This window comes from Hylobates moloch, unplaced genomic scaffold (assembly GCF_009828535.3).
Source record: "Hylobates moloch isolate HMO894 unplaced genomic scaffold, HMol_V3 SCAFFOLD_12, whole genome shotgun sequence".
NCBI classification, from domain to species: Eukaryota; Metazoa; Chordata; class Mammalia; order Primates; family Hylobatidae; genus Hylobates; species Hylobates moloch.
The window spans coordinates 69,259,365-69,328,245 of NW_026652287.1; the positions used below are offsets into that span (position 1 = coordinate 69,259,365).

The window sequence follows — 68,881 nt, forward strand, 5'->3', positions numbered from 1 at the left end:
TTTCTCAAAAGCATTTCAAACTATTGTGGGGTTTTGTTTGTTTTCTTTTTGATACAGAGTCTCACTCTTGCTGGAGTGCAGTGGCATGATTTTGGCTCATTGCAGCCTTGGCCTCCTGGGCTCAAGTGATCCTCCCACCTCAGCCTCCCGAGTAGCTGGGACTATAGGCGTATGCCACCATGCCAGCTTAATTTTTTAATTTTTTTGGTTGAGACAGGATTTCACCATGTTTTCTAGGCTGGCCTTGAACTCCTTGGCTCAAACAATCTGCCTCCTTGACCTCCCCAAGTGTTGGGATTACAGGCATCAGCCACCACATCCAGCTACCAAACTATTCTTTTTAAAAAAGAAGCCTTATCTTTTAGAGGTAGATGGTAAAATCTTTACAGAAGAAATGATATATTTTGGATTTGCTTCAGAATATTTCAGTGGAAGGAGAGGGAGTGGTGTAAGTATGGCTGAACCATTAGATGAATTGTTGAAGCTGAAGGTGAGTACGCATGACGTTATTATACTGTTCTTTGCACTGTTGTGTATATTTGACACTTTTCATAAGAAATCTTTTTAAAGGCACTTTGAACTCAACATGTTTGTGAAAGTTAAGGTATAGATTCAGCCGGTCGCAGTGGCTCACACCTGTAATCCCAGCACTTTGGGAGGCCGAGGCAGGTGGATTACCTGATGTCAGGAGTTGGAGACCAGCCTGGCCAACATGGTGAAACCCCATCTCTACTAAAAATAACACACATTAGCTGGACGTGGTGGCAGGTGCCTGTAATTCTAGCGACTTGGGAGGCTGAGGCAGGAGAATTGCCTGAATCCAGGAGGCGGAGGTTGCAGTGAGCCAAGATTGTGCCACTATACTCAGCCTGGGCAACAAAAGCAAAATTCCATCTCAAAAAAAAAAAAAAAAGAAAAGAAAAAAAGATATAGATTCGGCCACAAGAAAAGAGACCTAAAACAATATAACATAGTTTTAGAGAAGAAAAGATCTTTTTCTCTCATGTGAAAGTCTAGTATAGGACTCTCCAGAGTCAGGGGCCCAAGTTCCTTCTATCTTGTTGCTCCACTATTCCTTTGCTCTTCATGGGCCCACATCGCTCAATATCATATCACATTTTGACCAGCAAGAAGGAAAAGACAAAGAGGGTATGCCACTCTTTTTTTTTTTTTTTTTTTTTTGAGATGGAGTCTCACTCTTGTTGCCCAGGGTGGAGTGCAATGGCACGATCTCAGCTCACCACAATCTCCACCTGCTGGGTTCAAGCAATTCTCCTGCCTCAGCCTCCTGAGTAGTTGGAACTACAGGTGTACGCCACCATGCTCAGCTAATTTTTGCATTTTTAGTAGAGATAGGGTTTCACCATGTTGGCCAGAGTGGTCTCGATCTCTTGACCTCGTGATCTGCCAGCCTCGGCCTCCCAAAGTGCTGGGATTACAGGCGTGAGCCACCGTGCCCGGCCTGCCACTCCTTTTAAGAGTACAATCCAGAAGTTGCAAACATCACTTCCACTCAGATCCTATTGCCCAGAACTTAATCATGTGAATAATCTAGCTGCAAAGAAGGCTGGGAAATATATTGTTTTTCTAGGTAGACACATGCCAAGCTAAAGACTTCTAATACTAGGAAGAGAAGGGATATTGAGAGGCAACTAACAGTCTCTGGCCTGTTCTGCCCTTTTAGTCACCCAAATATCCATGCGTACCTTCTTTCCACACATTTATTTCCTCTCTTGGGTCAGAAACTGCCAAATCGTCCAGTGTCTGTATCCAGCTCAAAGTTCACAGTCTCTGGTTAATTCTGTCCTCTTTCTAATGTCTGTATGCAATTCCTCATGGTTTGGTAGCCTGTAAACTAAAACAAGAGTTACCTGCCTCATACCTTACTTTTATAAATTGTGGAGTAGGAATGGGATAGCTATTATTTAAAAAAAAAAAAATTCTTTGAAAAAGAGAAGAATGAGGCTGGGTGCGGTGGCTCACGCCTGTAATCCCAGCACTTTGGGAGGCCGAGGCGGGCGGATCACAAGGTCAGGAGCTCAAGACCATCCTGGCTAACACGGTGAAACCCCATCTCTACTAAAAATACAAAAAATAAGCTGGGCGTGGCGGCAGTCCCAGCTACTCGGGAGGCTGAGGCAGGAGAATGGCGTGAACCCGGGAGGTGGAGCTTGCAGTGAGCCGAGATCACGCCACTGCACTCCAGCCTGGGCAACAGAGCGAGACTCCGTCTCAAAAAAAAAAAAAAAAAGGAAAAAGAAAGAGAAGCATGGGAAACACACAGCAGCCTCAGGTTCATAGCAATCATCAAACCCCACAGAGCAGTAATCGCAAAGATTCCTGCCCTGGTAGGGGAGGAAGTCCCTAGATAATCCTACCTGGCACTTGTTCTTCCTGTTCCCTGGGCGGTGGTGAATGGGGGAAGCTGAGACTTCTCTCATGAATCCTTGTCCCTTCCTTTTCATGGCCCCAGGTTTGTCCTATGGGAAGTTCCTTTTCTCCATTCCTCTCTATGGCTGTATCTGAAGTATGCTTTGTAGAATATACCCTACTTGGGGCTGCCCAGTTTTCAAAAGAGGCTTCTGTGGTACAGGTTTGGGGATCTTCATGCAACTAATCACACAGCCAAAGGTTTCCCCTAAACATTTAAAAAACTTCTTAACATTATTTTTTATTTTTGTGGGTACATAGGTGTATTACATATTCCTTAAGTCAGAAGACTGATCTTTTATGGAAAAGACATGGAAACAGATTCTCTGAAGGAATACAGTCCTGCCAATGCCTCAATTTTAGGCCAGTGAGCTCCATTTCAGACTTCTGACCTGTAGAACTGCAATAAATTTGTGTTGTGTTAAGCTATTAGGTTGCTGGGCGCAGTGGCTCATGCCCGTAATCCCAGTACTTTGGGAGGCCAAGGCAGGTGGATAGCTTGAGCTCAGGAGTTGGACATCAGCCTTAGCAACATGGTAGAGGCCCGTCTCTATCAAAAATACGAAAAATTAGCTGGGCATAGTAGCACGCGCTTGTGGTCCCAGCTACTAGGGAGGCTGAGGCAGGAGGATCACTTGAGCCTGGGAGGCAGAGGTTGCAGTGAGCCAAGATTGCACTGCTACACTCCAGCCTGAGCAACACAGACCCCATCTTAAAAAAAAAAAAAAAAGCCATTTGGCTTGTAGTAATTTGTTACAGCAGTTATAGGAAACTGATACAAGAGCCTTCTATTAGTTAACACACAGAGCTGTGATACTACCAAACCTGTAGGAGGTGAGTTGGAGAGATGAGAAGAGGCATGTTAGGCATGTTTGTAACAGCTCTGCCCTGGCTCTTTTTTTTTTTTTTTTTTTGAGGCTAGGTCTCACACTATCTCCCAGGCTGAGTGCAGTGGTGCGATCACAGCTCACTACAGCCTCAACCTCCTGTGTTCAAGCAATTCTTCCACCTCAGCCTCCTGAGTAGCAAGGACCACAGGTGTGCACCACCATGCCAGACTAATTTTTAAATTATTTGTAGAGATGGGATCTCACTATGTTACTTAGACCAGTCTAGAACTCCTGGGCTCAAACGATCTTCCTCCTCAGGCTCCCAAAGTGTTGGGATTATAGGTATGAGCCACCATGCCTGGCCTCCGCCCTGGCTCTTTGAGCACACCTTCTTGTGCCATACAGAGACAAGCACAATAAATCCAGCAGTAACAACCTCCCACCAGGTACAATTTGGACAGGCCCAGACTCTGGACTCCTCACTGCATCTATTTATTTTTCTCCACTTTTAGATCTCTGGCGTGTGTGTGTGTGTGTGTGTGTGTGTGTGTGTGTGTGTGTGTGTGTTTTGAGACATGGTCTCACTCTGTCACCCAGGCTGGAGTGCAGTAGCACGACCATAGTTCACCAAATCCTGGATATCCCAGGCTCAAGTGATTCTCCCACCTCAGCTTCCTGAGTAGCTGAGACTACAGGTGTGTACCACCATGCCCAACTAAATTTTTTTTTTTAAAGACAGTGTCTCGCTATGTTGCTAGGGCTGGTCTTAAACTCCTGGGCTCAAGCAATCCTCCTGCCTTGGCCTCCCAGAGTGCTGGGATTACAGGTATGACCTACTGTGCCCAGCCTGATTCCTGGCTTTTAAATTCCTGAAACAACTCTCTAATTTCTAACTTTATTTTTTTTAAGAAATGAGTGTCATGTTGTTGCACAGGCTGGAGTGCCGTGCCACTACCACAGCTCACTGCAGCCTCAAACTCCTGGGCTCAGTTGATACTCCTAACTCAGCCTCCTAAGTAGCTGGGACTACGGGTGCACCACTGCATCTGGCTATTTTTGTTGTTGTTGTTGTTGTTGTTGTTAGAGACAGGGTCTTGTTATGTTGCCCAGGCTGATCTGGAACTCCTGGCTTTAATCCATCCTCCCACCTCGGCCTCCCAAAGCACTGGGATTATAGGTGTGAGCCACCGTAATATCTGCCGCTGCCACTTGCCCTCAGGCTGCAAAGATCCAGATTTCTCTTCTCACTCAGCTCAGCTCTCCATATAACTGTGTTTGGCATGTTCCCTTGATTTCTGTGACATTTACAGCTTCAGGCAACAGACCTTCTCCCTCACCAGCCTTGGTGCTACAGAACTCCCACCAGCCTGGCTGGTCCTTAGGACTAAAGGAAGCAGAAATTCAGGGGAAAATGATGCACTGATTGGGGGATTGTGTTACCAAGGATTTAGCAGGAAAATATAGATTTGACCCATGAAATATCCAAAAAGCACATAAATAACTGTAAAAGTCTATGACAAGTAAAAATTGTAATATGCTGCTCAAGCCTTATAAAAAATAAATAAATGCCTATCTGCATAGATTTCCTAAGACTGACTATACTATAAAGAATATAGTCAGGCAGGGGCACAGTGGCTCACGCCTGTAATCCCAGCATTTTGGGGGGCTGAGATGGGAGGATTGCTTGAGCTCAGGAATTCAAGCCCAGCCTGGGCAACATGGTGAAACCCCGTCTCTACAAAAATTACCTGGGTGTGATGTTGAGCCCGTAGTTCCAGCTACTTGCGAGGCTGAGGCAGAAGGATCACTTGAGCCCAAGAGGTTGAGGCTACGGTTGAGCCATGATCACACCATTGCACTCAAGCCTGAGTGACAGCGTGAGATCCTGTCTCAAAAAAAAAAAAAAATGCAATCATTGGGAGGCTGAGGCAGAAGGATTGCTTGAGACCAGGAGTTCGAGACCAACCTGGGCAATGTAATGAGACTCCATCTCTACAAATACATTAAAAAATTAGCTGTACATGGCGTCACATACCTGTAGTCCCAGCTACTCTGAGGTGGGAGGATCACTTAAGCCCAGGAGATTGAAGCTGCAATGAGCCATGATCACGCCACTACACTGCAGCCTAGGCAAAAGAGCAAGACCCTATCTCAAAAAAAAAAAAAAAAATGCATATAATCAGCCCATTACTGGATATAATCAACATTACTAAGTCATAAATTTGACTTAAGGCAAATATGCTAAGTATATAAATATTAATTACTAGTTAGACATTCAATTAATGCTTTGCTGGTGGCTTTCTTGTATTTAATTTTGAGGAAAATCTAGGGGACCCAAGTTTTATTAAAAGTTACTCTCAAAAATAATTATTGTTGTAGTATCCGTTATGGTTTAATGTCCCCAACACAACTCATGTTGAAATTTGTCGATGTAAAGGTAATTGGAGGTAAAGCCTTTGAGGGGCTCTGACCCCATGAAGAAATTAATGCCAGTGTCCATGGGAGTAGGTTATTTTGTGGTTGGGCTCCTGATAAAATAATAGGTTCAACCATGGGATGACCCTTGCCAGATGGCAGCATCATGCTTTGGACCCAGGCTGTGATATTCTGTTATAGCAGCAAAATGCAAAGACAGCACCTATAAGTGAAAAATTGTGAACAACCTAAATATCCAACAATAGAACAATGGCTAAGTAAATTTGCATAGACATAAAGTATTTGATCATTCAAATTTATCTTTAAAAAAATCTTAAAAAGTGTTTTATAGTAAATGAAGAAAGCAATATGGAAAATGATACACAGCATTATCTCAACTTTGAAAAATTATGCATGGAGAGTTAGACGCTGTAGCTTGTGCCTGTTAATTCCAACTACTCAGGAGGCTGAGGTGGGAGGTTTGCTTGAGGCTAGGAGCTCAAGACTAGTCTGAGCAACGTAGAGAGACCCTGTTTCTAATAAAAATTTAAAAATTAGCCTACGTGGTGGTTTGTGCCTGTAATCCCAGCAAGAGTATCACTTGAGGCCAAAAGTTCGAGACTGCAGTGAGCTATGATGGCATCACTGCACTATAGTTTGCAGGATGAACTGAGACCTTGTGTCTAAAAAAAAAAAATACATTGAGAAATACTAGGGTAAATCACAGAATGGATAATATATATACATTAATATATGTATTAATATTTATATAATAAATATTGACATAGGAAGATATCTACATTGCATCATTGAGTGGAAAAGGGACATATATTATGATGCTATTTTTTTCTTTTTTTTGAGACAGGTTCTCACTCCTGTCGCCTAGGCTGGAATGCAGTGGCTCACTGTGGCCTTGACTTACGAGGCTGAGGTGAGTCCCACTTCAGCCTCCTAAGTAGCTGGGACTACAGATGCACACCACCACACCCAGCTAATTTTTTGTATTTTTAGTAGAGACAGGGTTTAGCCATGTTGCGCAGGCTGGTCTCAAACTCCTGGGCTCAACCAATCTACCCGTTGGGATTACAGGAGGGAGCCACGGCACCCTACCTATGATGCTGTTTTCAAAAAACAAGTTATATGTAAACATGGGCATCAAAATATCTGAAAGGATATACATGAAAGATTTATAGGATTTTTTTTCATTTCTTTTTGTTTTCAGCATTGTCTAAACTTCTTTGTGATTGACATATATTAATAGATTAGTTTTCTACAGAATTTTAAAAATATATAGTTATTTCCAGTCAGGGGAATAAAAAGAAAATATTGAAACAAAATACCCAGCATGTTAACAATTGTTGCCTCCATACAGTAATTTATTTTCTTTAACCTTATACTTTTATATTATTCATGCCAGCATTTCTTTCCTTCTTTCTTTTTGAGGAAGGGTCTTGCTCTGTTGCCAAGGCTGGAGTGCAGTGGTACAATCATGGCTCGACCTCCTGGGCTCAAGTGATCCTCCCACCTCAGCCTCTCAATTAGCTGGGACTACAGGTGGACACCACCATGCCGGGCTAATTTTTGTATATTTTGTAGAGATGGGGTTTTGCATACTGCCCAGACTGATCTCAAACTCTTGGACTCGAATGCTCTTCCCACCTAGGCCTCCCAAAATGCTGAGATTACAGGTGTGAGCTACTGTGCCTGTCCAGTATTTCTTTAAAGGAGATATATTTAGTCCTTCAATGTAAATATGGTTTAAAAAAGAAAAGAAATATTAATAAAAATGTTATCTTAAATATATTTTGATTAATACTTACTCCTTAAATTTTCATTTATATGATATTACTATGCCTACACCACCTTCATTTTGGCTGGTATTTGCTTCCTACACCGTTTATTTTTAACCCCTCTGTGAGCTTTTGTTTAGGTATGTGTCATGTAATTTCAAGATCACATTGATTCTGATCATCTCTGTCTTTTAATTGGTGAGTTGAGCTTGATATGCATTTGCTATGTCCCGATGTTTTCTGACACACTACCATCTTATTTTGTGTTTTCTATTCACATTTTTGTTTTTCTTTTTTTTCCTCCTTTCCTGGTTCCTGTTAGGTTAACAAAAGATTTCTATTAGCCCGTTTTTGTTTTTTTTTGTCACTGATGTCAAAAGCTATAGAGTGTATCTCTGGTTTTGCACATTACCTTTAAGTTTTAAAGAACATATTTAACTTTGTATTTTTAAACGATGTCTGACATTATTTGATAGTTCTGTCATACTCCAGAACAGAACCTTAGCACAGACTATTTCTGTTTCACCTTCTTTAGCATGGTCGCTTTTACCTAGATGTTTATTGCCTCACAGTTACAATATGGAGGCCATAACTCCTTTAGGTATCAAGTTTACATTCAAGGCAGAAAAAAGGAGAAGAAAGGATAAAAGTTATATCCATCCCATTGATTATGAAAGCAAAAATGTCCTTATATGCTACGAGTAGAATTCCAACTAGGTTGCATTGGTCAGAACCGAATCAAATGGCTACCCTAACTGCAAAGGAGGCTAGGAAAGGCAAGGCAATGAAAGTGTTTGCCAGTATATTAGAATTCCATTCCCACTGAGCAACACTTGAAAATGGTGCCTAAAGACGGAACAACATGCATCCCTTCTAAAGTCTTGCAGCAAGTCACCTCCCTCCCTTGTAAAATTAACATATTGGATGAGATTATCTTTGTTGGTGATATATGGTAATGAGGGCCTGGATCAGAATAATAATAGCAGAATAGAACGTATTTGAGAAATATTGAAAGGAAAATTCAAAGTAAACTGAGTGAGACCAGGCTTTTCAATAATTTGTACTTTTCCTTTCCATTTTTCACAACACTACCTAGTCAATACCTATATCTCAGTTCCAATTGCTTTTGCCTGTTTATTCTAAGATTTGTGTGGTGGAACCAGCAGTGTTTTACCATCAACCATTTTAGGATTCAGTTTCCTCTTCTGTGAAAAAAAAAAAGGAAGCTGGGATTATATGTCCTTTTTAGCTCTGAACTTTGTTGATTCTTTTTAATAATTCAATTCAGCCAACATTTATGAAATACTTTATACACCTAAGGCATTCTTCCAGATGCTATGGGTGTATAAAGATGGATAGGATTTGTACTCTGACCTCAAGAGTTTACAATATAATAATTATGATTTAAAGATTTATCAACATCATCATCAACTATGTTCAGGCCTGCTCACTTCCAAAGCCTATCTGAACATTGTTGGAGCCTAGTGCACAGATATTTTGTAATTTGACCCTAGCTATTTCCATTTCCGCCTCCATGTAATTGAGGTTAAGAGTTTTTTGGAAGAAGAGAGACAGTATACAAAAAAGGAGTGGCAAGATTGGCTTCATTTTGATAGAGCCCATGAAAATGCAATGGAATAGGGGATGCAATAGCCTGTTAGAACCCATGCTTCCCAATGGCTTACCAAGCAAGCTCTTGAGATGAAACATTTCTTGGTTCTGGGTGAGGAAGAGACTTTTTGTTTAAACTTGCATAAGTGCTCCCTATTTATTGAACATTTTAATAACTAAATAGGCCATGTTTAAGGTTTAACCAAAGTTGAATAAAACACTTTAATCTCATCACTCCTGAGTTAGAATTTAGAACAGGGCAGGTACTGAGGTGAAGCCCAGTCTTGAACCTTCTCTGAACTTCCTAGTCTCCAAAAGTGGATTAAAGCTCTTTGATCCCACAAGTGAACATACACGGGAGGTAACATTTTCTCGTTTCTATTTTCTGTGCCAGATATTCTGCTCTGCCTCTCCAGATTCATTTCCCGAGCTTCTCCAGCCTACTATCTGCCCCAGGGGGTGATCTTTATAAACTCTATCAATGGTTACCTCGTCCCTTCTGATTTGGGTTCAAGCAAGGGGAATGCCTATTAGGAGATGTAAGGTCAAGAGCAAGTAACATCAGGTATTTACCCCCCAGGTTCTCCCGACTGTGGGGCTCTACTGAAGGCTGAGGTCGAGTCAGGCATCCCTCTCCTATGATTACAGTTCTCCCTCTGGGTTTTGGTGACTGATTGCTCCCTTTGTCTCCTTAGGCTCCTGGCTGTTGCTTACCCTACAGAGCCTTATCCTCCCGTATTATTTTCTCTTAATCCTGCCCCCATCCTCATAAATGGTTACTCCACCAAATTCTCCATTTTCCCTCTTCTGTGTGCCATCTGGCTCCTACCAGGCTCTGACTGATACATTTTCCCAGGGAATTTCAAAGTAGCATCTGTGCTTCCAAGGATCACCAGCTCCCTCATCTCCCACACTGTACATACAGTTTGTAATTTGAGTAGGTGCTTATGAGGCACTTATCTCAGGGGCTGGTAGATATTACTATGGACTCAATAATTGTTACCTTTTTTCCGTTTCTGTCATCCCCAACCTAATACACAATTTAGGGTATTTATTTGTATTTTTAAATTTTTTGTAGAGATGGGGTCTCGCCATGTTGCCCAGACTGGTCTCCAATTCCTTGGCTCAAGCGATCCTCCTGCCTCAGTCTCTCAAAGTGCTGGGATTACAGGTGGGAGCCACGATACCCAGCTGAGGTAGGTATTATTATCCCTAGTTTTTTTTAAATAGGTCCCATTGGGTTAAGTAACGCTTGCCCAAAATGCACAGGAACAGTGACAGAGTTGGATCTGAAACCATTATCTATCACATGGAACCTTATCACACCACTTCTCACCACATCATGATGGAATCTTATTTACATTTGTTTCCCTCAGCACTGCCTCCTACAGTGGCCCCCACAGAGCAGCGCATTAAAAATAATTTTTGAATAGTGGAATGAATACATTCTGTCATCACTTACAAATTTTTTAGTTACTATATATTTTGAGGGAAAAAATAAACAGTATGATTACTAGTTTTGAATCTCATTAGCTCATAAAAGTCAATTGGTGATGCTGAAAAATAGTCCCACTCCTATTGATGTTACTGTGTTTGCTGATATGTAGCCCTTCACTTGGACTTTACATTTCAATTTCACCTTCAGTAATTTCCAGAAACAAATCATTAAAACCACAAAGACAAGTATAATTTTACAAAGCACAAAAAAAGACCACTTGCAATAAGCAACACACTTTAAAGCCATGTTAAGAACTGTTTATTTCTCAAACATATGTTCATACAAGTGCTCAAAAAGTATCTTATGGTAAAGTACAGAGTAGCTTTCAGATGATTTTATTTTTTAAATCGGGTGTGTGACTTATGATTACAAGTTTTAAATGCCAAGCTCCATCTCGAGTCCAAATGTGTGGTTATAATGCATAGTAACATACCAAGTCTATGCTTTTTTATTTTAAAAAATAAAGTTACAAAATGTTTAAATTATAAAGTCAATAAATATATATTGTAACAATACTGAAAGCACAGAAATGTGTAAATAAATACAAAAATAAGGCCAGATATGGTGGCTCATGCCTGTAATCCCAGCACTTTGGGAGGCTGAGTCAGGAGATGCCTTGAGGCCAGAAGTTGGAGACCAGCCTGGGCAATATAGTGAGACCCCGTCTCTACAAAAATTTAGTTGAGTGTGGTGCTGAGAGCCTGTAGTTCAGCTACTCGGGAGGCTGAGGTGGGAGGATCCCTTGAGCCTAGGAGTTTGAGGCTGCCCTGAGTTATGATCATACCACTGCACTCCAGCCTGGGTAACAGAGCAAGATCTTGTCTCTAGAAAGAATTTTAAAAAAATAAAAATAATAAGAAAATAAAATACCTATAATCACACTGCCCAAAACTAATACTAACATTTGGATGTATTTTTATTCAATATTTTCTTTATGAGATAAACTTTTCTTTTGGCCAGTATCTGATCACCCTGGTAGTGTGTACAAGAGCATGTGATATGGGCTTAATGTGCAGCCTCCAACTTAGAATCTGGAGGGAATGTGTGAAGGAACCAAATTCAGAGTTATATGAAGTGGCTACAGCTGTCAAAGTTGCAGCAGTCTATCAGTGAGTGACCACAAGTGGTGGAGAACAATAAAGTGACATCAAGGGTCCAGTGACATGATACAAGTAGTAGCTTTCTAAGCAGTTTATCTCTGTGGCATGATCTTGACTCTATTATGCCTCATTTAGTTTCTGCCTGTTTTCTAAGCTTGGTTCCCAAGCTGCTTAGTCAATTTTGTGAGTTCACTGATAGTCTCACAATAAATCGCCTTACTGTTTATATCAATTTGAGTCTTGTTTCTTTTACTTGCAGCTGAATGTATGTTAAATAATATATCAGTGTAAACTTCTGGATTTGCCAATGTTAGACCATTTTTAGCTATAAAAACAGCTGTCTCGGCTGAGCGCAGTGCCTTACGCCTGTAATCCCAGCACTTTGGGCAGCCAAGGTGGACAGATCACGAGGTCAGGAGATTGAGACCATCCTGGCTAACACGGTGAAACCCCATCTCTACTAAAAATACAAAAACAAAATTAGCCAGGTGTGGTGGTGGGCGCCTGTAGTCCCAGCTACTCAGGAGGCTGAGGCAGGAGAATGGTGTGAACCCGGGAGGCGGAGCTTGCAGTGAGCTGAGATAGCGCCACTGCACTCCAGCCTGGGTGACAGAGTGAGACTGTCTCAAAACAGACAAACAAACAAAAACCTGCTCTCTCATATGGTTCAACCTAACAGAATTTGGTAACAGGAATTGTAGTGCTTGAAATGTGGGATTGACTGAATCAAGGAGGGTCAGTAGAACATGTGATACACTTCTCTGAGCTTAGAATGTTTTTTAAATTTAGCCATAGTAAAATAATTGGTTTAATCAATTGTCTCTGAAGTGAGGTATACAAATCTATTCATCAGGATATTGAAAGTTACTCGGTTATATACTTTTATATTTTTATTTTAAAAATTAAAAAATTCAGTTTAATATATGAATTGACATTGATATCCTCACTCACTGATGTCAAATGGTTTCACATCACTAAGGAATGAGGCAGATATGAATCTAGGTTTTATGGGGCCTAATATTTCTATCCTTTGGGGGCTGTCTTAAAGAAAAAGAATTTTTTAAATGAATACAAAATAAGGTATGAACATAAATAGTTATTTAACAAGAAAAAACAAATTTCATGTGATTTTATCGCAAAGAGAAAAAAGTGATCATTTTATGTGCCCCATTATTTAGTGTACTCCCTCCACGACAGATTTCCATTTTGACTGGCATTAATGAAAACCATATCTTCCACTTAAAATTTCGCATGTCTCATGATTAAACTACTTTTCCACCTAGTAGTGGAATCTGGCTCTAGACATTTTAAACTGTTTCTCCTCCACTGCACACATACTTCTAGAGTCTACCATGGTTGGGCATACTCAGATCACAATAGGATCCCTGGCCTTGTATCTTTATATCACGGAAGCTGTGTGAATCAGCACAGTGGCAGTAAAAATATTTCTGGGAATTATTACTATACCAAGATGGCTAACAATAACTTACACAGATATTTCCTATTAAACCCAAAGTAAATGTATCCCTTATTCAAATTCCACTTAGATCCAAAAAGATGCTGCTGCCCCTCCAACTCTACCCTATGTGAGGGGATTTATGACAGAGAGGAAAGTAGAGTGAAAGGAAACAGTGATCTTAAATAAATTGTGGAAAGTACCCATGAAAGTGAGGAGTTTTGAATCATTAACTACTTTAGCTGCCCAGTAATCCCTCCTCTGGTATTTGTGCAATTCCAAGGGAAGAGAAGTTCCACAAAGCAAAGGATTCTAAGGTGATTCCCTCACACAGGCACATAATACACTTCACTTGCAGTACAGTATGATACATGGCAGTTTATGAGAGCCCACATATTTAGACTTACAGACCATATTTTCTAGATTACCTAAATTAACCATCACAAAGTGCCCATGCCCAAGTATCTTATACAGATTCCTAAAAAACCATGGTTCAAAGCTAATACCAATAATGAAAGCACAGGTGAAAGACAAAAAAATGGCATGGCCAACGCTTGTGCTATTTCTAGTATGAATTTTTATCATCTGCATAATGAGATCAAAGTGATAATGTAATCAGATTTAACAAGATTTGGTCCCAAAACATCAAAATTTTGACTATTTGATAGAGTGGCTGATTGTATAAAAAACAAGACCCATTGATCTGTTGCATAAAAGAGACACACTTCGTCTGTAAAGATACACATAGACTGAAAATAAAGAGATGGAAAAAGATATTCCATGCAAATGGAAACCAAAAAAGAGCAGGAGTAGCTATACTAATATCAGACAAAATAGATTTTAAGACAAAAACTATAAGAGACAAGGTCACTATATGTATTAGTCTGTTCTCGCACTGCTATAAAGAAATGCCTGAAAATGGATAATTTATAAGAAAAGAGGTTTAAAGGCCGGGCGCGGTGGCTCACGCTTGTAATCCCAGCACTTTGGGAGGCCGAGGCGGGCGGATCACGAGGTCAGGAGATCGAGACCACGGTGAAACCCCGTCTCTACTAAAAATACAAAAAAATTAGCCGGGCGTGGTGGTGGGCGCCTGTAGTCCCAGCTACTTGGAGAGGCTGAGGCAGGAGAATGGCGTGAACCCAGGAGGCGGAGCTTGCAGTGAGCCGAGATTGCGCCACTGCACTCCAGCCTGGGAGACAGAGCGAGACTCCGTCTCAAAAAAAAAAAGAAAAAAAAAGAGAGAAAAGAGGTTTAATTGGCTTATGGTTCTGCAGGCTGTACAGGCTTCTGCTTCTGGGGAGGACTCAGGAAACTTACAATCATGGCAGAAGGCAAAGGGGAAGCAGGCATGTCTTATATGGCCAGAGCAGGAGGAAAAGAGCAAGGGAGGAGGTACCACACACTTTTAAACAACCAGATCTCATGAGAACTCACTCATTATGATAACAGCAAGGGGGAAATCCACCCCCATGATCAAATCACCTCACACCAGGCCCTACCTCCAACATTGGGGATTATAAATTGACATGAGATTTGGGTGGGGACACAAATCCAAACCATATCACTATATAATGGGGTATATAAAGGGGTAAGTTCAGCAAGAGGATATACTCATTTTAAATGGATATGCATCCAACACTGGAGCACCAAGATACATAAAGCAAATATTATTAGAGCTAAAGAGAGAGATAAGCCACAATACAATAATAGTTGGAGACTTCAACACCCCACTTTCAGCATTGGACAGATATTCTAGACAGAAAATCACCAAAGAAACATTGGACTTAATCTACACTAGAGACCAAATGGATCTAATAGATACTTCCAGAACATTTCATCCAATAGCTGTAGAATACATATTCCTTTCCTCAGCACATGGATCATTCTCAAGGATAGACCATATGTTAGGTCACAAAACAAGTATTAAAACATTACAAAAATTCAAATAATATCAAGCACCTTCTCTGACCATAATGGAATAAAACTAGAAATTAATAAGAGGAATTTTAGAAACTATTCAAATACATAAAAATTAAACTATATCCTCCTGAATGACCAGTGGGTCAATGAAGAAATTAAAAGGGAAATTGAAAAATTTCTTGAAAAAAATTTCAACAAAAACAACATACCAAAATATATGGGGTACAGCAAAACAGTACTAAGAAGGAAGTTTACAGCTATAAGCGCCTACATCAAGAAAGAGGAAAACCTTCAGATAAACAATCTAACAATGCATGTTGAAGAAATAGAAAAGCAAGAGCAAGCTAAACCCAAAATTAGTAGAAAAAAAAATAAAGATCAGAACAGAAATAAATAAAATTGAAATGAAAATAATACAAAAGGTCAAACTAAGAAGGAAGTTTACAGCTATAAGCGCCTACATCAAGAAAGAGGAAAACCTTCACATAAACAATCTAACAATGCATCTTGAAGAATTAGAAAAGCAAGAGCAAGCTAAACCCAAAATTAGTAGGAAAAAAAGAAAGATCAGAACATAAATAAATAAAATTGAAATGAAAACAATACAAAAGATCAATGAAACAAAAAGTTGGCATTTCGAAAAGTTAAACAAAATTGACAAAACTTTAGCTAGACTAAGACAGAAAGAAGATACAAATAAATAAAATCCGAAATGAAAAAGGAGGTATTAGAGCTGATACTGCAGAAGTTCAAAGGATTATCAGTGGCTAATAGGAGCAACTCTAGGCCAATAAATTTGAAAATCTAGAAGAAATAGACAAATTCCTAGATACATACAACGTAGCAAGATTGAACCAGGAAGAAATGTAAAACCAGAACATACCAATAACAAATAACAAGATTGAAGCTACAATAAAAAGCTCCCAGTAATGAAAAGCCCAAGACCTGATGGCTTCATTGCTGAATTTCACCAAACATTTGAAGAAGAACTAATAACAATCTTATTCAAATTATTCCAAAAAATAGAGGAAGAGGAAATGCTTCCAAACTCATTCTATGAGGCCAATATTACCTTGATACCCAAACCAGGTAAACATAAAAAAAAAAAACTATAAGCCAATGTCTCTGATAAGTATATATATTATATTAAAAAAATATATAATATGTATTTATATATTATATATATTTAATATATATACACACATATTTTTAAATATATACATATATAATATATACATATAAAATATATATACATATATAAAATATATATGTACATATAAATACATATAATATATAAAATATATATATATACATATATACACACATATATATATTTTTTGTTTTGTTTTGTTTTGAGACAGAGTCTCACTCTGTTGCCCAGGCTGGAATGCAGTGGTGCAATCTCAGCTTACTGCAAACTCCACCTCCTAAGTTCAAGCGATTCTCCTTCCTCAGCCTCCCAAGTAGCTGGGATTACAGGCGCCCACCACGATGCCCAGCTAATTTTTGTATTTTTAGTAGATAAGGGGTTTCATCATGTTGGCCAGGCTGGTCTCAAACTCCTGACCTCAAGTGATCTACCCACCTCAGCCTCCCAAAGTGCTGGGATTACTGGCGTGAGCCACTTTGCTCAGCCTCTGATGAATATTAATTCAAAAATCCTCAGTAGAATACTAGCAAACCAAATTTAATAATACATTAAAAAGATCATTCATCATGACCAAGTGGGATTTATCCCTATGATGCAAAGATAGTTCAACATACACAAATCAATCAATGTGATATATCAACAGAATGAAGGACAAAAAACATAATAATTTCAATAATTGCAGGAAAAGCATTTGTTAAAATTAAACATCCCTTTACGATAAAAACCCTAAAAAAACTGTGTGTAGAAGAAACATAACTCAACATAATAAAGGCCATATATAACAGGCTCACCGCTACTATTATATAGAATGGAGAAAATCTGAAAGCCTTTTTTCTAAGATCTGGGACACAACAAGGATGCCCACTTTTGCCACTGTTATTCAACACAGTACTGGAAGTCCTGGCTAGAGCAATCTGTCAAAAGAAATAAAAGGCATCCAAATTGGCAAGGAAGAAGTCAAACTATCCTTGTTTGCAGATGGTGTGATCTTACATTTGGAAAAATCTAAAGACTCCACCAAAAAAGTATTAGAATTAATAAACAAATTCAGTAATTTGCAGGATACAAAATCAACATGCAAAAATCAGTAGCATTTTTTTATGCCAACAGTGAACCATCTGAAAAAGAAATAAAAAAGTAATTCCATTTATAATAGCCACACATAAAATATAGAAAGATCTCTATAGATCTTTCACTTCTTTGGTTAAGTTAATTCCTGGGCATTTAATTAAATAAAACTATAAAAACTATAAAACACTGATAAAAAAATTAAAGAACACACCAAAAATATGGAAAATATCTGATGTTCATGGGTTGGCAAAATCAATATTGTTAAAATGTCCGTACTACCAAGCGAGTGAATTCTCATGAGATCTGGTTGAAAGTGTGTGGCACTTCCCCCTTTACACTCTTTCTCTCTCCTGCTGCCATGTAATATGTCTCTTGCTTCCCCTTCATCTTTCCACCATGAATGATAAGTTTCCTGAGGCCTTCCCAGACATGTCTCCAGTTTCGGGAATTATGCCACTCATGATTCAATCACCTTCCATCAGGCCCCTCCCCTGACATGTGGGGATTACAATTCGAATGATATTTGGGTGGGGACACAGAGCCAAACCATATCAGAGGTGATTGGATCATGGGGGCAGATTTCCCCTTGCTGTTCTTGTAGTTGTGAGTTCTCATAAGATCTGGTTGTTTAAAAGTGTGTAGCACTTCCCACTTTACTCTCTTTGTCTCTTGCCAGCATGTGAAGACACGCTTGCTTCCCCTTTGCCTTTCTGCCATGATAGTAAGTTTCCTGAGGCTTTCCCAGCCATGCCTCCTGTACAGCCTGAAGAACTGTGAGTCAATTAAACCTCTTTTCTTCATAAATTACTCCGTACCAGGTAGTTCTTTCTAACAGTGTGAGAACAGACTAATATGGAAAATTGGTATCAGATAAGTGGGGCATTGCTATAAAGATACCTGAAAATGTAGGAGCAACTTTGTAACTGGGTAATGGGCAGAGGTTGGAATAGTTTGTAGGGCTCAGAAGAAGATAGGAAGATGAGGGAAAGTTTTGAACTTCCTAGAGACTTGCTGAATGGCTGCGACCAAAATATTGATAGTGATATGGACAGTGAAGTTTAGTCTGAGGATGTCTCAGATGGAGATGAATAACTTATTAGGAACTGGAGTAAAAGTTGCTTTTGCTGTGCTTTAGCAAAGAGACAGATGGCATTGTGCCCCTGCCCTAGGGATCTGTTGAACTTTGAGCTTGAGAGAGATATTTTAGGGTATCTGGTGGAAGAAATTTCTAAGCAACAAAGCATTCAAGGTTCCACCTGGCTGCTTCTAACAGCATATGCTCATATGTGTTCACAAAGAGATGGTCTGAAATTAGAGCTTATATTTAAAAGGGAAGTAGAGCATAAAAGTTTGAAAAACTTGCAGCCTGACCATGTGGTAGGAAAAAAAAAAAACATTTTCTGGAGAGGAATTCAAGGCTGCAGAAATCTGCATAAGTAAAGAGAAGCCAAATTTTAATAGTCAAGACAATGGGGAACATGTTTCCAGGGCATTTCAGAGACCTTCGCAGCAGTCCCTCCCTTCACAGGTCTGAAGGCCTAGGAAGGAAAAATGGTTTCACAGGCCAGGCCCAGGGCCCCACTGCTCTGTGCAGCCTCAGGACATGGCACCCTGCGTCCCAGCTGCTCTATCTCCAGCCATGGCCAAAAGGGGTCAAGATACAGCTCAGGCCATTGCTTCAGAGGGTGCAAGCCCCAAGCCTTGGCAGCTTCCATGTGGTGTTGGGCTTGTGGGTATGCAGATGCCAAGAGTTGAGGTTTGGGAGCCTCTGCCTAGATTTCAGAGGATGTATGGAAATGCCTGGATGTCCAGACAGAAGTCTGCTGGAGGGGTAGAGCCTTCATGGAGAACCTCTATAAGGGCAGTGCAGAGGAGAAATGTGGGGTTGGAGCCCCTAAACAGAGTCCCCACTGGGCACTGTCTAGTGGAGCTGTGAGAAGAGGGCTACTGTCTTCCAGTCTCCAGAAAGGTAGATCCACCAACAGCTTCCACCATACACCTGGAAAAGCTGTAGGCACTCAACACAGCCCATGAAAGAAGCCACAGGGGCAGAGCTGCCCAAGGCCTTGGGAGCCCACCCCTTGCATCAGTGTGACGTGGATGTGAAACATGAAATCAAACAAGATTATTTTTGAGCTTTAAGATTTAATGACTGCCCTGCTGGGTTTTGGACTTGCATGGGGCTCCTTTGTTTTGGACAATCTCTCCCTTTTGGAATTGCAGCATTTACCCAATGCCTGTACCACCTTTGTATCTTGGAAGTAATTAACTTATTTTTATTTTACAGGCTCACAGGTGGAAGGGAGTTGTCTTGTGTCAGACAAGACTTTGGACTTGAATTTTGAGTTAATGCTTGAATGAGTTAAGACTCTGGGGGACTATTGGGAAGGCATGATTGGTTGTGAAATATGAGAAAGACATGAGATTTGGGAGGGGCCAGGGGTAGAATAATATGGTTTGTGACTGTGTCCTTACCCAAATCTCATGCTGAATTGTAATCCCCAATGTTGGGGGAGGGACCTAATGGGAGGTGACTGAATCATTGGGGGGGCAGATTTCCCCCTTGATGTTCTCATTATATTGAGTGAGTTCTCATAAGATCTGGTTGTTTAAAAATGTGGCACTTCCCCCCTCACTTGCTCTCTCCTGCTACCATGTGAAGACCTGCTTGCTTTCCCTTCACCTTTCTGCCATGACTGTAAGTTTCCTTAGGCCTCCCCAGCAATGCCTCCTGTACAGCCTGTGGAACTGTGAGTCAATTAAACCCCTTTTTTTCACAAATTACCCAGTCTCAGGTAGTTCTTTATAGCAGTGTGAGAATGGACTTACGTAACAACCCACAGAATGGGAGAAAATATTTGCAAACTATCCATCTTTATTATCCAAGGATTAATAAACAGAATATATAAGGAGCTCAAATAACCATAGAAAAAATCTAATAATCTGATTAAAAAATGGGCAAAAAGTCTGACTAGACATTTCTCAAGACATACAAATGACAAACAGGTATATGAAAAATCGCTCAACATCACTGATCATCAGAAAAATGCAAATCAAAACTACAATGAGACATCATCTCACCCCTGTTAAAATGGCTTTTATCTCAAAGACAGGAGATAAGAAATGTTGGCAAGGATGTAGAGAAAGGGGACACTTGTACACTGTTGGTAGGAATATAAATTAGTAAAACCACTATGGTCAACAGTTTGGAGGTTCCTCAGAAAACTAAAAATTGAGCTATCATATGATCCAACAATCCCATTGCTGGGTAGATACCCCAAAGAAAGGAAATTAGTTTATCAAAGAGATATCTGCACTCCTATGTTTGTTACAGCACTATTTACAATAGCTAAAATTATCGCTTCTCGGCCTTTTGGCTAAGATCAAGTGTACAATAGCTAAAATTTAGAAGCAACCTAAGTGTCCATCAATAGATGAATGGATAAAAAAATGTGATACATATATACAATGAAGTACTATACAGCTACAAAAAAAAATGAGATCCTGTCATTTGCAACAATATGGATGGAACTGGAGATCATTATGTTAAGTGAAATAAGCCAGGTACAGAAAGAAAGACAAACATTGCATGTTCTCATTTATTTATGGGATCTAAAAATCAAAACAATTGAACTCATGGACATATAGAATAGAAGGATCGTAACCAGAGGCTGGGAAGGGTAATGAGAGTTTGGGGGTCAAAAGTGGATATAGTTAATGGGTACAAAAACACAGAAAGAATGAATAAGGCCTACTATTTGACTAGGGTGACTATATAGTCAATAATAATTGTATATTTATAAATAGCTAAAAGAATGTAATCAGATTTTTTTAACACACAGGATGAACGCTTGAAGGAATGGATACCCATTCTCTCCATGATGTGATTATTTCACATATTGCATGCCTATATCAAAACATCTCATGTACCCCATAAATATATACACCTACTATGTACACACACAAATTAAAAATGTTAAAATGTTAAAAAATCAAAATGAAGACTTTGAAATATGGATTAAATCCACTAATAATAATATAAGCCTTTATACATGGCAAGATATTAAAAAATCTCATTTCATGGTTTAAAATTGCATGTTTGTATTGTGTTCATAGTGTCAACATAAGTTTTAATAAAATAATGTTTAAATTTACATATATTATGGCTGCATGTTTTCAAATGATATACTGATACAGGTATTTTAATTAAATTTTTTCTTTTTTTTTTTTTGAGATGGAGTCTTGCTCTGTCACCCAGGCTGGAGTGCAGTGGCACGATCTCGGCTCACTGCAACCTCTGCCTCCCAGGTTCAAGTGATTCTCCTGCCTCAGCCTCCGGAGTAGCTGGGATTACAGATGCGTGCCACCACACCTGGCTAATTTTTGTACTTTCAGTAGAGATGGGGTTTTACCATGTTGGTCAGGCTTGTCTTGAACTCCTGGCCTCGTGATCCGCCTGCCTCAGCCTCCCAAAGTGCTGAGATTACAGGCATGAGCCACCACACCTGGCCAATTAAATTTTTTTTTAAATTTTCTTTTCCGTTTTTAGAGAAAAGTTCTCACTTTGTCACCCAGGCTGGAGTGCAATTGTGTAATCATAGCTCACTACAGCCTCAAACTCCTGGGTTCAAGAGATCCTCCTGTCTCAGCCTCCCGAGCAGCTGAGACGACAGGTGCAAACTACTGTGCCTGACTAGAAGTGAGTATTTTTTAAAGTTTGGGGACCACTGGGCTAAACTATGGCCCATAGTATATTGGACTGCAAAACATGTTCCTATGGATATTATGGCATTGACTTATTTGGCGTAAATTGGAATGATAGCAAGTGTAAAATATTTATGGATTTGCATTTGTCTTCCCTAACCATGATGACTTTATATATAGTCGTCTAATAAGTAGAATATGTCAGACATTCTTCGAGACGTCTGTCTAGCTCGAAGCTACCATCTTTCACTGAGAATTCTCCACCATTTCCTGACTTACAGGGTAGGATTTGTCAGCCATGTTTTTACTCTGGACTCCATTCCCTTTAAAAACCTTGATTGGCATGGGAGTAGAATCTCATAAAAATTGGGTTAATCAGTTCCTTTTTCCTTAGATTTTTTTTTCCAGCACAGAAAACCTTACTTTGGCATCCCTTAGATTTTGTAATTGAAACTAAGACTGCTGAATATTTGCTTAAATGGTGGTTGTTTGAACCCTGGAACTTGCATTGAGGTTGCATTGTTGCATTGCCATGCACACGGAAAAGGAGAGAAAGTTCTTCTGTACAGAGAAAAAGCAGACAGAGAACCTTAGAACATTACTTCTTTCCAACCTCTTTCCTGCTCATCTTAAATATTTGAGTTTACATTATTTTGATTGCTGGGAGTGGGCCACAGCTAGAATACATAACAATCCCAGTGGAACACATAACAATCCCAATGGAATTCCAGATATGGGAATTATCAAAGACCCCAGATTGTAAACCAATAATGCCTGCTATATTCAAAGAGATAAAAGCCAAAACTGACAATTTTGGGAAATAATTACATGCCATAAAAACGAACCTAAGAGATTTTTAAAAGAATCAAGTAGAAATTCTAGAATCTAAAATTACAAAAAAAACACAAAATTAATGTCTCAGTGGATGAGATTAACACCATAGGAGGGAGAATTAGTAAACTAGAAAATATATCAGAAAAAAAGCTACCTATAATGAAGCATGGAGAGAGGAAAGGATGGAAAACTTTTTAAATGAGGGTAAGAGAAATAGTGGATAGAATAAAAAGATCTAAAATACACACACATATATATGTATAGGTACATTTTATACTAAAATATATATAGCATATATATTATATATTAAAATATATATAACATATATTATATTAAAATATATATAGCGCATATATATGTATTTTTTTTTTGAGACGGAGTTTTGCTCTTATTGCCCAGGCTGGTGTGCAATGGTGCGATCTCAGCTTATTGCAACCTCTGCCTCTCAGGTTCAAGCGATTCTCCTGCCTCAGCCTCCTGAGTAGCTGGGATTACAAGCATGTGCCACCATGCCTGGCTAATTTTGTATTTTTAGTAGAGATGGGGTTTCACCATGTTGGTCAGGCTGGTCTTGAACTCCTGACCTCAGGCAATCCACCTGCCTCAGCCTCCCAAAGTGCTAAGATTACAGGAATGAGCCACTGTGCCCAGCCACATATATTTAACTGGAGTCAGGGAAGGAGAGAAGAGAGTGGAGGCAGAAACAATATTTGAAGAGTAATGGTTGAGAATTTTCCAGAACTCATGAAACACATCAATCTATATATTCAAGAGGTTCAGTGAATCCCAAGCATCACAAATAACAAGAAATACACTTCCAAGCACACATGGTAAGAGAACAGAAAACTAAAATCTAAGAAAAATCTTAGCAACCAGAAAAAAAAGGACCAATTAACTTCAAAGAGGCAATAGTCAATTGACAGCTGACTTTTTACAGACAATGATAGAAGTCAGAGCCTTGAAATAATTTTTTTTTTTTTTTTTTTGGAGGGACAGGGTCTCAGTCTGTCACCCAGGCTGGAGTGCAGTGGTGCAATTATGGCTCACTGCAGCCTCAACCTCCCAGTCTCAAGTGATCCTCCCACCTCAGCCTCCTGAGTAGCTGGGACTACATGTGCACGCCATTATGCCTGGCTAATTTTTTAATTTTTCTGTAGAGACAAGGTGTCCCTGTGTTGCCCAGGCTGGTCTCAAACTCCTGGGGTCAAGAAATTTTCCCTCCTTGGCATCCCAAAGTTCTGAGATTACAGGTTATGAGCCACCATGCTGGCTGGAATGGTTTTTAATTGTATTGAAAGAAAATAAACTGCAATAGAAATCCTTGCATCTTCTCTGATTCTATTGCTTCCCTCTTTCACTTCTAAAGACCCTTGCAATTACTTTGAGCCTACCGGACAATCAAGGTATCCCTATCCCTACCTCAAGATCCTTAACTTAATCATATCTGCAAAGGTAACATATTCACAGATTTCAGGGATCAGAATATGAACATCTATGGTGGGCCATTATTCTACCACACCACCAATCTAGAAAATACTCTCACCTTTAAACTTCAGTGTCTCTTTTCTTCTATAATGCCCCATGAAAGAAAGTGAATCAGTATTTAAATACTGATTCTTGGAACAGGACAGGGCAGTTTGCATATTAACTCATTTAAAGTATCACCAACCTTCAACCTTGGTGAGGTAGATATTATTGCTTGGATTTTAAAGATTCTGAGATTGAATATGAGAGTTGAAAACTTGACTGAGGTCATCTAGCTGATAAAATGTCTGATTAGAAATGGGTACCTAGATCACCAGACTGGTTTCCAGGACTGCAACCATGCTTTTTCCACCATATCAAGTGCAGATTGAGTCTTTTTTATGCAAAAATGCTTGAATTTGAGGGGATTTTGGAATATTTGCATATACATAAGATATCTAGGAGATGGGACCTCCGTCTAAACGAAATTCATTTATGTTTCACATATACCTTATACACACAGCCTGAAGACTATTTCATACAATACTTTTAGTTATTTTGTGAATGAAACAAAGTTTTGATTGCATTTTTTACTGCGACCTGGCAAATAAGATCAGGTGTGGAATTTTCCACTTGTGGCATCATGTCAGTGCGCAAAAAGTTTCAGATTTTGGAGCATTTCAAATTTTTGGATTAGAGATGCCCAACCTTAAAATGTTGTTTGGGTTATTCTATGATTTCTAGCCAGTTTCTCAGGAAACACGCTCTACTATAGTATATTTTTTAACGAGGGAAAAAGAAATGAAGAATGGAGGCGAAGGTTTCAAACTGGAGAGACATCTTTGAGTAAAGTATCGTGGCTGAATGTTCCTACCTTTATTGACCATGTGACCTGGTTAAATCACTTAGGTTCTATTAGGCCTCAGTCTTCTCTTCTGTAAAATGAGATGTTTGGACCTAAGGACACCTTTCCAGTTCCCTTCCCGTTGGGACATTCTAGGATTCTGAGAGAGAAGCCCCCCTGGCCTCAAGATACCTCCACTCTCTTGGGTGTGCTCTAAGATGACTGCATTCATGTTAGAAGCATCTGAACTATGCCAGAGACAACCTACTGTAGATCTAAGGAAGAAAAAATGAATGGCAATGAATGCGAGAGGAAGGTGGGGGGAAAGAAGCCCACGAAGATTAGAGATGGAAATAGCAACATAAACAGCATGCAAAGATAACCACTGACGGGTATCTAGCATTTACGATGCAAATAAAACTCTGCTGGTCTCTGAGGATGCAGAAACAAGACATTGTTTTTGTTCTTAAGCCGCTCACAGAATGCCCGGGGGTTACACTTTGCATTTAAGCACGGACATATAACTTCCACCTTTAAAAGTCCTGGATGTGAGAAAGATAAGAAAAACGGATAAATGAAAATATTAACAAAACGTTTGAGTATGCCAGAGGCCACGTGAAAAGACGGTGTATGGAAACAGGTAGGGCCCACTGGTAAGCTGGATGCGCGAGCAAGACAAAGAAATTGGCCCCCCACTCCAGGGCCTCACCCAGACACAAAAGAAACGTCCTCTGCCCTCAGAGGCGCAGCCTTTCCTTAGCCAGCAGAGCGGCTGGGCTGCAGAGTCCCCGCCCCCGGCCGGCCCCTGTCGCCCGCGCCTCCATCCCTCGGGCCTCGGAAGTGACGCAAGCGCCCCCCCACCGCCGCTAGATCCGCTGCTGCTGCTGCCGCGGCGGGCGGACCTGCAGGAGGCGGCGGCGGCGGCCGAGGCTGAAGGAAGATGGCGGACGGCGTGGACCACATAGACATTTACGCGGATGTCGGCGAAGAGTTCAACCAGGTACGTGAGAGCCCAGGTCCCCGCTGCCGACGCGAGCGGCGCTGCGGCCGGGACGCTGACCCGGGGCCCGCTGCGGCCGCGAGCCGAAGCGACTGCAGACTGTGCGCCCTTGCCGCCTCTGGGCCGCGCCGCCGACCCCTGGCGTGGCGCCCCCCCGCCCCTCGTTCTACCGCGTCGTTTCACGGGCCGCGGGCGCGGCGACCCGCCGCGGGGTCCGGAGCGCGTACGCGGGCCGCTGTGCAGCTGCCGCCGGCTCCTCCCTCGCCAGCGCTGCCTCGCTCCCTATTGTTGGCGGCACCCGGCTGGCGCTTCCCGCCGCGCTAGGCCCAGGCGGTGGGGCCGCGTGTAAGCGGTGGAGAGAACTGGCCGCCGTCGCGCCCCCTCCCCCGCCGCTGGCCGGAGGAGGAAGCCCTGGCGGGGCGCGTGCCCGCCGCCGCCGCCGCCCCTTCCCCGCCGCTGCCGCTCGGGCTCCGATTCCTCCCATCGCTCCATTTTGTCTCCCTGCCCGCGCACTGTCGCCTCATGGAAGGCCGCGTTCACGGCCCTTTGTATCCCGCGCGCCCAGTTCCCGGGGCTCTCCTTCTCGGGTTTGCGACAGGTTTCGGCGTGGCGCCTTCCTCCTCCCCTCACACTTTCTGAAGGCGACTGAGGTGCGGGCTCATTTGCAACAAGTCCTTTGACTTTTGGAGCCACAGATAAAAGTCGGTGCGCTGGTCCTGCCTCATTAATCCAGGGCTTGCAGTGCTTTGAAGCCCAGTCGTTGTTGGCCTTTGTGATGAAAATACCTGTGAAGATGAGTGGCCCGGGACCCAAAGGAAGAATTGGAAGCACGATGGTTGGATGGAACAAAAAGATGTTAGCTCACCCACAGATCTCATAGTGATTAAAATGAAAGAACGTTCACCCCAAATCCTTATGATGTGGTTTAAAAATAAAGAGTTACAGATAAGACCCTATTTTCGAGAAGAAAGTGTTAAATCCCCCCGCCCCCACCCCCCGGCCCTGCGTTACCGTTTGAAAGATTGAGCGAAAGTGAGAATGCAAGGTTTTCCTGAACGACGTTGCTTAGAGGTAACGCGGAGCTGTGATGTCTGTTAATGGGCATCCTTGCAAAAGATGTCGTTTGTTGCTAGAGTAGTGACGTTTAAGGTTTGAACCTGCTGCTCGTATCTACTGCATTTTATGTAGTAACACATTTAAAACAATTAAATTGTGCTTAACTGCAGTGTTCCGAAAAGCTTTTTTTTTTTTTGTATTTCCCAGGTCCTTATGAGAAGCTTAATAAAATAATACTGGCTAATGTGGTTTTTTCCCCCCTCCATTAACCATCATATTCGTGACTAGTTGTTCAGGCTTTTTAAAAAACAAGGAAACTCAAGAGATCTTTACTGTTTTATTTTTCAGGAATGACTTTGTGCCTCTGGTTTAAATATTAGAAAACAGAAAAATACCAGTTGGCTTTAAATGTTTGCTGCTCAAAGACTGGATTTGTTTAAATGTAATTTATTGTAATCAAAGGTTAAGTTTTTAAATCTTTGTGTTTTTAAAATTGTGTTTATGCTTTAAATAATAATACTTGTGTCCATTACAAATCAGATACATTCCTCGAATGCAACACAGATTCTAACGCTTATAAGACGTCTAGGAAATTTTTTTCCTTTTATTTATCAAATGAATATAACAATGCGTTTAAAAGAGGGCTGTAACTGCAAGGAACAACGATTAAGTGTTCAAGACTGCCTTTGTTAGCTTTACTTACAAGATAATACATTGGCTCACCTTTCTATGCACAATAAAAGAAGAATTGGGTCGCAATTTTAGAAGTTAAGCTTTTTTCAGTACCTCTTAATGAAGTATTTTTAGGCTTTTGCATACTTAATTTGAGAGGGACGTCTCCCTTATCCGGATAGCTGGGTGGATACTTATCCCTGTGCAGTAGCAAGTGCTGACTGGGCAGGAGGTAAAAAGAGATTAGTTTTGTGGACCCAATGAGGGACTCCTTTTAAATGTAACTTTTCAATGAGTTGTATAAGGTACCTACCGCATTATGTCTAACACAGTTGTATAATTTTACCAGTAAAATCTTTATATGTTTGAATAGATTAATGGCGAGGATAGAGGCATTGTTTTTGCTACTTTGCATATCGTTGGCCAATCAGTGATTGATTTGTATATCCTTTTGCATTACCACTTCTTGCTGTGGTAGTTTCTGTACCAAAAAAAAGGTCACAAAAGGATAGTTGGTTATTTTCAGAGCTTATCCTGTTTTTAAAAATATGTTACTATCATTGAAATATTTTTCCAAAATCTTAACCAGAATTAGAGGCAACCACAAAATAATTTACAACTGATTTAATCTTTACTAGCTGGTGACCTTATTTCTACTAGTTGCTATAGTAGACTAGAACTCTTGTTTTATTGTCGTTGAGTAAAATACTTTACTAAGTATTAGCCAGTTTTGACTGACTTTGGCTTCAAAGCTGTTGTAAACATTAAAAAATAATCTTTGTTTTCCAGTGTAAACTGCAGTTCTAATTGGATTTGTATACTTTGAAATTCGGGATAGTCTTTATTTCCATTTTCTACTATTTTTTGTCTGTATCCTGTTGAGTCTTCTATTTTAAATGTCATACTTTTATGAAGCTTTTTTGTATTTTGGTAAGGCACAGTATTATTTCAAAAAGTGATTTGCATCTATTGAAGTAGAAAAAAGTGAGGCATTCAACAGTCTTAGCAGAAAATAATTTGGGGATAGATTGAGAATAATAAGTTAGTGAAGCTCTAATAGAGTTCCTTTCTTCACCAGGTGAACTTAAGAATGGAGGGTGAAGGGGGAGGAGGCACAAGGGACTGGCTACTCCTTATGGTTTCTCTTTAGTTCTTAGAGGTCTTTGGATGTCACCAAGTTGAGAACAGTTGGAAGGGGAATTTGAACATCTTCCATACCTCCCTATTATTTGAAGTTGGGAAGAAAGTGATTCTGTCTCACACTCAATAGCGTATCAATTCAGTTTAAACTGGATTTATACTCAAGTGTAGTAATTACTAGCCCAATATTTAGTAATTGTAGATTTTAAAATTCTAGCCAAAACTAAATAATTTAAAAGTTGAATTGTTTAGGGCGAGTGTAGTGGCTCACGCCTGTAATCCCAGCACTTTGGGAGGCCGAGGTGGGCAGATCACTTGAGGTCAGGAGTTGCAGACCAACCTGGCCAACATGGTGAAACCCCATCTCTATCAAAATACAAAAATTGGCCGAGTATGGTGGTGCCTGCCTGTAATCCCAGCTAATCGGTAAGCTAAGCAGGAGAATCGCTTGAACCTGGGAGGCAGAGGTTGCAGCAAGCCAAGATCGGTCCACTGCACTCCAGCAAGACCCTGTCTCAAAAAAAAAAAAAAATCAAATTGTTCGAAATACATTTCTTGAGTGTCTGTTACGTGCCAAAACGAGGAATACAAAGTTTAGGTAGTCTCTACCCTTAAGAGTACACCGTAGGGGAGCTGAGAGATACCTACATACAGTAGTGCACACGTATCCACAGTTCCACTTTCTGTGGTTTCAGTTACCCGTGGTTTTGAAGTCTGAAAATATTAGATACAGTAAGGTACTTTGAGAGATACTGTATTTAGCTAACTTTTATGACAGTAAACTGTTCTACAGTCGTGTCGCTTCGTGATGGCGATATGCTCTGAGAAGTCCGTCTTTTGTCATTTGTGATCATAGAGTGCTTTTGCATTTCAAGCCTAGAAAGTACAGCCTACTACACATGTAGGCTATATGGTGTAGCCTGTTGCTCCTAGACTACAAACTTGTACAACATATTACTGTACTGAATACTGTAGGCAGTTGTAACACAGTGGTAAGTATTTGTGTATCTAATATATCTAAACATAGAAAAGGTAAGTGAAAATCTTGGTATAAAAGATAAAAAGTGGCACACTTGTGTAGGGCACTCATGAAAGGAACCTGCATGACTGTAAGTTGCTCTGTGAGAGTCAGCAAGTGAGTGGTGGGTGAATGTGAAGATGTGGGACATTACGCTGCTGTAGACTTCATAAACACTGTACAGTATACTCAGGCTACACTAAATTAAATTTTTTTCTTCAATAATACATTAACCTTAGCTTACTGTAATGTTTTCACTTGATCGATTGAGACATTTTCTCAGTGTCATCCAGTCTGGAGTGCAGTGGTGCAGTTGTGGCTCACTGCAGCCTTTATCTCCGAGACTCAAGCAGTCCTCCTGTCTTAGCCTCCAGAGCAGCTGAGACTACAGGCATGTGCCACCATGCCTGGCTAATTTCTAATTTTTCTGTAGGGATGAGGTCCCAGCTAGTCTCCAACTCCTGGGCTCAAGCCGTCTTCTTGCTTTGACATACCAAAGTGTTGAGATTACAGACGTGAGCCACTGTGACTGGCCCGTTTTTACTTTATAAACTTGGACTCTTCAATAACAACAGTTTAAAATACAAACACATTGTATAACTATATAAAACATTTTCTTTATATCCTTATTCTATAAACTTCTTTTGGTTTTGTTTTGTTTTGTTTTGTATTGAGATGGAGTCTCGCTGTGTCGCCCAGGCTGAAGTGCAGTGGTGCGATCTTGGCTCACCACAACCTCTGCCTCCTGGGTTCAAGCAGTTCTCCTGCCTCAGCTAGGATTACAGGCACTCGCCACCATGCCTGCCTAATTACTGTATTTTTAGTAGAGACGAGGTTTCACCATGTTGGCCAGGCTGGTCTTGAACTCCTGACCTCAAGTGATCCTCTTGCCTTGGCTTCCCAAAGCGGTGGGATTACAGGCATGAGCCACCACACTGGGCCTAAACTTTTTTCTATTAAATTTTTTTTTAACTTTTAAAATTAATTTTATTTTAGAAGAGACAAGGTCTTACTGTGTTGCACAGGTCTCAAACTCCTGGCCTCAAGTGATCCTCTTGCCTCAGCCTCCCCAAGGAGGCTGGAATTACAGGCATGAACAACCACACCTGGCCTTTTTTTTTTTTTTTTTTTTTTTTAAGCTTTCGTTAAAAACTAAGAGAGACACACACATTAGCCTAGGCCTACACAGGGTCAGCATTATCAGTATTACTGTCTTCCATCTCTGCATCTTGTCCCACTGGAAAGGTCTTCAGGGGCAGTAAGATGCATGGGCTGTCATCTCCTAGGATAACTGTCTTCTTCTGTAATACCTGGTGAAGGAGTGACTTGCCTGAGGCTGTTTTACAGTTAACTTTTTAAAGTAGGAAGAGTACACTCTAACATAATGATTACAAGTATGGTATAGTTGGCCTTGGTGTGGTGGTTCACGCCTGTAATCCCAGTACTTTGGGAGCCTGAGGCGGCAGATTGCTTGAGGCCAGGAGTTCGAGACCAGCTTGGCCAACATGTCGAAACTCAGTCCCTATTTTTAAAAAAAAAAAAAAGGTAAAAACAAAAAAGTATAGTATAATAAATACATAAACCAGTAACACAGTCACTTATTGTCAAGTATTGTGTACTGTACATAATTGTATGTTCTATTCTTTTATATGACTGAGAGCACAGTAGGTTTGTTTACACCGGCATTACCAGCCCGAACATGTGAGAAATGCATTGGGCTAAGATCACTGAACAATAGTAATTTTTCAGCTCCATTATAATCTGACCACCAGGACCAAAACATTGTCATGCATGACTAAATTGTTCTCTTTTATTAATTTTTTACAGTGCCTACTTTATAAATTAAACTTTATCATAGGTATATATAAGGAAGAACATAGTATATGTAGGGTTCCTTGCTTTCCGTGGCTTAAGGCATCCACTGGGAGTCTTGGAACATATCCCTCTCAGGTAAGAGGGGACTACTATAATTATAGCACACTGACAGGTCCTATATTGTAGTTACCATTCTTTTATGTTTTATGTGTAGAGTTTTGTTGATCTGGAGAGGAAAGTCAAAAAAATTCTGTGAACTTTAGGGAAACTTACACTGCATGCATTGAAGTAGTGTATTTTGTTGCTTGTTTGGGAGTCAGAAACTCTTAATGTGGAATTTAGTTTCTGCTCTGTCAGGCAGTCACTGATAGCACAAATTTAGTAATCTGACCACCCAGCTTTAAAATGGAAGTGTAGGCCAGGTGTGGTGGCTCATGCCTATAATTCCAGCAGTTTGGGAGGCTGAAGTAGGCCGATCACTTGAGGTCAGGAGTTTGAGACCTGCCTGGCCAACATGGCGAAACCCCTGTCGCTACTAAAAATACAAAATTTAGCCAGGTATGATAGTGCACACCTGTAATTCCAGCTATTTCAGAGGCTGAGACAGGAGAATTGCTTGAACCTGGGAGGCAGAGGCTGCAGTGAGCTGAGATCAGGTCACTGTACTCCAGCCTGAGTGACAGAGCGAGGCTTTGTCACACACAAAAATAGATTAATTACTTTTAAAAGAATGGAGGTGTATAGAGGCAGTAGTTGGAACAAAGAATTCACTTAGGAGTTACGGACCTGGACATCTGATAAGTCAGTTTTTATGTCATGAATCATTTTGCTTTACATTTAGTCATTATGTATGTATTCTAGCCAATTGTTGAGCCAATTAATGAAAATAAGTTTCTTGGACAAATATCAGAGAAATGTTGTTTATGATTTATTTATGTTTACTAGAAAACCATCTGAAATAAAGCTGTCAGGTTGAGAATGAGCTAGGCAGAATTGATTCAGAAAAATGGATAGAAATGTTCAGGGAAGCTAGAACCCTGTTTTGTTATTTATGGGTGCAGTTAATTTAGTTGCCTGTGAATTGTCCACTATGGTTTATGTGGTGTATTTTTAGTACCAAATTCTTTAACATTATTTAAGGAAGGGATTTTTACAGGGATTACTAGCCAGTTTTAATACCTACTGAGAACATAATTAGATAAAACCAGAAAATGATATATTTTCTTTTAAAATATATGCATTAAGTTATCTGCTATTGGATTTTGCATACTAGTATTTCTTTTCCTAGGTATAGGATATATTTTGTAAATGCAAAATGTAACTTCCCCCCTTCATATATTTTTCTAAATGGAAATAATTTAAAATAGGCTTTGAAACAAGTGGCCTTTGCTGTGCATTTGCTGATAGTATCATATAATGCATGAATTTTATATATATTTATATATTTTTATGGTAGAGATGGGATCTTCCTAAGTTGTCCAGGCTGGTCTTAGACTCCTGGGCTCAAGGGATCCTCTTGCCTTGGCCTCCCAAAGTGGTGGGATTAACAGGCATGAACCACCATGCCTAGCCTCGAATGATATTACTGTAATTTTAGAACCATCAAAAAAAGTCAGGCCTGTCAGGGAGAATGATGAATATTTTGACAGCTAACAAGTTCATCCCAATAGTGGTATACAGTATGTATCATATATCTGTGATATTAAAATTGTAAGAGGGGTAATTAGGGAAAAAAATGTCTAAAAGTAACTTCTTGAAGGGAGGGAGGAGACAGGAGTAATGAAAAGGTTGAGAAGCCTTACTTTAAGGGAACTAATAGGATTTTGGTCATTTTACCATCCATTTTCTCTGGCTTGGCAACAGATATTTGTATATAATGTAGAACATAATCTTGTTGTGTAAAATGTTGAGTGAATACCTTGTCTGAAGAATGATTGTAGTGATTTAGAATGGTAGGGAATGAAAAAAAGTAGTGAGTTGTTTTTTTTTTTTTTTAACAAACCCTGAGAGCTGTTTATTCCAAGCTTTATGTAACGTAGCTAGCTAGCTACTATGAACAGCATATAAGATTGGGCAGCATTTGGTATCAGAGATAATTAGAGGGATGATGTTGATATTTTCTTGTTTTTGAATGCCATTAAAATTAAAAGTAATAATTGAAAAGACCCTTCATGTAATAAAAAATGATACTGTTAAATATTTCTTTGACAAACTGGAAACCTTTTTTTTAGTTTGTTCACTAGGCTCACAGAGCTTTATTTATATATGACTTGTGATATACATTTTGCATAATTTCTCATGCAAACATCATGCATGTTTTCTCACTTTATGAAGTAAGAACAAAGTTCAGTGTGTTCTGTATTTTTTTTACTCTGGAGGATTGATGTGATATGAAGCTGATTAAAAGGAAGGTTACTGATACTACAAAAGAGTGTGCTTTGAGTTTCATTTTTAGTAATGGCAGCAAATGTATTCAGATTCATTATGTTTTTTCACAAAGTTTAATTGTATACCATTGGGGCTAAGTGTACAGGCTGTGGCCTTGGAACAGCGAGAAGCTAACTAGTCCACATGGAGATCAAACCCCAGGACCATTGTCTTAATTAGGATCGTACTACAACCACTTGGAAGCAGTACAACTACCAGACAAAATGGCTGATCCTAAATATTGGTAGAATCATATCAATATGGAAAATTGGTTTGTGTCAACATAGGAATTCATGGATGGACAAAAATAGTAAGTGATTGTGATGTACCAGGTTAGTGTAGCTGCAATTATGCTTGTAAATTTTTTGTCTACTTATGTAAACATTTTCACAGGTTTGTAGCTAATAGAAGAAAACAAAGAATCTGTTCACCTATTTATGTAAGTGAAAGTGTAAATTTAAAAATACATTTAGTCCTGCTGTTAATAACCCTTCCATTCTTTTTTACTTTCCCTCAGACCATATATTGTGATTATAGTTTCTGCTGAGGAGGATGGAAACTCAACTCCCTTTGAATAATATTAATAATTCTACTTGATGTTCAGAACCGGATTGCAAGAGAGTTTAAAGTGCCCAACACCCCTTGTGGGAAACTTTTTAGTATCTTAAGTGCATGGAGCTACTGCTGCAGCCACACCGCCTGAAGCTTCAGCTACACTGAAACTTCATAACAAAACTTACCCTCTTTTTTCCTAATTTCTGTGGTCATTGCAATTTGAGCATGTTACTTTGTTTAACAAAAACTCATTTCTTAAAGATTATTTTAGTATTGCTGTACAAACAGAATAAAATTATGGCATTATTCGGTGACTTGTGGTCTTAGTTTCTGCCCTTTATTAAATTTAGCTTTGTTCTCTGATTTAACCTTGAGATCCCAGACTCCTTATTAAATAAGTCTTATAGACATTCTACCTCATAACAAGTAAAATTGGTATGTAAAGATTCTGTAACTAGTAAATTGGGTAAGTCATTAATTACATAGACGATTACCTGATGATTACTTGAGGTCCCTTTATTTATGTATATAAATGATATTTCCCCTTCTAGGCTTTTTTCTTTTTCTTTTAAAAAGATGTTATTCTGGGCCGGGCATGGTGGCTCATGCCTGTAATCCCAGCACTTTGGGAGGCTGAGGCGGGCAGGTCACGAGGTCAGGAGATCGAGACCATCCTGGCTAACACAGTGAAACCCCGTCTCTACTAAAAATACAAAAAATTAGCCGGGCACCTGTAGTCCCAGCTACTCGGGAGGCTGAGGCAGGAGAATGGCGTGAACCCAGGAGGCGGAGCTTGCAGTGAGCTGAGATGGCGCCACTGCACTCCAGCCTGGGCGACAGAGCAAGACTCCATCTCAAAAAAAATAAATAAATTAAAATTTAAAAAAAAAAAAAAAAGATCTTATTCTGGCTCTCTTTTAAATAGCAAAACAGTAGCCTGGGCCCATAATATCTTGTTGCTCTGTTCACCATCATATAACAAATGCTTTTCTCTGGGTCATTCTCTGTGCATTTAGGGACTATTTTGACCAATAGTCCCTAAAACCATTAGCTCCTCCACATGTGGCATTTGTATAATTCTTTAGTAAATTTTATTAATGGGAGAATCTGTAAGTTATGTTGAACTTTCAAGTTGTCTTACAATTGTTTTTTTCCTTATGTCAAATGTTCTATGTCATAAGAATAAAATGGTTCACACCAATAGGAGTACTTAGTTGTGGAAAGGGAGAGTAGAAGATAAAAATGGAGATTTTCCTGTGCTACAGGCTTAGTCAAGCTTATGGTCTAGTAATGGTTATCAAAGGCAATTAAATAGTGTTGAGTGTTCTGCTTTTACCTACATTTCATTTTTCATGTACTTAGTTACAAATTGAACTCTCTTCTGTTTTTTTTCCTGCTCCTGTGTCTGTTTCATTTCAGTTTTCCTTTTCCCTGATTATCATTTGGGCATGTAAGTGACACCCAGTAGCATTGCTTTAATTCTGCTGGTGACAGTGCCAAAGCTTTACTATACTCTTTGTTTTGTTGTCTGTTGCTTTTCTCTTGCTAATTTGCTTGACTAGATAACTAAGAATTCAGGTAAGCATTAGCTCTTTGTTCACTGAGAATGATACAACTTGCAAGATAATTAATTTGGATCGTTCTACATGTATTTCGTTTATTTCTCTTTACCTTGTTCATTTATTATGACATTTTGAATTATTTACATACCCGTATTCTTTCTTTTATGGCTCAGCTCACTATGCTTTTTTCTAAATACTGGTAGCTTCCTCAAGGTTGGAAAACAAGATCTGAATACTATAGAAAATAATAACTATTTTTCTGTGGTCATATATTAAAGATATAATGGCTTTGGATTTTGGGGTGATTTTTCTAATGTCAGTTTAAAAAAAACTTGTCTGTTTGCTTTTGTGTGTTATTACTTCTAGTTAAGAGTATTTCCAAGGAAAGTTTCATGTTATTTATTTTGTTTCCATGTCTTTTTCCAAAAGAACTTATTTTTTATATTATAATAAGTATCAGTGGAAAAGTAGGATTCATTATATAGAAATTAACTTTAGGCTGGGCGCAGTGGCTAAAGCCTATAATCCCAACACTTTGGGAGGCCGAGGCAGGAGGATTGCTTGAACTCAGGAGTTTGAGGCTAGCATGGGCAATGTAGCAAGACCTCTACAAAAAAAAAAAAAAAAAAAAAAAGGAAACTCACTTTTTTTTTTTTTTTTTTTGAGATGAAGTGTCGCCCTGTCGCCCAGATCGTGCAATGGCACGATCTTGGCTCACTACAGCCTCCGCCTCCCAGGTTCAAGCGATTGTCCTCAGCCTCCTGAGTAACTGGGATTACAGGCGTGCACCACCATGGCTGGCTAATTTTTGTATTTTTAGTAGATACAGGGCTTCACCGTGTTGGCTAGGCTGGTCTCGAACTCCTGACCTGAAGTGATCCACCTGCCTCGGCCTCCCAAGTGCTGGGATTACAGGTGTGAGCCACCACGCCCAGCAAGAAATTCACTTTTTAGGCCTGTTCAAGAATACATCTATTGCATAAAGTGGAAAAAGATTTGTACTGAAATCCTTGGCCTTTTTCTATCAGATTTTTAAAACAAAAAGTTGAATTTGTGTTCAAATCTATTTTAGTAGTATTTTGACTTTTGTATAATCTAGAGCATTATTTCTGTATCTCAGGAAGCTGAATATGGTGGGCATGATCAGATAGATTTGTATGACGATGTCATATCTCCATCTGCAAATAATGGAGATGCCCCAGAAGACCGGGATTACATGGATACTCTCCCACCAACTGTTGGTGATGATGTGGGTAAAGGAGCAGCACCAAATGTTGTCTATACGTATACTGGAAAGAGAATTGCGTTATATATTGGAAATCTAACATGGGTAAGTGAAGTTAATACAAGAATTAAATTATTGGTAATTGATTTTGAACTGCTCTAGTAATTAATGTTTTTCTCCAGATTTTTGTAAGTTTGAAGTTACTGTGTTTTTCTATATGTGTTTGCTTGTCCAATGAGGAGGGAAATACAAATATCTTTGCAACATCATTAATTCGAATCCTTCTAGTTTTGAGTTTTGTGGTCATTCAACTTTTCTTGGTGGAGATACTACTTAAATATAGTTAAATTAGTTTTGTCTTCAGTTACCTTTTTTATGCTACCACTTTACCTTGCTTCAGATAGCCCAGTTTCACTAAAAATAATGCTCACATGGGGTCTCAAACCAGGATTCAAGTGTAAAAGGAAAGAGACATAGTTATCACTCCTGGTTTAAAAATAGTGTCCATTATTTAATTTGTGTTACAAATTTGAGTTTTATTTCTGCCCTTAAATTTGAAATCTGATTTATAGAAGCACTGCTCTATGTATTATATTTTAATTTGGGTTGTCGTGAGACTAAGATTATTGATTTAGAGCTTCATTAAATGCACATACGTATATTTATTTTTTATTAATATTACATCTTAAGTATTAAAATAGTCTTATAGAATGTTTATATTTCTACTTAGTTATATGTATACTTGAAAGTTAAAAACTTGTATCAAAAATCAGTAAAACTTGGCACCCTTGCATTTCCTTAGTAACACTGTATTTTTAAATGTTGTATTTACATTTCTTTTTTGGGGGGGCAGGGGTGGTGGTGCAGAATTTGCAAAACTCTGTCACCCAGGCTGGATTGCAGTGGTGTAATCATAGCTCACTGAAGCCTCAAACTCCTGGGCTCAAGTGATTCTCCTGTGTCAGCCTCCAAGTAGCTAGGACCACAGGCATGTGTCACTCCGCCTGGCTAATTAAAAACAAAACCAAAAAAATCACTTTTGTAGAGCTGACTTCTTGCTATATTGCTTCAGGCTGGCCTCAGATTCCTGGCCTCAAGTGATCCTCCTAACCAAGCTCTCAAAGTGCTGGGATTATGGTGCCCAGCCTATTTACATTTCTTTTAAAACTAATTGTAACAGATCTCCCACCACCCAGTCTGAGTGTTCTGTAATGGAGACAGTGGCAGTATAGTTATGAAAGTATGGTTGCTAAGTAAGTATTTGGATCTTAGCTCCACCATCTATTATTAGTTTTGTGACCTCGGGCAAGCTCTTTAACTTCTATTGTATCATGTGTAAAATGGGGATAATAATAGGGCTTATATGGTTGTTGTAAGAATTAAATAGTTGATACATAAAGTATATGGTAGATATTAAATACATGTTAGTTTTTTCTTCTCTGCATTTTAATTCAAAAACAAGATGAAATTCAAAATACTTTCCTTTAATGGGAGGAAGTGAAATTGGTTTTATTCACAATTTAAAATCATAGCAGTTTAAAGCTGTAAGGGACCAGAAACTCTTGAGAGTCAAATCCTATTGTAACCCCAAGGATATATACCTTCTAGTTTCTGAAATACTTACCAGGGAATGAAGTTAGGTTCCCAGATGGTTTTTTTTTTTGCTGTTTAAAAATTGGAGCCTGACTGGCCGTAACTAGACTTAGATTTGCACTCAGCATTTATTTTCTCTTTTATGGCTCAGATTTCCCCTTAAAAACTAAACTGGGATAATAAAAATGTTGGTTATATTTTGATGGCTAATGAGGGGGAAAATGTCTTGCAGTGGACAACAGATGAAGACTTAACTGAAGCAGTTCATTCTTTGGGAGTAAATGATATTTTGGAGATAAAATTTTTTGAAAATCGGGCAAATGGCCAGTCAAAGGGGTAAGTTTTTTTTTTCTTTCTTTTTGATTTAGTAGCTAGTGATACAGTTTTTACAAGTTAACTTTCCTTTAAGTTAATGTTAATTACACATGTATACACATGTATACAAACAACACATGATTGTTTACATTGGAAGGAGGTTCTTGGGCAAAGATTGATACTTTTCCTTTTACGTACCCTATTACCTAACACACTAAAACCAGTAGAGTGGAAATGTGGACAGATTTATTTTCTATTTTTCCCAAGTTTTCTCTATCTGTGGTTGAAATGGTTGTTGAAATGACAATTTAAGAACCATTACTCTCCCTGTGATTAAGAGATGGGAGAAGATGGGCAACTGAATAATGTGTGTTACATGGATGTTTTGCTTTATTTCACTACCAAGCTATACAAGTGAGATAGCATCAGCATGAGAACATTATAAATACAGATATCTAAAAGAAGATAAAATGCCACTATCCTACCATTCATTGATATTTACTTTTAACATTTTAGTGCAGATTCTTTTGGGCTTTTTCCTAAAAATAAATAAATAAATAATGGAATTATAATTCATGTGTTTATATGTTTGATATAAGGAATAAAAATAAATACACGTCCTCTCTAATGTCTAATTCTTTTGCATCATACCTGGTATGCTACTGTAATTTACCTTTCTTATTTTTGGTTATCGTGGTGGTTTCCACTTCCGCCTATTGTAAATAATGTTGCAGCAGACATCATTTTGTATAAGTCTTTTGGTACAGATTTTGGATTTTCTTTTAAGGATAAATTGTTAGATGCACAATGATAAAGAATATGCTTATTTCATATATTGCTTACTTATCTTAGAAGGTTATACCAATTTATACTAAACTGAGAATATTTTCAAAATGTATGCAGAGTCTGAACACTTCTCACTAACTTCACTTATACCACTTGGTCCAAGCCACTATCATCTCTCACTTAAACTTTGGCAGTAACTTCCTAACTGGAAGTATAGACTGCCCCCTACAGTCTGTACTCCACATAATAGAAGTTCTAAAAAAAAGACATTCTGCTCAGTCTTCTCATGGCTTCCTGTCTGTCTCAGTCTTTAGCATTGTCTACACGGTACTTTGTGATCTGTTTTCCCACCACCTTTCTAACCCTATCCTACCACTCTTTTTCAACCACATTAGTCTCTTTGCTGTTTGCCAGACCAATTCCTACCTGGGACCTTTAGCCGTTTTCTCTTCTTGGTTTACTTTTCCCCCTCAAATATCCACATGGCTTACTCTTTCACTTCATTCAGGACTCAAACTGTTTAAGAGTTTTCTTCCATGACCACCTTTGCTATCCTGTTTCCTTTATTTCCGCTCTGATATATTTTACTCGTTTGTTGTCTCCTCTTCGAAGCCTTTAAGCTTAATGAGAACAGAGATTTTGTTTTGTTCTCTATTACATCTCCAGCTCTAGAATGGTACCTTGCGTATAAGAAGTGGTGCTTAATAAATATTTGTTAAATTAATTTAGTTTTTTCTAAATGTTGTGACCCAAGATAATCCTGGTGCAAACAGCAGAACTTGTTGACTAGAATAAGAAGTATAGTTTAAAAGATGATATTGAACGTTAGGGGGAAAAGAGCTTAAGCTTCTTAAGCTACTAAGACCCTCCCTCCCTCAAATAATTTAGAATATCCTGTAACTATATGAATTGGTAATCATTCTGATTATTTTAAATTTGTTTTTCTTTTTGAGGTATAATTCATATGCCATAAAATGCATGCTTTTAAATTTACAATTCAGTGATATTTATTATATTTATGAAGTTTAGCAACCATTACCACTGTCTCATTCCAGGACATTTCATCACTCCAAGAAGAAACCTTGTACCCAGTTAGCAGTCACTCCCATTTCCTCTCTTCCTATCTGCTGGCAACGGCTAATGTGCTCTGCATATGCCTGTTCTGGACATTTCATCTAAATGGAATCATAAAATACGTAGTCCTATGTGACTGGCTTTTTTCCTTAGCATAATGATTTTAAGGTTCATCCATGTTGAAGCATGCATCAGCATTTCTTTTTATGGCTGAGTAATATTCCACTACATGAATATAGCACTTTTTTCTTTCTATCAGTCGATGGACGTCTAGGTTATTTCCACTTTTGGCTATTAAGGAAAATGCCCCTGTGAATATTTGTGTACCCATTTTGTGTGAACGTGTATTTTCAGTTCTGTTGGATGTGTACCTAGGAATGGAATTACTGGGTTATATAGTAACTCTATGTTTAAACTTTTGAGGAATTACCAGATTATTTGCCAGAGCCATTGTGCCATTTTATTGATATGTGCTCATCAGCAATGTGCAATGGTTCCAGTTTCTCCACATCTTTATTTATTTATTTATTTATTTATTGAGACAGATTCTCACTCTGTCGCCCAGGCTGGAGTGCAGTGGCGGGATCTTGGCTCTGCAGCCTCTGCCTCCCAGGTTCAAGCGATTCTCCTGTCTCAGCCTCCCAGTGTGGGACTACAGGCGCACGCCACCACGCCCAGCTAATTTTTGAATTTTTGGTAGAGACGGGGTTTCACTATGTTGGTCAGGCTGGTCTTGAACTCCTGACCTCATGATCCGCCTGCCTCGGCCTCCCAAAGTGCTGGGATTATAGGCGTGAGCCACCGCACCCGGCCTCTCCACATCTTTAATACTTGTCTTTTTGATTATAGCCACCCTAGTGGGTATGGGGTGGTATCTTGTGGTTTTAATTTGCACTTCCCCAATAGTTAATGATATTGTACATCTTTTTATTGTAGCAAAAAGTGGAAGTAACCCAAATGTCCATGAACTGAAGGATACATTTCTTTTAATGTTGTATATTTATAATGGAAAATTATTCACCCATAAAAATAAGTGGTGATGCATGCTCTAACAGTGGATGAACCTTGAAAACATGCTAGTTAAAGAAAGCTGGTCATAAAGGACCTCCTATTGTATGATTCCATTTAGATGAAATGTCCAGAGACAGAAATTAGGTTTAGTGGTTCCATAAGGTACAGGGATGGGAAGAAATGGGAGCGATGGCTGATGGATATGGAGTTTCTTTTTGGGGTGATGAAAATGTTTTAAAATTGATTATGGTGATGGTTATAACACTGTGAAGTACTAAAAACCACTGAACTATATATTTTGAATAACTGAATTCTACGGTATGTTACAGAAGACGAACAAAAATGTGTACTTGTATAAAGAAATATTTTTAGTTTTTAAAATTATTTATTTTTAGAGACAGGATCTCGCTCTGTTGCCCAGGCTGGAGTGCAGTAGTGTGATTATAGCTTTCTGTAGCCTCAAACTCCTGGGCTCAAGCAATCCTCCTGCCTCAGCCTTCTGAGCAGCTGGGATTACAGGCATGAGCCACTGTGCCCAGCTGTTGTTTTAGATAAAAGCACATTAAGACCTTTTTACAGAAGAATAACAGTAATAATATTGATCTCTTTTTACTTTGTATCCTTACCCCTTAAACACCTTTTAGGTTTGCCCTTGTTGGTGTTGGATCTGAAGCATCTTCAAAAAAGTTAATGGATCTGTTGCCTAAAAGAGAACTTCATGGTCAGAATCCTGTTGTAACTCCATGCAATAAACAGTTCCTGAGTCAATTTGAAATGCAGTCCAGGAAAAGTAAGCAATCCTCAGAGGCTTTTATTAAAATATGTACATTTTAACCAGTACATTTGTTAGGTGTTATACTAGAGAAGTCATCTTAATACTAGCTCACTAGAAACTCCATTTCACAAAGTCCATGCTTTGAATTAGATTTAATCACTGGTTATGACTGTGGGCCTGTGTACTAGAAACCTACTCCTGTTCCATTTTTCTCCAGATGTAACAGACCCGATACTATACAACAATGTGCAAGTTCTATAGCCCTGCCATTCTTGTCCTATTATTTCCATCTTAGATACAGAAAGAAACTACATTCTAATTCTTAGATTAAAGGAAAGCTATGTGGATGTGTATTATGGTGGGGGAGAGATCACTGATAACCAGAAAATGTTCATTGATTTTTCTGCTTGGCAACAAGACCTTTCACCACTTGGTAAACTGAATATAGAAAAGATTTGTCGTTATACATTTAAGTACATTATCATTTAAAGAGATGAGATGGGTGATTATGTAATTAACAAATTCAAGTGGTTCCTTTTCTTTTAATGTTTTAGCACTTAAGACTTAACTGAAGAAGTATGTTACAAAATTTAAATGATGTAATACTGAAATTAAGATATCTATTGAAGAATTTCGGTCTTGGCTGCTGCAGAGTGCTGGTATTTTGAAAGTAACTCACGATTACCTATGGAAAATATATTTAAACCTGGATATTTTGAGTCTTTAAAAGTACCCAAATAGATGTGAATGTTTTCCTAAACCATACTTTCTCATGTAGTTTGCATAGGCACAAGGCATTTGCAAGTTAATATATTAGAAATAGAGTTGTTTTTAATAATAGTGGTTACATTTCAGAAAACTATTTTTAATAAGTGCTATTTATGAGTATTTGGATATTTGCAGCTACACAATCAGGACAAATGTCTGGGGAAGGTAAAGCTGGTCCTCCAGGAGGCAGTTCCCGTGCAGCATTTCCACAAGGTGGTAGAGGACGGGGCCGTTTTCCAGGGGCTGTTCCTGGTGGGGACAGATTTCCTGGGCCAGCAGGACCAGGAGGGCCACCCCCACCTTTTCCAGGTAAAACTTTCCTTAAATTACCACGGATAAAACATGTCTACCTAATACCTCTTTTCCTTTTCTCTCTTTTTCAAGTAATGCATTATTAATGTGACTTACTCTCCTTGTTATGCTATTTTTGGAATCCAGGAAATTTGATCAAGCATCTTGTTAAAGGAACTCGGCCTTTGTTCCTGGAAACTAGGATTCCATGGCATATGGGGCACAGCATAGAGGAAATACCCATTTTTGGCCTAAAAGGTCTTTATTTTTCTCCAAACTTGCTTGACTTATATATAGAATATTTACAACCGTCTTACTTTCTTACCTCTTAAAAAATCCTTTCAAGATCATTTTTCCTTGTTTCACTTTCTAGCTCGGCATCAGAGTAGAATATAAGGTGGGTGATTTCACTGTAAGAAGTGTGTGTACACAGAAAGATGGAAAATATCTCTAGGCATTGTAATATTTTTTATTAAAGTTTTTGTTTCAATAATTTTTCTTAAGCATAAATTGAGCTAGTTAAATTTGTAAGGATATACTTCATTGTAGTTGGTAGTGTAACATTTACCATACGGGTTTTATTTAAAGACAAAGACTTGGTGTATGCTTTATGTGTTTAAAATATAATCTTGGCATATAAAAGTTAAAATACCTTATTAGTGAAGTGTTTTTTTTTTCTCTCTTTCTCCTTTGTTTTTTAGCTGGACAGACTCCACCACGTCCACCCTTAGGTCCTCCAGGCCCACCTGGTCCACCAGGTCCTCCACCTCCTGGTCAGGTTCTGCCTCCTCCTCTAGCTGGGCCTCCTAATCGAGGAGATCGCCCTCCACCACCAGTTCTTTTTCCTGGACAACCTTTTGGGCAGCCTCCATTGGGTCCACTTCCTCCTGGCCCTCCACCTCCAGTTCCAGGCTACGGCCCCCCTCCTGGCCCACCACCTCCACAACAGGGACCACCTCCACCTCCAGGCCCCTTTCCACCTCGTCCACCCGGTCCACTTGGGCCACCCCTTACACTAGCTCCTCCTCCGCATCTTCCTGGACCACCTCCAGGTGCCCCACCGCCAGCTCCGCATGTGAACCCAGCTTTCTTTCCTCCACCAACTAACAGCGGCATGCCTACATCAGATAGCCGAGGTCCACCACCAACAGATCCATATGGGCGACCTCCACCATATGATAGGGGTGACTATGGCCCCCCTGGAAGGTAAGTTAGTGTGTATCTGTGAAAGTACTTGATGATAAAATATAGGAACAATGACTATAAATATTAGATTGTAGGTATATAAATATGTTATTTCTGCCTTCCAAGAAGATGAGGTGTTTACGCTGCTACTCTTTTAGCTGAAAGATACTGGTATAGGAGAATTTTTAGACTTGTTCTCTTTGTAGGAAAAGTAGCATGCTTCAATATGGAAAAGTAACTACTATCTCTAAAGCACATACCAGAAGCAGCTAGTATGAATTTCTATACACTGTTGTGACTAACTTAGGAAATCTGTTGAGTATGAGTTAAGGTTTATGTTTTTATTTTACAGGGAAATGGATACTGCAAGAACACCATTGAGTGAAGCTGAATTTGAAGAAATCATGAATAGAAATAGGGCAATCTCAAGCAGTGCTATTTCGAGAGCTGTGTCTGATGCCAGTGCTGGTTTGTATATTTCTTGTGTTAATATTTCTTATTTATGTTATTAGGAATGACCTAAAAATGTAAGTACAATCTAGAAGATAGGTCATTTACATGTAGTAGTACTTTTTATATTCCCAAATCATTACCTATGACTTATTTAAAAAGCATTGAAAAAAGCTGTGTGTCACAGTTTAGTGGGGAAAATCCAAATTTTAAGTTATTTGGTATAGATTTAAGTCTTACCCTTGACATTTAATGGTTCAGGGGCCTTATGACACCTTATTTATTCTTATATTTGCAAAATGATAATGTGCTTCACACACCCGTAATAAGTTGAGTTAATACCATGAGCATGAAAGGCTTTTGCAAATGGTGAAACACTAAAAGAAGACATTGTCTTGCATAGTTATTTTATAGCACAATACTTTTGTAAAATGCCTTATCACTCTTATCCCAAGTGGTTTGATGGTGTTTTGAAAACAAATTTGTTTGACTTCAAACCGTTTCCATTCCCTCACAGGTGATTATGGGAGTGCTATTGAGACACTGGTAACTGCAATTTCTTTAATTAAACAATCCAAAGTATCCGCTGATGATCGTTGCAAAGTTCTTATTAGTTCTTTGCAAGATTGCCTGCATGGAATTGAGTCCAAGTCTTATGGTTCTGGATCAAGGTAAAACTTTCCTGTCTCATTTCCATTTAAAAAAACTGTTAGTTTACAAATGGAAAAAATACTGTGAGACTTTAAAAAGAGGACTTTGCTTTTACTTACTGATTATTTAGCAGCTGGAGTGTTTTTTGTTTTTTTTAACTCTAAATGTTAGTTGCTTGCTTAAAACCCTTTAAAGGCTCCTACTCAGTCTTAAAGCAAGACTGTAAAGATTGAGGGACTGTGTGATAAAAGCCCCTGCCTATCTTTTTAGCCTCATTTTGTACCTCTCCCCTTACTCACTGTTCTCCAGTGAGTATTTCTCCATATTTCTCCTTTTCTTTAGATACATCAAATGTTTGACCACCTCACTTTATATTCCTCCTGCTGGGAGCAGTTTTCCCTGTCTCTTCACATAGCTGGCTCCTTATTCTTCACGTCTCATTCTGACTTCTTAGGAGGGGGCTTCTCCCAAGTTAGTCTGTCATACTGTTCTTTTTATTTCTTCCATAGTACTTACCATAACCAATTCTTACTTGTTATCAAGGCATATTTTTCCTCATTAGAACACAGGTTGAATGATGGCAGGGGATTTATCTATCCTGCTCACTGTATTTCTTTTAAGAGATGGGTCTTGTTAAGTTACCCAGGCTGGTCCTGAACTCCTGGGCTCAAGTGATCCTCTCAGCTTGGCCTCCGAAAGTGCTGGGATGATAAGCATAAGCCACTGTGCTCAGCCATGCTCGTTATAATATTTCTAATGCCTACAGAGTGTCTGGTACAGAATGAGTGCTAAATAAAAATTTCTCGAATGAGGGAGTGACTGAATGAATGAATGATCTATCTTCTAGGTAGTTCCTTTTTTTTTCTTTTTAGCATTGCTGCTACCTTTGAAATTTTATATATTTTCGAAAGGCACACCTTTAATCTTCACTTGGTATTCTTAGATATGTCTTTAGTGTACTCTGTCTGGTAGTAGTCTTTAAGAGAAAAGAGCTTGCCTTTGACATTGTCCCCAGTTTTGTAGTTACCTTTTTGACCCAGTGTAAGAATCTTTGTGTCTGAACAAATTTGTCATAGATATAGTTATCTTGTATCATCTTTTTAAGTTTTGAAGTCCAAAGTAATAATTTTTAAACCCCAACACTTTGGGAGACTAAGGCAGGAGGATCACGTGAGCCCTAGGAGTTTGAGACCAGCCTTGGCAACATAGGGAGTTTTTCTACAAAAAATTTTAAAAAATATCTGGGCCTGGTGTTGCATGCCTATAGTCCCAGCTACTTGGGAGGCTGTGGTGGGAGGGTTGCTTGAGCCTCAGAGGTCGAGGATGAAATGAACTGTGATCATGTCCCTGCACTCCAGTCTGGGTGACAGAGAGAGAGACCCTATCTTGAAAAAAAAAAAAAAAGTAGTAACTTAGGCCTTGAATCAAGGATTTTAGCACCTAATGTTTGCTAAGCTTAGCTGTCTGGTGCAGAAATACAAGACATAAATATTATTTAGTAGACAATTATTATTTCCTTACTGTGAATTTAGCATAATTTATACAAGTCTTTGGGCAATAAGCTTTGGTTAAATTATTTGTTTTTAAAAAATGGCAGTTCATGAAACGTTTCTACTTATTAAATACAACGTGAATACTATATCAATTCTTGCTACTGGTCATAATTGTTAGCCCTCTCCCATGCCTCTTCTCCTCCCCTGAATATAACATGCGTATTAGAAAGTTTCTTTGTGTTGGATGCTGCTCCTCATGAACCATATGTTAATAGGTTGTCGTATTCATGTATTTAAGCCCCATTGTGTGTTGTGATTTCGTGACTTTTATATCTAAAAAAACCATATTGTAGATGTTCTTCAGGTTGAAACATGAGTGCTTTGAAATTTTCCCTTTACCTATTTGTGCATTCAGTAAATACTACACATCTGTTTTAGGCTACTAGTTTAAATAGATGATGTGATGCATTTCTGTGATGCATCTGCTGATTTTTTTGGTAATGTTTTTAATAATGAAATTTCTGGTTCATGCTTACTGGTAAGTTGGTAAGTCGTTATTGGTAGCTCAGGATAGTAAGTTTAAACTAGATTTACAAAGAATTTTTGCTGCCTTAGTTTTTTTAGACATCAAAAAATTGAATATTTTTAAGCTATCTAATTATGGAGAGCATTAATCCAGTAATTTCTTTTAGAAGACGTGAACGATCAAGAGAGAGGGACCATAGTAGATCACGAGAAAAGAGTCGACGTCATAAATCCCGTAGTAGAGACCGTCATGACGATTATTATAGAGAGAGAAGCAGAGAACGAGAGAGGCACCGGGATCGTGACCGAGACCGTGACCGAGAGCGTGACCGAGAGCGCGAATATCGTCATCGTTAGAAGGTGGGTATTCCTTGTTCCTGTTAAATGTGTGTGTATTCTTAACAGTAACTATAACTCCAAGGCTACTGTTGATACAGTATATACCTACATTTTAAATGGTCCAACTACTTGTGAATTTAATCTTCTGGAAACATCTGAAACAAATTATAGGTAAGTAATGACAGGTAAAAATTTTGACCCTTTATCTTATGAATATTTTATTGCTGAGTTATCACTTTTAGGTTTCAAATAGTTGATGGTCTTAACAAAGCAAGGAAATAATCAAGAGGACTCATTGTGTACTTCTAAAATCTAAAAATTGGGATTCTTGTATCACATACGTAGGTTGCATGCAATTTAAAATACAAAACACAGGGAGTTATTTCACATATATATTATGTGTTTGGATTTTTAAAAATAAATGGCAAGTTACTATTCTTGAACTAGTTTTATTTGTCCCTAAAAATTTATGAGAAAATCTAACACAATAATAGTTTATAATACAGGAGGGTGTTTTCTCAACAAAGACACTTTTCCTTAAAAAAAAAAAAAAAAGAGACACTATCCTGACATCTGGTTTTTGTTTTTAAAAGAAACAGTATCCTTTAATTTGCAAAGAAGATGTAAAAGTTAATCAATTAAAATGGGTTCAGGGTGCACTGATTTATATCTAAAAATTTTAAATTGTGTCAAGCCATATACCCAACTTTAGAATAACTTGAAATAATTTTATTTGATGTTTCATTCATAAATCATAATCATTGTCTTTTTTTCTGTATTTTAAAACTATTTCTTGTGTACATTTTTCATAAAGTGGGAAGAGTTGTCTGTTTATGCTTCATTTTCACATGTAATTTTATTTTTTATATTTGTTAATAGCATTTATTCATGTGAAGAGCTGGGGGAGGGCACTATAAGGCTTATGCATGTGACACAAAGGTTATTCTGTAAATTAAAATATTTTTTCTTTATACGTTGGTTGGCATATTCAAATTAAATTAAGGCTAAACAAACCCCTCATAGGTAAATACTCTATGTGATTATTTTCAGTAATCATGGGAAACTTACTGAAAATTCAGTCATGGTAATTGTTAGTATTTAAATTGTTATGGGCAAAATTAAAGGTTTTATCAAGTGTATGTAATTCTGTGACAGAATAGCAATTTCTTTAACCATAACAGATACGCAAATGAGGTCCTTAAATGCCTAGAAAATAAGCATGCTATTTTTATAGAACACAGATATAAGCTCCTACACTATTACAATTTTAAGGGCTTTTTAAGTTAAAAGGCTGGTTTTGATACTTTGCATTTTGAATATGCAGATTGAATATCAAAACTTTAATTTGTAGTTTTCCATGTATTACAAAATTTAATATAAATCTCAAAACAGTCTTTTAATATGAGGCAAAAAAATCATACTTTAAAAACTAAGCTTATTGAAATTGATATTGTTTTTGAATGTAAAAATTGAATGTTGTATTATGTAAATCTAAACACTAAATTTTAAAGATGTAGCACTTTTTTCCCCTGAGTTAAATACATCTGATCCCATCTTAATGAAAAAATTCTCAATATCCATCAGTTGCTTAAAGTGGATTGTGACTGGGTTATTAGTTGAAATGCTTATCTGTGTCAGTCATTTCCATTATAGAAAGGTACAAGTTCTGTAAGTTACCTATTTTTTTAGACTTTATAAGTTATCAACAAGCTTCTTGTTAGTAAAGGCATGATAATGAAACTTGAATTCACCTCCAAAATTGGATGTGCCCATCAAGGGTCCTCTAAACCAATTTAAGCCCAAAGTTAACTAATTACAATTTCCTTACTGGTTTTAGTAAAACTAACATAGTCAACCAAGTAAACAAAGTCCATTGTTAATCTTAAAGTATTTGAGTTAGCTAACATTACATTCTAGTAATGGGTACACCTAAATATATCATGACTTGAGTTTCATTACATTCAGACATTAACTACAAATTCCTAATGTGCAAACTATTGTTGACATTTTTCTTAATCACTGATGTACCATACCAGAATTTCCATGTTTTGTTTGTACATTAATCAGAATTGAGTTGTAATACTGTATGTGCCTTCATCCAAGCAAAATTTTACATAAGCATTTCTAGTGCAAAAAATTCTGTTATCCTGGATTATTGTACGTTTGCTCTGTCAAACAGTATTTATTGTGGATGTAGACTTGAATAAAGGGGTGGGGACTGGGATTAAATATATTCAAGTAAAACTTTTTAAAACAAAAGCTATCTGCAAATTTGATCACCATAATAAGGTCTGTTGACCTTTTTAGAAGTTTTAAAATATGAGTCCTTTTGAGCTTTCATGTAAATCTTAAATGGACTAAATGGAATGAGTGATTTGAAAGCTAAAGTGAATGTCACTAGTAAGGCTGTATACAAATAAAATACTAATGTAATCTATTAAAGTGATGATGAGTGGCTAAAAGGGCAAGTTCTTAATTTTTTAACTGGAAACGTAATGGTCTTGACAAGCTGTTAATGTCTGTCCCATCTTAATTTTTTTTTGTGTTTGAACTGTTGGTAATGTTAATTGCATTCTCTCATTTTAAAATGTATTGGTTTTTCTAAAAGTATTCAATATCTAAGTTCAAATAGATAATATTTTAATGAGAAAATACCAATATTGTAAATTTCAGTATGTAAATACATTGTGCTTCATATTCTGTAATTTCTACCTCTATTCTCAGACCACTCTGAGCAAAATAAAAGTAGTTCAGTGCTTTAAGATTGTACATTTTTTACTGAAATAATTTTAGTTTCATAGTTGAGTTACTTAAAAGGTTGCATTCCTCTTCTTACTTCTTTGGAATATCCCTACTCAGCAAATTTGTGTTAACAGTTCAGCTTTTCTTTGTTTACTGAAACCAAATTATGTTTTTTTAAAATACTCTTTATTCAGGCTTTTCCTCTCCCTATTTTATGAGATTTTACAATTCTCAAGTCATTATCCATGACAATTTTTAAGCATTGGGTATGGGGTCTGGATTAAATAACTTGCCTTTGCTATCTGATTACTTTTTTTTTTTCTTTTCTTGAGACGGAGTCTCGCTCTCGTTGCCCAGGCTAGAGTGCAGTGGCACAATCTCAGCTCACCACAACCTTCACCTCTTGGGTTCAAGCAATTCTCCTGCCTTAGCCTCTGGAGTAGCTAGGATTACAGGCATGTGCCACTACCCCCGGCTAATTTTGTAGTTTTAGTAGAGATGGGGTTTCTCCATGTTGGTCAGGCTGGTCTCGAACTCCCGACCTCAGGTGATCCGCCCACCTCTGCCTCCCAAAGTGCTGGGATTGATTACAGGCGTGAGCCGCCGCGCACAGTCTTGTCTGATTAGTTTTTTCCTACCTTAAATATCATCATTAGGATCTTAGATTATGTTATTGCCCAAGATTTAGGATGCTTTGCATTGTGTATTCAGCTTACTAGCTTTGTGTTAATTTGGAAAAAAAAAAAAAAAAGCCAAAAGAATAAAATTCTTACATGTTAAAGATGTTTCATTTTCTTCTTAGTGTTGCTTTGAGGCTTATGTGAAAATTAAATTCTCTTAATTATCTGGTGAATGATACTGGTTGTAATAAGATTTTAAAATTGTTTCTGCAGCTCTTAGTTATGTGAGGTCTGCCTTATAGTTCCCAGCCCTGTTTCCTTATGTTTTCCTATGTATCCTAACTGCTCTGCTTCATCTGGATATGTATGCTAGCTTTCATTGCTTTAGCTCTGATTTTTCTTACTTTGAGTATTCACAAAACCTGGTCTCACTACACAGCTGACTTAATTGAAGTTACAAGAGGGAGTAGGAAGTGATCTCTTGAATGGATGTATAGTGTGTTTTGCTCACTGTGGTTTAAGAATATAGTTTTGTTTACAAATGATTAATGTTCCCTGTTGAAAAAAAATTCAATGCCAGTGTGAGTCATCTTGCTCTCTCACCGTCATCTCAGTGTTAAATTTACTACCATTGTTTTAGTTTGTAAAATAGATTGTTTTGAATAAATTCTGTCTTGAATGAATATTTAGTTAACGTTGTTTAAAGAAACCTAATAACCAAAAAGGGGTAAGGGTGCCATTTACGCTATCCAAATTTTATGAATTTTTCTTTTTGGTAGCATGTTTTAACTCTCCATGAATTATAAATAACAGGTTATTTTGAGATGTTCATTTTGTAAATCTTTTGGGAACAAACCTCATTTTTCTTTGAATGTGATTAAGTTTATTTCTATTTTACTGGGTTGTAAGAGCAATTATGGATGTGTTTATTTATAGAGTAATAAAATGCTTTAGTTAAAATGAGGTAAGTACTATGTACAGAGGTAGAGAGATGAAAATATGAAATGTTTTGGTAGCAAGAACTTCTTGTAAATATCTACAATAAGTAGAATTGTTTTTATGTAATATGTTCTAGTCAACACAAGAAGGAATTTTTATTTTAGAGTTAACTCATAAGTAGATAATTATTTCTCTTGCCCACTTCATTTCCATTCCTCTTATTAAGGAGAAATTTTCAGATAGAGAAAAGTGAATTTTATTTCATTGAGTTAGTATTGCATCTCTAAAATTATGAGAATCCTTTTAATTCAGTATATTAATGTAAAAATCTATAAAAGTACCCTATCAAGTATTTATTTAAATCTTAAAAGATGAATTTACCATGAATTTAAAATACTAATTCTAACAAATGTGCATAGATAAATTTCTAACAGATTATAATTTGAATTGTTAATAATGGCTTGATATATTATCTTAAAATACAAGTACTTCTCTGTGTGTTGAAATTTTACTTAGTGCTCACTTTAGTTTACAGACTTTATTAAAAAGGTGTAGATTCCATTTATCATCTTAGTTGTTTTAACATCTGTTTACATAGGCCTTTCTTTTATGATTAATAGCTAAAGCAAGTAATTGTGTGGCTTTGACATTACAGATTTTACCAAATGATACATTGAAAACATGGGCGTTGAATGTATTTGTCACTTTTAAGCTTCTTTTTGATATCTTTGTTGATGTAGTTGCCTACTTAGACATTTGAGAGTATAATATGGAATTGGATTATTGGAAATGGGTTGTATTGCCTTCAAATTCACTTTCGTTTAAGACTGTAAAATTTGTATTTCCAAGTGCATAAAATGTAAAGTGTTTAGAAATAGAAATAAAAACTGCTAGACTATCCCCCATATTTTATGTCTGTATGGTGAAAATTAGATTTATTAATACAAAAGATCTATCTATAAAGTATAATCAAACAAAAGAGTGCATTAGTCCTGGGAAAAGATGTGTGTTGCAATTTTACGAACAGGATTCTCTATATAAAAATAGTATAATTCTCCACTGGAGTGATAATGATACAAAGATGCAGTGTATGTGATATGTTTTATGGAAGAGTTGAATATTTCTGTTTTGCTATGACTTTAAATAGTTTTTCCCTCTTAATGACTTTTTATCCCTTCCAGCGCAACAGAAAATTTAGGGAGCTAGCATTCTTTTGCAGTTAGATTTATTGATTTCCCAGTAATTATTATTTCAGATTAGAACATATGCCTTGTCTCTCTCTAATACATAAACCAGTTTTTTAATAGTGTAGTGCAGATAATAAAAATAAAACATTTGAAAGCTGCCATTTTAGATTTTTCCCATTAAATAGTTTCACTAAATAGCTTCATCAACATAAGATGAAGATGCAATAAAAGATAACAATAGTTATCTGAAAAATACAGGCATAGAAAAAGAGAAGTCTGGATTATATTTTTTTTTCTTTTGCAGTTTGAAAATTTTAAGTTATTACTGCTAGGCAGTGTGAATGCATATCTGTACTAATGCTCTTAAGATACAACCTAGGAAAGGACATAATAGAAAAATTTATAGCAGTGGCAGAAGTAACTCTTAATTGTAGAGCAAAAAGTATTTTTCAGTTTTTATTTCAAAATATCACTAAACTGTGCCCTATGAACATGTTCAAACTGAAAAAAAATTTTTTAAAAAACCTTCTGCCCTCTTGACTCTTAAATCACTTTATTATTGAAGTGGTTTCTTGTCATTTATACTTTCATTACCTAGTGTTTCAGTGGTTACTTATATCCAGGTTAATTGAATGTTTCTTGTGAACCTCTACCTGAAGTTTGCATATATATGTATTCTTGAAATTTTAGTTTATCAACTTTATTCTATTTTTTTTTTCTTTTATGTGAGTTTTAAATGAACTTTATCATTGTAGATTCCCACTTAGCTTGTTTTGGTTATTTTATAATACTACATTAGGTATTTCTATATAGGTGGAATAGAGTAAAAGTAAAGTAAATGTTTTAAATTTGTATTACGTCTAAAGATTTGTACGTGGATGTCATTAATTTAAATGTCCATACTCTATTTATAAATCTTATTTATAAATTTTGTAACATGGAACACCATTTGATTTATAATACTTGCAGAAGTTCCTGTATGCTGTTAAATAAATTAATTTGTAAAATAATTTTGCATTTTATATTTAGTTCAGCATTTAATTGTTAAATGAGTTTATAGACTTGATATGTGGGTGAATGGAAAATATTTACATTAAAATCATCCAAGCATTTTCCATTTATTTTTGTAGTTTGCATATTTTAGAAAATGACTTACGAATGTTTCCATCATCACAGAAACAGTAGCTGCTATATTTTCATTACTGCTTCAGTCATTAAATTTATAAGGCAATAATATTTAAGAAGAATGAAATCAGAATGTCTCAGTTTAATCATCAGGTAAATTGGAACATTTCACCACCACAAAGGCAGCTACTGTTTCAGTTAAATTCTTATTTTGTGTTAGAGTACATAACAGTGAAGTAGATGCACGACTTGTGTATGTATAGTTAAGCCAGCGTTTTTCTGTGTATTTTGGGGAATAGCAAAATCTACATCACAAATTTTGACACATTACAGCTGAAGGAAGAGGATCACCTTCCAAGACAAAACAGTCTTCATGGGGGAAAAATGACGCTTGTCCAGCAGTTTGCTTCTTGTGATTGAACTGAACCTGTAAGGATTCATGGATAAAATGAACAGGAATAGATCTGAATAAAGCAAATCTGCATAAATGGTAACCAGTAGCTCTACTTTTATTTTTTATGTTGCTTAACTGTTTTATTTGAAGGAAACCTGTGTGATTTAAAAAGTTATAGCTTTTGCAACTTTATTACTGGTTATATACATTTGGCCATTATAATGTGGCAAGCAATTGGAAAAAAAGTCAAGTAAATGCTTGTTTTTGTAGTAGTTTGTTCTTGTTAAAAATGTTTATATGATAATGTCTGTAAACAGCATCACTTTGATTACAATAGATGTAGTGTTGTAATAAACTGTTTAATGGGGCTGATGTGTAAAGCTGTTCAAGTTATTTGATGTTTACACCTCAGGGAAAGTCTTGTGTTCAGCAATATCTAAAGATAATGTTACTATGACAACATTTTTACTGTCCTTTAAGGCATTGCAATAGCGTTTTTGGATATGCCTCAATCTAATCTTGCGTTCAGTGAATTAAACATAGTAACTAAGTGTCTTTTGCCCTTGATTTTGATATTAGAATAGGTGATTACATGGATATTTAATATTTCTATATTCTGCTTTTCTAGCTGTTTTTACCTAGTTAGCTTGTGACTTTGCTGAATGGTATGTAAACTTGTAAAAATTGAAATTTGACAGATATAGCAATCCAGTCAATGTATAAGGGGTCAAAAAAACAGAGGTTTTAACACATAAGTAAAAACCCGTACATATTTGATGTGTAATGCAGGTTAATTACAACACAGATGTACCGAAACACTTAATTGTGAACCGCTAACATTGAAGAAATTTTGACAATTCTGATTTGATGCTGCAATTACTTGCTGTTTTTATCGATCTTATGGTTTATTTCTTAAGCCATAGGCAGTGTAAATACAGCCCTGCAGCAGGTAAATGTGAGTAAAGAGAGCCTTATATTTTCCAATTGGTATAAATTTTTGAAGGATGTGATGTTCGTTAACATTCGGTTGTATTCCCCAGTATTTGTAATGGGAAATTACAGATAAACCGTGTCTGCACAGTTTAAGGAATACTATGTATATTCATGCAGCGTATTGATTCATGCTATAGTTACTTAATCAAAGATTTTTTTCAAACCTGCCTTACATACAGGCCCACTTTAAAAGCACCTGACTAGCATGTGTTCTTGATTACAAAATTGGCAGAGGCGGGGTGTCAACTTGATTAGGTGTTTTTATGGGAATGTAATTTGAAATCACTACTTCGGAAATTTGAGTTAAAATTCTTGAGCACGTTAATACATTTTTAAGATCTGATTATCTTTGAGAGATCTTCTGTTAATACACATTGGTTGTTAAAGAGTACCCAAATTCTAGGACAATGCTTAAAGTGTTAAAATACCCTAGATACTATGTTATGTGCAACTGTAGAAACCCTCCAGAAATTTCCACTGCTGTTCTTCACTTTCATCTTGGCTGCTATCAAACCACATCTGACGAAATTAGCTGTTTTGAATTACCCATATCACTGCCAGTTTTATTTTAAAATATTTTGTGTTTGAAGTATCTGTGCATGGGATCGTTGATGTTTATCAGAACTGTTCACTTTCAGAAATGATTTTTTAAAGCGTTTTGTTGAAAATGCAGTTGCTTTTTTAACATTTTAGAGTTGTATCAAAATTTTCATGTTTTCTGTATATTGTTTTGTCATTTCTTGGCTTTTTAATATTTTGACTATAATGCTCTAATGCGAAGAAGTATGGACATATAAATATTACAAGAGAAATTAGTTAATAGTAAAGGGTTAAAAGGTAAGTAAAATGTCCATGAAAATAAAATTTTCTTTGAACAGTTCAAAAATGGAATCACAAAAATCTAACTGCACTTGAAATGAAACTGGAAATTTTATACTAATTAAATCCTTTATTTACCTTTTCATATTTTATCAGTGGAACCTTTTAATTGCTCCTTCTATATCACTCTTCTCCTTGCTTGGCTGATCTCATTACATGACTTTTGTTGCAGACAGTGTGAGTGTACTAGATTTGTTTGCTGCTAATCTGTTATTTTAAGTGTTGTCAGAAGGAAATAACTTCTTGGTTTGACCAAGTAATTTTGCAAAGTCCTTCTCTACCTGATAACACATGAATGTATAGCAGTAAAGGTGAAAATTGCAAGCCTTGTTTTGTTCTTCATACCCCCTTCAGTTATTTATGGGTCGATGTTATTTGAAAACTCTTCCCTTTTTTTAATGTGTAAAAACAATCCAAAGAGATAAATCATTGCATAGACACCAAAAACAGTGTCTCAGAGACCTTTTCATTTTTTCCTTAGTTAATAACTGTAGTGGATATGAAAACAAACGAGTTTTTTTAAACATAGCATTTGTTAGTGCTATACAGTCACATTCCTTTCAGCCAGTAGTAAAGTTAAACCGATGAGTGATACAGTACCTGAATGGTACTGCTTCTCAGGCAACACTTTGGATTGAAAGTGCTGCTTTTGGTTAAAGGAACTATGTTGTGGAAAGCATATTCCAGTGTAAATTTGCAGATGCGTATTTTTTTTTTTGTCAGTTTTCATAAGGTTTGGAGTAAGGTGCAGTGGCTTTTGATCACAGTTTAGGCCATTTAATGGTCCTTTTACCTAGAATGTTCTTAAGCAGTTAACGACAATTTGGAATACACAGATAACTTGTAGCTTAAGATACTATTTTCATTTAATTCTCCTATGGAGAATATTGCTTTATTTTTTACTAGTTTCAGGTCAGTTATTAAAATAAACATGGAGGTTTTAATGAATGTTGTATAATATTTTATAGTGAAGGAAAATTGTGGAAAGGGTAAAGACTTTCTCTTTCCCTTATGTATTTAACTGTGCCAATCTAAATACATACTGTTTTATACAATGAGATGCATTACAAGACTTTTCTGTTGGAGTGCTCTCGACATTTTGGTTTTCATACCTGAATGATCATTGCATTTTCTGTATTTTCTAAAATGGCTCCAATTTTGTGTTTTAAGCTTCAGCTTAAGAGGAAGTTTATGTTCTAATTCTTGACTGAGAATACAGTATTGAGATTCTCTCTGTTTTACAGATAACAACTGGTTTTTATTACTCATTAAGTTCATTTGCATCCCGTAGCCCTCTGTAAATGTTTCCCCTAGTTGTATGTATGTAAATGCACGCTTATCCAGTGTATATTAGACATTTTTGTGCTAAAATATATTAAGTGGGATTTTTGTAGCAAAGCATTTTATTTTTGTGTTCTTACAGTGTGTGTGTGTATGCGTTTTTTTTAACCTTAACTTCAGTTTAAACACTGGTGTATTTGTTTTATTTTTTTAAGCAACTTGACTCTTAGAAGCCTTAGACTGATTTTTTCAATAAATATTCAACCAAAAATTATAAATTTATTAAGATGTGGCCTTACATATGGCATTCCTTGTGTTTGTAATGTGAGATTTTTGATTTAGATAAATCAAGATTCAGGATTAAAGTTTCATTGTAAGTTGAAATAGAACATGTATTAAAATGTCTAGGCTTCTGGGAGGAAGTTCTTATACTCTTCTTTCTTGGCATTAGAAAGAAGCAATATGAATTTTTGTGAGTATTCTAAATATTCAGGCAACACTGTTCAGATTGATTTAGGTTTGTCTTAACCAATGTTCTTTTTCTAGAATTTCAGGTTGTGGCATTCACTGAGTATGCAGCTACTATGGTTTTTGTATGGGACGTATAAATACTTGATTATATACAGACAGATTTTAATGTCTTTAAAGACTTCCTGCTGTATTAACATATTGTAATGGAGTCTTTTAAATACTAGGTTGAATTTAATTGAAGTCACACACATCTTGAAGTGGTAACTGCATAGTAAATACTACCAAGAGTTTTTTTCATGTGGGAGTATCCTAAAACTCTGCCATGGGTGTAAATGTTTTACATTAATTTCATAATTGGATAGACCCTGCATTTAGCAAAAACATTTTGTTTTGAAAGTGTGTTCTTTTTGTCGCACTGTTACTGCGTAACACTTCTCAACATTCTGTAACTTAAATTATTTTAAAATAACTATGGTGAATTCATGTTTATTTTTTTACTTTGAAAATTGTAGTACTCAGGTGGTATTTAATGGGAAAGGATCCTTTGGGTATAAATCATAATGTATTTTAAGGAATGCATCTATAATATTGATAACGTTAGCCTTAAAAAAAGGTCTATTATTCCTTCCTCTACATCCCATGGTATATTAGCAAAGTAGTTTACAGCCCTGTACAGCCTTACAAAGTTGTTTTACAATTTTTAATGGAAAGCCCTTAACAACAACAAAAAAAATTGTATCATATTACCAATATCCATGAATTACTGATCACAGTTTGTAAATAATTTGTTTAATATCAGAAGGCCAAAGAAAGTCTTAAAATTTTAGCTATTGACTCTATGGTGACTTCACAATAAGATTTCTGTGCAAAAAGGTAAGGTGATAATTGATCTAATAGACTTTTTTTTTTTTTTTGCTGTCCATGAGAATTACACTTCATATTAGCTTCTATTAAAAAACTCATTCCATTTTATTAAAATGTTTGTAATTGCAATTTTGTGTTTAATGTTTACTTTGTCTTTCCTTTCTTTAGCATTTAGGTGACTGTTCGGCAGTTTGATATATGGCCATTGTCGGCCTTAAACTGCACTAGTAGCAAGCATGGTATTTATCTTGTATTGAAAATAAAACAAACTTTTGATAAGACTTTGCAGTTTGTCTTTCTTGTTTAATTTGTAATTTGGTAACCATTGTGTATGGTTTTAAGTAGTTAATATTTATTGGCAATATGCAGTATAGCAGAAATTGGACTGTTGTCTGTATTTTGTGTTTAAGCCAGCCCCCTAGATAGTGGTTGTTTTCTTGTGTATTGACATTTTGGTGCTCTTTAAAGCGACTGATAATTGGGCTAAAATTAGGATTAAGAGACCTGACAGATTTCCAGGCTGTTACATTGTTTTTAAATGAAAGATTCAGAAAGCATTTGTCTAGTTTTAGAGGATCATTAACCTCACTAGACTTTAATCAAGTAAAAATGTTTGTAGCAAAAATATTTTACTAGTTAGCTTAACATTATGGGGTACTTTTGAAACAGTAACAGCCTTCAGTTTCAGTGATTTCAGTAGATATTTCTGTGCCAGGTATTAATATCAGGCCTCAGATTTCTCACCTGCAAGCTTCATAGTATATTAAAGGTAACAGTTCTAAACAAGTGAATGTGAACATGAGAAATAATACTACCATCACTGGGATCCTTTTCCGTGCCTCCACTAAAATTGTGGTTCATGTTTTTGTTATATTTCCTATTACTGTTTGTTATATGTTTCCATTGATCAATCCCCATTTGTGTTGAATTAGTTGAGACTTTTGTCCCTACCCTGTGAGGGCATTTAACTTTAAGAGAAGATCATTAGGAATATTTTTTGGCCAGATGCCACACTACATATGACTCAGTTCAAGACCTGATTTAGTGAAAGAGAGAAGCTTTTTTTACAAAAGATTTGTGGACAGGTTTTTCCCAGTCTTCCTAGTTTTGTTTCAGAGCCATTACCATGAAACAATAATTATTAGAAATGATTTCCAATGCTGTTGTTGGTCTTTTTATCCCATTTATAGTTCATTAACAGTTCTTGGATTTTCGTGTGGTACATCAGTTCTGATAAACTATTGTCAGTTCCAGATAAATGATATATACTTTACCTTTCAAAAATCTATATTCATTTTATAGAAAAACTTCAAAAAATAAAATTTACTACTTTAATGTTATAGTGAGATCTGTAGGAAAAAAATGACTTGGTGAATGGGAAAGGGAAGTACCTTTTAGGCAGAGACTTGCAAAAAGGGCTTTTGGCAAGAGGAGCATGCTAGTAGGAACTGAAAGAATGCCAGTTTGGCTGAAGCAGGGAGTGAGGAACATAGCCTATGTGTGGAGCTCAAGCAGTTGGCAAGGCTAGGCTCTCCAGAGCTTGTAGGTCACATTAAAGATTGTCCTAAGAGTCATGTGGGGTCATTGAATTGTGTGAAGTGTCATAATCAGCGTTTCAAAAAGCTTCTTGGCTGCAGATTAAATTGATAATAGATAAAAGAGAAACACCCCTTCCTGTCAGGAGAGAAGATAAGGGTAGATAAAAATAGAAGTTTGTGGGCTGTAGGTGCGTGGTAGAAATTTTAAGATGTCATATTTAGTGACTTACGTTTTCTTTGAAGTAGAAATTGAGGGCATTGTGGTGTGGGCATGGCTTAGTTTAGAAGTAACAGTGTTTATTTGTGAGATTGTCAGGATTTGCTATCTAAGATAAGGCTCCCATTTTTATGGTGGCAGTCCATCTAGTAACACATTCATCCCCTGGGAGAGGGTAGATGGATCAAGCTTTGGGACGGAGAAGGCAGTAATTGTCTTAGTTTTCACTTTAACGGTTGTCAACCCAGCTGAAGAACACAATCACTGATGCTGTCCTGTTGTTTTTTAGGGGATTGCTATTAACATTTTATTTTTTGAAACAGTCTTGCTCTCTCACCCAAGCTGGAGTGCAGTGGCACGTTCTTGGCTCACTGCAACCTCTGCCTTCCAGGTTCAAGTGATTCTTGAGCCTCAGCATCCCGAGTAGCTGAGACTATAGGTGTGAGCCATCACACCTGGCCTTTTTTTTTTTTTTTTGTAGTTTTAGTAGAGACAGCTTTTCACCATGTTGGCCAAGCTGATCTTGAACTCCTAGGCTCAAGTGATCAGTCTGCCTTTGCCTCCCAAAGTGCTGGGATTACAGGCGTGAGCCACTGTGCCTAGTCAGCCATCAACATTTTAAAAAAATTGTATTTGTACCTATTCATTAGTTTCTTAATTATCCTATAAGACAGTATTCTTTTTTTGAGACAAGATCTTGCTGTCACTCAGGCTGCAGCGCAGTGGTGTGATCATGGCTCACTGCAGCCTACGCCGGGCTCCAGCCGTCTTCCTACCTCGGCCTCCTGAGTAGCTGGGATCACAGGTGCATGCCACCATGCCTGGCTAACTTTTTTATATTTTTGGTAGGCATGGGGTTTTGCCATATTGTCCAGGCTGGTCTCAAACTCTTGGGCTCAAGCAGTCTTCCTGCCTTGGCCTCCCAAAGTGTTGGGATTATAGGCGTGAGCCACCACACCTGGCCAGGGAGGCAATGGGCTCTGAAAGGTTATGACTAGCAGAATATAGTGAGTAGAGGTTAGAATGATTTTATGATTCTAAATTTTCAGTTATTTACTGAATGTCATGATACTGAGCCACCACCACCGTAAGATTTTAAGCTTTACTGATACCCAAACTAACCATTTAGGAACATATTACTTTAAAATTTTCATTTGCACAAATGTTGAGTACCTACTCTACAAGATACTGTTAGACACTTTTGTGTAAGATAGGCCATAGCATTTTAGTGTGGTATCTTGTAGTCTCATGTAAATACAGGTTCTACCTACACAATTACTATAGCTGTCAGATATGAAGTAGGTGGATATAACATGTAGAAAATGTAGGCACTGAGTCTAGAAATTTGACCCCTTCCCCATTACAGTATAGAAACCAGTCCTGTGTGCCACTTTAGCTCTTTATTTCGCCTGAAATAGTTTATCATTTTACATCATGACCTCTTCAGCTTTCCTCAAGTGAGGGGAAAAAATTACCTTAACACAAAATGCAAGAATCTTACCTAGGCATCTAACCTAAGAATACCATCAAAAGTTACTTGTAGAATGTGAAAACTGGAGCTAATAGTTATTAAAGGTAGGCCGGGCACGGTGGCTCAAGCCTGTAATCCCAGCACTCTGGGAGGCCAAGGCGGGCGGATCGTGAGATCAGGAGATCGAGACCATCCTGGCTAACACGGTGAAACCCCGTCTCTACTAAAAATACAAAAAATTAGCCAGGCGTGGTGGCAGGCGCCTTTAGTCCCAGCTACTTGGGAGGCTGAGGCAGGAGAATTGCGTGAACCCGGGAGGCAGAGCTTGCAGTGAGCAGAGATCCCGCCACTGCACTCCAGCCTGGGCGACAGAGCAAGACTCCATCTCAAAAAAAAAAAAAAAAAAAAAATAGTTATTAAAGGATTTTAGTGATGGGTGCCTTTTCACAATAGTATATCTTAGGTTATCTGTTATAAACACTTCTGATGAAGTCATTTTTATACAGCTCAGAAATTGATCCAAGGATACTGGCAGCCCACTCTATTCCCAAGTGTGTAAACTTGAGCGTTTTATATTTCACATTGTAAACACATGCTATGCATGCTTGTGCACAGTGAGAGACTGCCTACTTCTATAGCAGTCCTTTTTATGTTTTCCTTGACTTAATCATCTAACTATGAACACTAAAAGACGGAATGGCCCACCTCTTATCTCTATTGTGTGTACCTGGGCAGTAAGTTATCTAGAGTAATTTATCTTCTGACAGTTGTTTCTTCTGCTTACACACGCGGACAGAATGTGCCCTCTAATTAGATTTGGCCGATACTAGTTATTTGATCGGTTAATAGGAAAGGTAAAAACAGGGAGTCAAATTTATATTTATTCTTTTTAGTTTCCTTTGCTATTTCTCTCCCCTAACCTTCTAATTTTGAGGGCACTTACAGGGGACTAGTCTCTATACTTTGTGCTCTTATCCAGTCTCATAGCTGTAGGATTTGCATGCTGTCAGTTTCCAAATTTATATTTCCAATTCAGATGAGCTAATATTTCAGCCCTTCCTCTCCCCTACTACCTACCTGCTCAACCCACAGCCTTACCCAACAGCGAATATAAATACTATAATTTCAATTGTGTAGGCCCGAAACAAATCACTCTTGACTCCTCACACCCTACATCTACAGGGAAGTGCTTTGTCTCTACCACCAGAAAATACCTGGGACCTCTTACTAATGCTGGGGTTGCTCTCTGCCTTTGCCACTGCACAGTCTGTTGTCAGTATAGCTGTCAATCTATATCGTTTCTTAAAAATCCTGCAGTGGCTCCCCATTTCTTAAGAGACAGGATCTCTGTCACCCAGGTTTGAGTGCAATGGTGTGACCGTAGCTCACTGCAACCTTGAACTCCTGGGTTCAAACGATCGTCACACCTCAACCTCTCAGAGCACTGGGATTACAGGTTTGAGCCACCTCACCCAGCCCGCTCTTCATTTCTATCAGAGTAAAGCTGCAGTCCTGACAAAAGTCTCTCCATGATTTGCTCCCCCACTCCCCCTACTTTTTTTTTTTTTTTTTTTTTTTGAGATAGAGTCTCACTCTCACCTTGGTTAGAGTGTAGTAGCATGAGCTCAGCTCACTGCAACATCCACCTCCTGATCTCAAGCAATTCTCTCACACCAGCCTCCTGAGTAGCTGGAGGTGCGCACCACCACGCCTGGCTAATTTTTGTCTGTTTTGTAGAGATGGGGTTTTTGCCATCTTGCCAAGGCTGGACTCAAATTCCTGGACTCAAGCTCCTCCTGCCTCAGCCCCCCAAACTGCTGGGATTACTGGCATGAGCTGCCGCACCCAACCAATTTGGCTTCTCTTACCTCTGACCAGATCTGCCAATACCTTTCCCCATGCTCACTCCATTCTAGCCACTCTGGCCTTGTTTTTCAAACAGGCTAGGTATCATCTTGTGTCTGAGTCTTTGTGTGGGCCATTTCCCCTGCCTGGAATGCTGGAGATAGCTCCCTGAGAAGAATCTCAGTGAGGTTTGTTTTTACCATTCTGTTGAATGGAAACTGCTACCTCCCTTAACTGCTTTATTGTTTACTCTTCCCAAGCATTTATGACCTAACACTATATATTTTGCTTGTTCATTCAAATATAAAGTCCCGTGAAGCAAGGATCTTATTGTAGTTTCTGTTAAATCCCAAGTGTCTACATCAGCGTGTGGCAAGCGAATGTTAATATTTGAATGAACGATCTTGAATTGTAGTTTAGCCTCACTGTCTTGTTAGCAACTATTGGAAGAGCTACGCCAGCATGTTTAAAATTGTAAAGCATATAGAAGTTGGCATTCTAACAATTTTTAAGCATACAATTCAGTGGCATTAAATACATTCACAGTGTTTTGCAACCATCACCACTATCCATTTCCAGAACTTTTCCATCATCCCAAACTCTACCCATTAAACAGTAACTCCCCATTCCCACCCTAGCCCCAGTCCCCAATCATCTCTATTGTACTTCTGTCTCTGAATTTGCCTATTCTGGGTACATCATATAAATAGAATCATACAATATTTGTGCTTTGGGTCTGGTTTATTTCACTTAGTATGTTTTTTGTTTTTTGAGACGGAGTCTCGTTCTGCCGCCCAGGCGGGAGTGCGGTGGTGCAATCTCGGCTCACTGCAAGCTCTGCCTCCCAGGTTCATGCCATTCTCTTGCCTCAGCCTCCCGAGTAGCTGGGACTACAGGTGCCCGCCACCACACTCGGCTAATTTTTTATATTTTTAGTAGAGACGGGGTTTCACCGTGTTAGCCAGGATGATCTCGATCTCCTGACCTCATGATCCGCCCGCCTCGGCTTCCCAAAGTGCTGGGATTACAGGCGTGAGCCACCGCGCCCGGCTGTTTCACTTAGTATGTTTTTAAGATTCATCCATGTTGTAGCATGTGTCAGTATGTGGCTGAATATCATCCCATTTTATGTACATATATGCCACATGTTTATCCATCTGTCAGTGGACAGCTTGTTTCTACCTTTTGAATATTGTGAATAATGCTACTATGAACATAGGTGTACAACTATCTTTAAGTCCCTGTTTTCAGTTCTGGGTATATAGGAGTGAAATTGCTGGGTAATGGTAATTCAGTGTTCAACTTTTTGGGGGATCATGAAACTTTCCCACAGCTACTATACCATTTTACGTTCTTACCAGCATTGCAGGAGGATTGTAGTTTCTGTACATCCTCAACAATACTTGTGCTTTTCTTTTTATCTGATAGTAGTCATCCTAATGGGGACAAGTGGTTATTTCATTGTCAATGGCAATTTTTAAAGCAGCTCATTTTTATTGAGACTTTACAAAGTACTTAACTTGCCGGGCACAGTGGCTCATGTCTGTAATTCCCAGCACTTTGGGAGGCCAAGGCGGGTGGATCGCTTGAGCTCAGGAGTTCTAGCCTGGGTAATATGGTGAAACCCCATCTCTACAAAAATTAGCTGGGTATGGTGGCACAGGTTTGTGGTCCCAGCTACGCAGGAGACTGATGTGGGAGGATCGCCTGAGCCCGGTAGGTCGAGGCTGCAGCAAGTGAAGATTGTCCCACTGCACCCCAGGTTGGGCGACAGACCCTGTCTCAAAAAGGAAAACCAAAGTAAACTTAGTTTTCATTGAACCAATTCTCTTTTGCACTCAATGTTTCATTGGTTTACATAATATTGTGATGAAATCACAGGCAAAATTACCATTGACATAGTTTAGAAATAAACACAGCTGACTAAACATTACTAGTAGCATGAGTTCTTGGATATGATGTATTTTGTGTGACTAAGTCAGTTTTATAGAGAGAATGTATAGTTAGGTTATGTGGGGCCATCTGAGGGCTTTTAGAATATTGACATTTTCTTAAATGCTCTGAGTTTGCTCCTGAAAGTATGGTCTACAGGGTATCAACATTGGCATCACCTGGTCTGGGAACTGGTCACAAGTGCAGAGTGTACCATGCGAAATCAAAATCTACATTTGAGCAAGATCCCCAGTGATTTGTATGCACATTAAAGATTGACAAATTGTGCCTTTAAACTACTTTTAATGGCTACCTGGTGTTTCAACTTGTAACATAATTTTAACCAGTTCTTGCCACTGAGTGTTCAGGTTATTTCACTAGGTTTTTGAGTATCATAAAGGATGCTGCAGTGAATTTCCTCATAGGTAAATCTTAGTGCAAGTGCAAGTATCTGTTTTCCAGTAATGAATTTCTTGGAGTGCTTGATTCAGAGTATGAATATTTGAGTTTTTGACACATTAAATTGCCCCGATTTACTTTTACCCCAGCTGTATGTGAAAATGTGTATTTCTCCACATTCTTTTCCATAATTAGTGCTTTAAAAAAACTTTTAGTGATGGAAATGGGTGTCTTATTTTTAACTTTCGTGATTGTTAGAGTGGCTTAAATATATTTAAATGTTAGTTGTGTGCCTCCATCTAGAGATAGGCATACATAAGAAATGAATCGGTAAATCATGATGTGGTATTTCCATTTTAATAATTGAGGAAATAGTTCAGCAATACAACCAGTAAAGGGCAGACCCAGGAACTGAAGATCTGATTTAGGAACCAAGAAAGATCTGAAAGATCCTTTTCTAATCTATCAAACCAGAATTAACCTAATATATTCTGACTATTATGGTGGAGTCAGCTAATCAAATCAAACCCTTTTTATTTCCATTCTTATACTGAAAATGTTTCTAAGTTTACTTAGTGCACACAATGAGAGTCATTTAAAGGGAATTTATTTAGTATTTAGATCGTTACCTTAGAGAATCCTTAGATAATACTTTTATTTTTATGTGGGGTCTCACTGTCACCCAGGCTGGAGTGCAGTGGCATGATCATGGTTCATCATAGCCTCAACCTCCTGGGCTCAAGCCTCCCGCATAGCGGGGACTACAGATGTGCACCACCACACCCAGCTGATTTTTGTGGTTTTTGTAGAGGCGGATTTTGCCATGTTGCCCAGGCTAGTCTCGGATGCTGGGCTCAAGTGATCCACCCTCCTCGGCCTCCCAAAAGTGCTGGGATTGCAGGCGTGAGCCACTGCACCTGGCCTGAGAATACATTTAAGTTTGTTTTTTTTTTTTTTAGGAAATTTATAGTATCCTAACATTCTGAATAGAATTCTCGTGGTAGGTGTAAGAAAGTGGTCTTAATTTTACTTAGCTATGTAATGCTGCTTTTTGTTTTTGTTTTTAGCCCTAGGTGAAAGCCTATTATAGGCTATTATATATAATATATATATAAAATATATATATTATATATATAAA

General features: G+C 37.9%; 1 protein-coding gene across 4 annotated transcripts; it reads left to right on the forward strand.

Annotated features, from left to right (window-relative positions):
* The first annotated feature begins 25,985 nt into the window (after positions 1 to 25,985).
* CPSF6 (cleavage and polyadenylation specific factor 6) lies at positions 25,986 to 60,626 on the forward strand. 4 transcript variants are annotated; one of them, XM_032170706.2, is made up of 11 exons: positions 25,986 to 26,120; positions 37,486 to 37,695; positions 39,416 to 39,519; positions 43,014 to 43,159; positions 44,048 to 44,221; positions 44,351 to 44,461; positions 44,905 to 45,409; positions 45,741 to 45,856; positions 46,356 to 46,509; positions 48,678 to 48,867; positions 55,793 to 60,626. In XM_032170706.2, exons 1-10 carry the CDS (start codon positions 26,061 to 26,063, stop codon positions 48,862 to 48,864), a joined length of 1,767 nt encoding a protein of 588 aa, XP_032026597.1. In that variant the 5' UTR covers positions 25,986 to 26,060; the 3' UTR covers positions 48,865 to 48,867; positions 55,793 to 60,626. The 4 variants fall into 4 exon arrangements, with proteins under 4 accessions (XP_032026597.1, XP_032026599.1, XP_032026596.1 ...); XM_032170705.2 differs by having other exon boundaries at positions 25,987 to 26,120; positions 48,675 to 48,867; XM_032170708.2 differs by lacking the exon at positions 44,351 to 44,461.
* The last annotated feature ends 8,255 nt before the right edge of the window (positions 60,627 to 68,881 follow it).

Excerpts from the sequence above, each read along its gene's own strand:
- CPSF6 (XM_032170705.2), top strand. The coding sequence starts at position 26,061 with ATGGCGGACGGCGTGGACCACATAGACATTTACGCGGATGTCGGCGAA. Across the intron at positions 26,121-37,485 it reads TCGGCGAAGAGTTCAACCAG|GAAGCTGAATATGGTGGGCA; the intron begins GTACGTGAGAGC and ends TCTGTATCTCAG. Across the intron at positions 45,410-45,740 it reads GACTATGGCCCCCCTGGAAG|GGAAATGGATACTGCAAGAA; the intron begins GTAAGTTAGTGT and ends TTTATTTTACAG.